This window comes from Dermacentor silvarum, chromosome 3 (genome assembly GCF_013339745.2).
Source record: "Dermacentor silvarum isolate Dsil-2018 chromosome 3, BIME_Dsil_1.4, whole genome shotgun sequence".
In the NCBI taxonomy this organism is placed as follows: domain Eukaryota; kingdom Metazoa; phylum Arthropoda; class Arachnida; order Ixodida; family Ixodidae; genus Dermacentor; species Dermacentor silvarum.
The window spans coordinates 189,743,399-189,815,487 of NC_051156.1; the positions used below are offsets into that span (position 1 = coordinate 189,743,399).

Here is a 72,089-nt window from a genome sequence, read left to right on the forward strand (position 1 = left end):
TGGCGATTCTAACTGCCCCGCAAGATCAAAGGAGCTTCAAGTGGTCGAAATAATAGAAAGGAGACGTTGCTCTCATCGTGAAGCTCTTGCTGAAATTCAGGGCAGAACACAGGGATATGCTGGCGTTACAGCCCGCCACTCACTCAGTATGGACCCATCTTTTTCCCAGACGATCACAAACGTAATAGAGAAAGCTGTTGAAAAAGCAATAGAAAAGCTTCTAGGAAATCTGAAAGACTCATTTGTGCAAGTACTGTCTACTGCAATTCTCAGAGATATCTCAGGATATAACAAAATGTAGTGTCCAAAATCAGACCTCCACTCTTTCTCAGTCTCCTAAATCACAATTGCCCAAATCACTCCCCTCCGCGAGCACAGATTTAGCGTGAGCTTCAAGTTCACAACAATTTGATCAAGAAGTTCACACGGAATCAGAGTCGCTAAGCAATCAGGATGTAGACATGGACCCTCGGACTCATAAACACACCAGATCTCCTAATAACAAACTGCCTAGTTCTCCTACTAACTCCAAAACAAAAAAGTGTGCCAAAGATTCCCTTAATAGGACAGACTTTCTGAAAGAGAGCATTTTGGAGCAAGCAGTGGCTGCTGCTCAGTTTTCGTCAACATAGGGTACCTAATAGGGTACTCCAATGGAATTGCCGGTCAATACTTTCTGCTACTACAGATTTATTATATCTAATTTCCCAACATACTCCCGATATTATACTGTTGCAAGAGACTTGGTTGACAGCTGGTCAAGATTTTCATTTGCAACTATTGTTGCTTTCGATTGGATAGGCCTTCCCGAGGTGGACGGTTGGCTTCGTTCATTTCATCTAAAATTTGTCATAGAGCAAAAATTTCATATCAGACTACGTCTCCTGAATGCGAAATTTTAGTATTAGAGATAACACTTCCAGGCTGCGCACCGTTATCTGTAGTTAATACCTACTTCCCTGCTGGGACACACAATGTCCGTACTGTACACTTAGGTCACCTTGGACTACCGCAAAAAGAACACGTTCACGGGTGATTTGAATTCACATCATGTGGCGTGGGGCTTCCGCACTGATGCATCCGGGAAACGTTTATGGGATAGGGCTTCTTCGAACAATTTTACTTGCTTAAATACTGAAGTTGCAACTTTTATTCTCTGTCAGTCGCGCTCTGTCTTAGACTTATCATTTGCTAGCTCAAGTTTATCATCCTCATCTTGGGCTGTCGATGATGCCACAAGTAGTGATTACCGTCCAATACTGATGGATACTGTCTGCCCTTTAATTTCCTTAGATAATGAAGTACATGTATTTGTGGACTTCTCAAAATTTAAGAAAATGTTACAGTCCCCGTTAGCATCTTTGATACGTATGGAGAGAGATACTAAAGCTATGTGCCTTTGCACGGTTTTGAAGGGTACCATAAAGAAATCTGAGTTTGCAGTATCGAAAGCAAAAGGCAGTTCTCGCTGTCCCTGGTGGAACCCTGACTGTGCACGAGATGATAGACGCCGAAAGGCTGCGTGGAAGAAACTTCTTCTAACCAATGCCCTACAAATTGGAGTAACTATACGTATGCTGCAGCTATGTTTAAACGAACAGTTTCATTAGCAAAAAGTAATTATGATAAAAACGACATAATTTTCTGTTGAAGAGTGGCAATAAAAAAGCGCCTTTTGGGTTTCTTCATTGTCGCAGTAAATATTGATTCAGTAATCCTATCGCCTAAAGAATTATCAGAATCATTGGAAAAAATTGCCAGAGGATTAGAAAACCGTTTTACAGCTCAGTTACAATTGAACTTTGTCAGGATTGCATCCGAGGACAGTTTTATAAATGTGACGAAGCAAGCATGCTCTGGAAGCGCGACTCTGTGGCCTTTGTTATAGTCATTGTAAAACTCGCTTTGTTGTCAATGGTAGCCTCTCAAATCCCGTCCACATCCGTTTTTCCATGAAACAAGGATGCCCTATGTCCCAACTCCTCTTCGCCCTTTACTTAGAACCGCTCTGTTGGAGCATTTTCAACTGCAGCAGTGTTCGTGGTTTTAATATTCTTGGTAATGAGGTAAAAGTTTTAGCATACGTTGACGATATCGCTTTCTTCTGGAAAGACAAGCCTAGCATCGATAAAACTCTTTCTATCATAGAAGAGTTTGGTTCTGTCTCCGGTGCGCGGATGAACAGCACTAAGAGCTCAGGGCTATGGTTAGGATATTGGGCCATTACACCATCACATTATGCTGGCATTGAGTGGTCCTGTGTGCCACCTAAATACCTAGGAGTTCCACTGCATGCCTACAAGTTCAGTGCACACTACTGGAGAGAGCGCGTTCCAGCCCTCCAGCGCTACACAAATACCTTTGTCCCGTACCGTCTATCAATATTTGGAAGAGCAGAAGCCTGCAACATGTTTTTGGCAACCAAAGTTTTCTAAGTCTTTCAGGTTCTTCACTGTGCAAGGCTTTAGATTCAACGTTTGCACAGGATTTTTTCAACGTTCATATGGTCTTCCAGTTTTGAACCTATGAGACGCGACCGCGACATTTTTCGGCCAGTGAGTGCTGGAGGGTTAGGGTTGGTGCATTTGTATGTGTGACAGTTAGTCTCGTGCTTTCTCTTTTTTCGGGATAGCTCTCTTCCAGTATTACGAGCTTTCTTGTAGGTTAACCTGGTTCATGTCCTGCCAGAATTGGTGGTGTCCTCAAATTTAATTTCTAGACCTTGTCTATGGAGGTTTATTTTTCTATTTCTTTTCTGACTGTTCGCTTTTCTAAAGGTTATTTGTTCAATGTGTAACGAAAGCATCTTTACAAAGATTTAATATCGATGTTGTTCCCACCGCCGTTTTATCAATCCGTATGCATCACATTACCAGGACGTGATGTGCTTGCAAGAGTGCACAAAATGCCAGTTCCCCCTTCTACAAAAACATTTTTTTTTACAAATTACACACTGAAACCTTGCCCTTTAAAACATGGCTTCAGAAAAAGAATATTCTCGTTTCGTCAATTAACTGTCGCCTTTGTGGCTTGCCTGAAACCATTTAACACTGTTTTGTTTGTAAAGGTGCCTTTTTATTTTGGGATGTCATCCATAGAAATTTGGAAAAATATTTTGATCTAAATTCTCACAGTATCCTATATCTTGTTGCTTCGTGCGATGATGTTCCATTCGATATGTTTTTACTGATAGGCCTGCATAGCCTATGCAAGATCGAAATGCAGAAAGAACAATTTCCTCAAAATCGCATTTTGCTCAGATGATCATGCACTTAGACATTTACGACCAAGAAGAATGTCAGCCGGATTGGTATCCACTTTTGATTAGGTGTTTAACTTCACCTTTCAAGTTTTTGTTGCGATGGACGGTGTTGCTGTGTGCGACGTTCTCTTTATATGGACTGCTCATTGACGTGTGATTACTTCTGCTCATATTATTGTAAATAGTTCCTGTGCATACAACATTTCATTCATTGTTATTAATAAATACCATGTTAAAAAAAAAAAAAGCTGCTGTATGGCCTACTGGTTACGACGCCCGCTTTGAGATCGGGGGTACGCGGGTTCGAATCCCGCCTTGGCATTTTTTTTTTCTTGGTATCACCATTTTCTGTTTTTCCTCTCTGTTTGGCGGCGCAGTCAGTTGTGCCCCGGTGCTGCGGCGGAAGCCGTGGTGCCGGGCGCCGACGCGAAGCGGCGGTCATTGCAACACCCCAAATAAGAACATACTGCTCCAGTCAGATGGACTGCTCCCTCCCCGATAGTGAGATTATATTTGGATCATCAAAACAGCGATGCGTTTAGTCAGAGATCCGAGCAGCTCTCCACGACCTTAATGGCAAATCAGCACCTGGGCCGGTATTTTGTAGCGATGCCTTTAAAGTAATAATGCCTTTTCGCGCTTTGTCAGTGGTCAGTGACGGTCCGCTCCCGATATCAACGTTGATAACGCGAGCGGGCCGTCGCTCTGACCACTGACAAAGCGTGATAAGCGCGAAAAGGCATTATTACTTTAAAGGCATTGCTACAAAATACCAGCCCTGGTCCCGACAAGGTTACGAACGAGACTATAAAACCTCAATGATGTCTCGATCATCACTCTTAACGCATACGTCAACAAATGTTTCTAGGTACTTTCTTTTGCCGAGGGCCGAGGCACTAAGCCACACGCTCCCTAGATTGTATGCGTTTGTCCCTAACATTGGCTTCAGAGACTTGAGCTTTGCCGCCATTGGAACGAAGAACACGCTGGGCTGGTGGTGACTAGGCACAACTGTGGCTGCTGTTAAGGGATCGATGGTATTCGTAAATAAACGCATCACTATTTTGATGATCAAATACAATCTCACTATCAGGGAGGGAGCAGTCCACCTGACTGGAGCAGTATTTTGTATTTGGGGTGTTGCGACGCTGTGCTCCGCAACACCCCAACGACCACCGCGGCACAACTGACCCCGCCGCCAAACAGAGAAAAAAAAATGAAAATGGTGATACCAAGAAAGAAAATAAAGTTTCTTACCAAGGCAGGATTCGAATTCGTGTACCCTCAGTCTCGAAGCGAGCGTCATAACCACTAGGCCATACAGCCACGCTTCCAGAGCATGCATTCATGCGAACCATATGATTGCATTTGAGCGTTGTCTTCATCGAAAAAAAGAATATGTTGATACGTCGAGGCGAAGCCCAGCCCCTGCACAGAGCGTGTTCCTAGTCCCTAGGGGCGTAAAACCAAATACCTAGACTGATCTAGGGAGCGTGTGGCTTAGCGCCTCGGCCCTCGGCGAAAGAAAGTACCTAGAAACATGGTACGCGCGAGGGGCACCAGCACTCGAGCACTGGGCTTGGGTGCAAATAGAAACACGCGACCGGGAATAGCTAAAATTGCGCACACAAATAAGTCTTCCAGAGGTACTCCAGGAGAGTCAACGATTCTCTCGCTCGGCTGTGGCTCCCCTGGAGGCCTTGTCCATTGCTGGAAACTTGTGGGAAGAGTGATTGCAGGTAGCCTGCTCATTATCTCGCGTCAGTGCCAGATAATGACTGTGCACTTCCACAGGAGATGGAAGATGTCGGCTTGCTTTCTGGTGTTACACCTCAGACAGCGATCTCTCAGTGATGCGTCTGGGCAAATTTGCAATGTCAGAAATGTCAAATTTGCAATGTGGTCAGCTCTGATTGGCCCAGAGGGCTGCTACGGCCTCGCTGATTAGGTGAAAATGCCACCATTACATAATTTGGAAATGTCCAGAATAGCACCTCTGGCATTGCTACCCAACATTCCTTCTTGCGCCTTTTCTGGCTTATCAAGCCGCCTCTAGTGGTATGGCGTCTTTGGTATTGTAGAAATGTAATTTTTATTATACATGTGAAATCCATTTTCTCGTTACCCTTTAGTATGGCAGCTGAAAGTACTTTCCACTGTGCCGGGGAAAACAATTTGTAGCACTGCACACTGTACTGCAGCACTCGCACCATTTCAACAAGTCGTAATGAGCTCGGAAGGGTGGATATACAACAACTGCATGTCTTGTGAAGCTGTGGTCGAGATTTCGTGCCATTCAAGCAATCATTGCCGCCGACAAACGTCGTAACACTGGCTTGCTGCGCTGCACCGGAACTGCCATTCCAAACATGGCAGTGTGCCCAGAGAAGATAGTCAAGTTTTGCGATGTTGTCGAACTAGCTTCAACGTGCACCTAAATCTAAGTACATGTGAAAACACCCGTGTACTTAGATTTAGGTGCACGTTAAAGAACCCCTGGTGGTCCAAATTTCCGGAGTGCCTCATAATCAGATCGTGGTTTTGGCACGTAAAACGCCATAATTTAATTTTTTTTGTCAGCTCCAATTGGCTCAGATGGCTGCGATGGCCTCAAGATGCTGCCATTTGAAGAATTTGATGATGTCCAGAGAGAGATAATTTATTTGAAGGCAGAGAGGTCGGCCTGAGCTAGCATGCTCTAGCCTGCTACTCTGCACAGGGCGAGGGGGAACGGGGACATAAAGGCTGGATGAGGGGTGATGATGACATAGAAGAAGGATGTACAACGGTAAAGGCAAGTTCAGCATAGAGCACTGTACGGGCTCGGGCTTACCCTAAAGCCGGGTAGAGGAGTTTTTTCACGGGCTCGGGCCTGGCCCGGGCACGGCGTGTGCTTTTTGACCTGGGCCCGGGCCGGGCTCGGGCTTTCTGCGAGTTATTCTCGGGCTTCTCAACTCTGAAAAACATGTATTTCTCGGTCTCGGGCCGGGTTCGGGCCGGTTTCGAGTCGGGCTCGGGCTTAAGGTAAAGGGGTGGCGGGCCGAGCCGGGCCGGGCGGGTAACGTAGATTATTTCCGGGCCCGGGCCGGGCCCGGGTCTCGCCATAAAAGTTTTGATCGGGCTCGGGCCCGGGCCGCAAAAATCGGCCCGTGCAGTGCTCTAGTTCAGCATCCTCATGGCTATCAACAAAGTCCAAAAAGGTCCTTCAAAAGTGTCATCTACCTTCCAGAGCATGGACAGAGTCACGAATACAATTGAAAGTTCACAAAAACTCGCCACAAAGAAGCTTGTGTATGGGCTTCTCCTGCATGAGCAGCCCAGGTGCCAAACAAGGTAATTATGTAAAGAGCAGCGATCAGCTGCTCCAGTACGGCGAGGACATGCACGGTGCTTTTAGCGGCCGGAGTCTATCCAGAATAGCACCAGGGTTACACAAGTTCACTTTACCTCAGCCGAGGCCAGTGTCACCAAGCAACCAAACATGGTGGCGCCACGGAAGCAAGGTGAACCAAACGGGCATTGCGCAAACTTTATTGTTCATGTTGCTTTAGAAGCAAGAAAATATTCTATTAGATATTCAGTGGTAGTTTTGCTCTATACATATTCATTCAGGAAATTTCAGGCCAGGAGAACATTAAAGCTTTTCTACAAAATACGTTTGTGCCGTTTTCCTGTACTTGTTCAGAAATGCAAACAAACATGAATCGGTTCAAACTGGTTTTAACCTTTATTTGCTCCAAAGTGAACTTAACAGAACTGCTTTTGCTAAACCAGAACGAAAAAGTTTTGGTTGAACAATCTGGCTAAAGCTGACTCCACAATTATGCTTTTGTGCAGGACCCATCAAGTTAGGCCTGCAAATAAAATGACAACCTTTACAATTTTCAAACATTTTATTTCGAAAATGGCCCGGTAAAAAAAAAAAAAAAAGACAGCTTGAAAAAGTCTTACAGCTTTAAAAAAAAACACCATGTTGCAGTATAGCAGTTGTAGGTACCACCATCACCAATATGGGCATTTCCGTGGCATAATTCGAGGCGTATTGTAGAAGGATTCTCATATGAACTGCTGCTGCCCTCATAACACACACGCATGCAGCAAAAGAGCTGCCCTGTATAAACATGCGAAAAAGACCTGTGGCGACGAGCACGATAAACATAGGACAAGGAAATAAAAAAAAGCCTTAAATACGTTAATATATATATATAGTATGTATAGACCTTTTCTTAAAAAAAATGCAAACACCGCCACTTGCTCATAAAAAAAAGCCAGGTAAAAAAAAAAAAACTGCCAGGAAGTGCTCCTTTTTCCTCTCCCCATTTCACCTTTTTTTTTCTCTTATTTGGAAGGCTGAAAAATGGCACTTTTTGATTATGAGATGATTTGTCCATTGTCCCCTGACCCCCCCTATACAAAAAAAAAGAGTAAAAACAAGAAGCGTTTCCGATGATGAGAGACAGGGGGCGGAAAAAAAAAAAAGTGAGGAATGCACATCCTGTGCTCTGCGTCTCGCTAAGTCCACGCAGTGTAGCGAACATTAGGGGTTGTGTCAACCAACCAGAAAAGAAAACCAGATGAAGGGCTCCTACTTGAGCAGCCATTGCGCTACTAAGACTGAACGGAAGTGCCATCATATTGCGCAATAGGCCAGCCTTCTTCCATTTCCCTTTATAGGAACACACAATTCGGCTTCCATTATACCAAGTGGCTGACACAAGCCATTATAGCCTTGGGCTTCGCTGCACGGAATTGGCAAGACGAAGTACAGTTGCCCCCTGTGCTTGCGGTGAGAAAGAAGTACGACCGTACGAAATCTTTTCGCCGTCGCTTTGAGTAGAAATCAAGGAATGCACACGGGAGAGTGTAAACAAGGCCAGAGAAAGACACGTGCCATGAGCAGCCCCTACAGGGCGACGCACCTAATAAAGTGCAATATGTGGTCCTTCTAGTATATAATATAGTATAAGTTGACACGAGTGTGGTTGCACTAGGCGTGGCCATAGAGAAAAATTAAAAATGTGGGCTGCTTGCCCTACTAGCAGCATAGCGTGCATGTTGCAGCTTTAATTGCGTCTGTGCAAATGCAAAAAATAAAAGCACTCAGAACAAAAGCAGACGGCATTCAGCAAGCTGCAACATACCCCAGTTCACACAGAAATCTCTCATCTCTTTCGCAAATGCCGACGAAGCAAAGGTATGCCTTACATCAGAGAAACGAGAAAAACGAGGCCCACAAATAAATAAAGGTAAAAGAGGAAGCGATAACTGTAGCCCCAATATGTGCAACACCTTGCACAGCCTCGCTCTGTGGCCTCAATGCATAGCACATACCTGTCTCAATGTAGTGCCAACGTCTCTTGACGACGCGTGGTTAAACATAAGATTGCGGCGTTTTCTCCAACACGTCAACCAAAGAGAATGACAGTTACAGGCACTACTGCAAAAAAAAAATGAAATGCAAATGACACCGTTCGAACTAAAGAACAAGAGGAGACTGGTCAAGGCAGGCTAGATAACCCCCCAGTGCAGGTCATTAAAAATTCTGTTGGCGGAAGAAGAGTGCTGTTCTGGAGGTTAAAATCGACCACCACTTAATATCTTACCTACCTCAGCCACTACCTTATTTCACTGCCTGCCATTTAAAATGTCTGGCTTACATTTCTTTTACCCCTGCCAGTAGTTACAAGCAGGGTAGTGGGCTGTGCCCACAGTAACCAAGTTATACAAGGCGGGAAAAGCTACTCCGAAATCTCTTCCCGCGTCGACAATGCCTCAACAAAGGTGGCTTCGAGAAAAGCGAAGCAAGAACCTTTTTGCATCGATGAGACTCGTGCCTGTCACGCTAGAGCATGACAAGAACACAGAGAGCTGCTGCAATTGTGCCGAGGTAAAGGCACTTGTGGTGCTTGCAGTATCGACCGCCAAACTTGGAATGATGCAATACTGACAGGTGTCAATCAAATCAAGGCGACGTGGTTCGAGTATCCTGGCAATCCCAGCGGGGCAAAATGTGAAACAGCAGTGCCGTTCACGTTCCTCTTCCCACGTTACACTATTTCACCGATATTGTTTCTGCCAGCGCAGCATCAACAAGGGTAAAACAGCCCTGGCTGTCTACCCTGGGGAAAAAGCAGAGGATATAACGGATTGCCTCGTCTACTCCCCGCATTCATCATAAAAAAAGTACATGTTCCTTCGTGCGAAGCCAAGGCCTATCGCTGATCCGAATGGTGGTTCTGCCAGTGCTCCTAAAGTCCGCCGTTCCTTCGGAGCCTCCGAATATCCAAGACCCTATCCAAGCACCACTACACAAATTCAGCCGACCAGCGAAGTCACCAGTATACTCCTTGCCGCCGACGACAAAAAAAGCACATTGTGCATTTCGCAGACTGTAAGAACAAGGAAAGATCTATTCTCCCCCTCTTTCGGTCATGTAGCGGCGATGCATGTGCCTAGAAAAGTGTGGGGGAAGGACGTATAATCTATCGGCAAAGTAAACACATAAAAACAGACGCGTTCCTTCTGATCCTTCCCTTGCGAGGAGGATGAAAACGCAAAGACGTACAGTCGGCCAAGAAAGTTTACGGGTCACGAGTTTCCGTAGCCAACGCAGATTTCTGCGGCGTTTAGGCACGAGGCAATTTGCCCAGACTTCGCAATAACTTGGCTTTTTTAGCGAATCCCATGTCCCGCGAACTTTTGTAGCCAAAACTGTACAACGCAGCTGCCCCTCACTCCTGTTCTCTCTCGCACTTATTCCTCCTCTTCTACGATGCTGGATGTGCGCACCCACATGCTAGGGGTGCACAGCCACAAGCTAACATGCATTAATGTGTGTGTGGGTGGTGGGACTGTGCTTTGTTCCTTAAACCGAAAAAAAAAAAAAAAATACGCACAAGAAAAACAATGGCTAAAAACGTGGAGACCAACAACTAACAGGGAAATTAAATAAAAAGAAACGCCTGTTGCTAAGAGGAACTAGCTGCAATGTGAAAACAATTATGTGGAGAGGAAGAAAAACAAAATAAATGAAAACAAATGCGCATGGTGTGAAAAACGATACAGTTCCAAGCGGCGGGTGCTAGCTGATGAAGGCTGGTTCAATTTGTAGGGGAGCTCCTGTTTCGAAAAAAAAAAAAAAAGGAGGAAGAAGGAGAGCAAGAAATTAGAGATGAGCATGGATTACAATGAGCTTTAATAACAGATAAGAGTAAGCAATGCTGGCACTTTCAACCCTTCGACTGCGAAGTTTTTTTTCTGACTGCTACACAGCCCTTACCAGGTTTTTTTTTTGTGTGTCAGTTCAGTGGGCATTTCATGCTACATAAATGCTGATACTTTGTCACCATTTTCTCCCATTTCAGTATTTGTGAACAGTTCACAAATTCCTTCGTCTGTTGTCAAGTCGGGACGTACGGACATGCAGTGCTGGTCATGACCACGAATGCTCTCCTGATACTCAGTCCTAGCCGGTTGTGCGAAAATTTCTTGTGTATTTGCGGGTTTCTTTCATGCTTGGAAAAAACACTTTTATGAAGCACGCATGAGCAACAGAAAGCTGCATCAGGAGTTTTTCATATTGCTCTACAATTTTCTGATTGGAACTTTTCATCTAATCATAATATTTGAGAAGTTGATTAATTAAGACTAATTACGTAATATGGCGGAATGTAAAAAGTAATCTAAGCATTTCCAAGTGATGGCAAACAACTTTACCTTGGATTTTCCTGCTACGTGGCATTTGTATATTTTTAAACCTTGGCTCAAGTTACGTGGGGCACCCTATATACAACTACACATATGGTCAGTACGTAGTTAGAGGCAGAAAGCACAGGAAAAGGACAAATGGACAGCAGTTTCCATTAGCGAGGCTTACCCATTAACGAGCGTCTCCTCCCGAACGACGACGACAGTCCGCTTCTCGCGAACCACCTCAATCTTGCACTCGGAGCGCAGCTTGTCAGCCAGTACCTCGTGGTCGGCAGGCAGCAAATCGTCCAGTTCGAGGGACTTCAGGTCGCCCACTGTGCTCGTGGTGGTGGTGAAGTTGGACTCGTTCTTGGTGATCACCAGGCTGCTGATGCCACTGGGTTGGAGAACATCCCAAAGAGGGAGATGAGTGTTAATTAGGGGTGTGTGAATACCGAATAGTAAACTTCGAATCAAATATCGAATTGAATCAAGAAAAAGTTTCACAAAATTTATTGCTTACAAATTTTAGGCAAGAAAACACGGTTGCTGCACATGCTCGGGAATCTCCTAGCATTGCATAACAAGAATGTAGCGCGCTATTAGTAAACTTATGTACATAGAAATCAAGATATTCAGTACGGTCTACTCTCATTAAAGGAAGCATCAAATTAGTATGCCAGCAGGAATTACAACTCAGTTCTAGAATATGAAGGTCTGGAAATTATCTTTTTTAACAAAAGAATTTCTGTTGCATACACTATAATCAGGAGCTTTTTTTTTCACCTGAAACCAATGAATTCGTGACATTCCGTTGTATAGTCGAACCCAGATATATCGAATCTGAAGGGGATAACAAGAAAGTTCGATATATATAGGTAATTGATAAATAAAATAAACATTTTATACAAAAACTTTCGTGAATTCCGGCGTTCGGGTGCTATGTGTGTGATCCCGCATCGGGCTGAAGCCGGGTAGAACTCCCAGTGACAAAGTCCGCTACCACGTCAGCCAGGGCAGCTCATACACGACGCACTTTAAGCTCATTTTGCGGTGAAAACGAAGTGAAACATTCACTTGGGCAGCATCAAGCACACGACCTGTAGCACTGCACGCGTCTCCACATCTTACACAGTCAACGACCTATTTTCCGGACGCCCGATTTTTCGGACATGCCCGATAATTTGGACGCCTTTGCGGCACTGCCACGTAACCCATAGAGTCAATTTATAAGAACGCCTGAAATTTCGGATACTGAAAACCTTCGCCATCCAATTTTCCAGACTTTTTGCTATGACCGCAGGTCTGAAACGGCAATAATCAAAGCCACCACCACCGCCATATTGTTTATCTCGCTGCCTCGAATCGGCGCTCTCGCACGCAGATCCGCTGACAGCCGTAGCCACCACCACGGCAACGTTAGGCCTACCTGCTTCAACGTTCTCTACCAAGCTTCTTGCTGTTCGGTGTCGTGTTTTTCATCGAAACAATTCGCCACTGTTAGCAATGGCGCCGAGCCAAGTTCGCCTTTGTAACCCTCGCCAATGACTTCGAAGCTCGGAAAGCACGACGCGTTGCACAATGACGGTTCCCGAAAGTCAGCTTCACCTCGATACTGCAGTGTTACGTGGTGAAGCATACGAGAGTGGCAAGGGACAATTGTCACGGGCCACTGTATGTATTCCTTAATTATACACGCGTGCACCCGCAGTCTCCTACAACAGTACGAGCACCGATACACCTAATAAGCGTACTAGCAGGCCTTTGGAGCTACTTCGGACGTGCCTGTGGCGGTTTCAGCCCTTGGGGGCAGTAAAAGGCATGCATTCATTTTTTCGGACTGCCCGATTTTTCGGCATTTTCGCGGCCCCTAGAGAGTCCATAAAATTGGATGTTGACTGTAGTACATGTTTTATGCTGCCACTACAGGGGGAAAAAAAAAATGTGTCTTTGTGAGGCAGTCTGTCGTTGCTGGGGAGAAACAAGGCGTGCACTATGTCTCTGCAACAGTGACAAGCAACAGCACCATTTCATTGCTAAGAAAATCGATGCCTTCTCTGGCTTTGCCATATAAGACACCTGCTTCCTGTGCAAACCTGCAGCCCTGGCATCTCATCAAACCGTAATGCATTGTGAGGAGAGAGTGGCGGTGTAAGCGGACCGAGAGCTACAGATGAGGCGAGGCAAGGCACGGTTCTTGGAGGCCACGTGAGCGGTTGACTGTAGTTGCCACCTGGTCCTTGTCAGGGGAAGGACCAGGTGGCACGAGAGTGGCGGCGAGAGAGGAAGGAAGAAGTGGGCGGCATGAAGCGTGCTGCAGCGCGTGCGCGGATGGTTGGCGTGGTGAGAGACTCGCGGAGTGCAGTAATAACGTCAATGTTTGCGACGGGCGTGTCGGCCTGTCGTCATTGGCAACAGCATTTTGTAGCAAACACATAGCAATCTGTGGTGTTAGGCGAGTTGGCACGAATTTGGGCAATAGAAACGAGCGCAAAAAACAACAGGAACGAGGAAGGCCACAGGAAGCCATCTGTCCCGTGTCCTTCCATGTACTCGTCCTTATTACATTTCTGCTTGTTTCTACAGTTTAATCTCGTTAATTCGAACTGACGGTGTGGTCCCGTCAAAGTTATGCATATTCCTATGGGCGAAAACGCCCGGTATTGTGAACATGCCGTGCTCCGATAATGCTCTCATCAGCATGCCAAATCACGCGGCAGCGCCTCCGACCAGCATTGCTCTGACCCCGCCATAGAGAAAAAGCTTAGGGAACCCCCTCAACGCCGCGCGCGATTGGGGGGGGGGGGAGCACCATGGGAGAAAAAAGAATGTTGGCGGAAATTTCACTCTCTCTCAAAGGGCATGCTTGCCGTTTCTGCGTCGCGCCGTAATGCCCCAGCCACACTAGCGGAAAAACGGGTGCCGCGGTCTCGAGCCAATTTTGGTGGCTCGCCGCAGCGGCAAGCGAGCCGTGAGCAGAGGAGACCCATGACAGCGGCCCAGACGTACACACGGGCAACTGGTGTCATGCGGACCCGCCCGACCGCTCTATTCGTACTCGCGTCTGGTTCAGCTGGACCGCTTGTTTCTCACCCTATTGTCTGCTCGCGTCAGCTTTCGCTCGCGCTTGTTTTGGTCTCGTTTGCGCTTGTTTTGATTGTCATGGTTTGCTTTTTTTTTTTTTTTTACAATAACGAGTCTAAACCGAGACGTCCCAATAGAAAGGTTTTTGGAGACAGAGCACCATATCCGATTCTGTATGACAAGACGGACCCTGAATACAACAAGGACACTGCAACAGAAGGGAGCACATCAACATGATTATGAACAGTGGCAACGACTTCATGACATGCTGACAGCTCCACGCGTGGTGTTCTCGCCACCTCGTTTGCATTGAAGCGACAGGCTGCACGAAGGTAAAGTCACTTGCCGCTGTGAACTCTATCTTGAAAGCGATCATCTTATGCGAGGGACAGACGGACGGACGAGCTCCAGTTTTCTCGTTGGGTAAGCAATGCTTACGCATTTGAAAGCGCACGAGCATGCAGAGGGAAGCAGTGGCAGAGGTAGTCTGGCCTTGGCAACTCCACCGATTTCGGTGGCAGTAATGTTCCTGCTTCCCTCCCGCCCCTCCTGGCAACTCCCCCATAACACCCAAACCTTCGACGGTCTCCGCGCACGCACGTCTGCACACCGGGCCAGTCCTACCGGCCTGGCGCCAGCGTAGTCCACTCCCTAACGTTCCGTTTTCTACCGTTATCGGGAAGCAAGTGTGGGCTGGTGTAGACAAATTCGTGATCCTCGCTCGCTGTGTTCTTGCGCGACGCGATATTTCACGACTCGCACCGTTCATGCATCGTGCTATGGTGCATGAATACTTCAAGAACAAGTCCTTCCTTTAATTCGAACTTCTTTTAATTCGAACAAATTTTTGGGCCCCTTTAAGTTCGAATTATCGAGATTCGACTATCATTGAAGCAGTAAGCCCCGATGACCTCACATTGATCGCATGATGAATCTTCGTGAATCTTGTGCTGTGGAATTACGTCTGCTGATTTTGATTCAACATAGCACCTGTTACCCCATTTCTAGCCTAGGAAGAGCCTGCAATGACTACCACTGTAAAAGCATGCACAAACCTGTCTGGTGGGGAGTCTAGACCGCCTTTGTCATCGTCGCCGCCTTCTGACAACTCCTCCTTTGGTGATGTCGGGGATGTGGCAGCAGAGGAGGACAACTCGGGCTTCTTCTCTGCAGACTCTATTGTTTCCGCAGGCTTGGCTTCACTGGTTGTTGCGGCCTCATCATCGGCTTCCTTCTGTTCCCCTCCCTCGGCCGCTGACGCTGCAGGCGCTTTTTCTGTTGCTGCTTCTTCCTCCTTGCCCACCTGGGGTTCCTGGGGCTGTGGCGGCTGGGGCCGCGCACCTTCGGGCAGGTCCACTTGGCAGTGGGGGGCCACGAGCCGCTTGGCAGACAGGGAGAAGCGTTCGAACTCGCACGGCGAGCTCAGGTAGAAGCCTTCGCCGTCCTTGGTGAACACAAGGCTGCAGATGCCACTGGGTCACGGTAAGGTTAAAAAAGAAATCTTAGTTACATATAGCAAAGCAACAAAGAAAGAAGACAAGGGATAATAAATATGCACACATTTAGTTGTAACCACGCTTGCTAGTGTGGCTGGTTACGGAACCGTTCTGGTGTTCAAAAATAAATGTTGCGGAAGTGTGCCGAATTGGGTTGGCTGCTTCATGAGGAAGGAGGTAAAAGAAAAAAAAAAAAAACAATGCAAAGGACAGGACATAAGCAGATACGTCATACACATGACTTACAATGTCCCGGTACTCCTGCTCTGTGCAGTTTGGAAGACATCTATCAGCACAATTACGACAAACCCGAACGTTGGTGCAACTCCTGTCAAAAAACAAGGGAAGTAGCAAGATCGTCTACTTTGGTGATGGCTAGTTCATTCATTCGTAAATGTAAGCTGAACCAGTACAAATAAGTACAAAGGAACATGTCTTATTGAAGCATGTCCTGGGGCACACGTTTGTTTCCTCATCCTTGTTATTTTGTTTCATTTGGAACGACTTGCTTGCATGGCTTGCTGCCATTACTTGCTACTGGATTATCTTCTTGATGTGGTAACCTTGCGTATAGCTTCATACATGGCTATGGGACAGCTTCCACTCTTGACAGTGGCATTGAGCTTCAGCTTTGGTGTTCTTTAAAACAATGTGCAGTCAAACCTCGCTAAAAAAACATGGATATAATAAATTATCGGATATAGCGAGGTAAATCTAGAATATCTTTGGCTGATATGAGCATGTGACAAGTATACGCTTCCGACAAATATAGGACATAATGAAGGCATTTCCATGTCAAATGCGGCTTCGCTATAATGCGGTTCAATCTCATTTATGTGATGTGATAAATGCACTTCTCTTGCTCACTGTAGCTTAGATGAATTTTTTACAAGATGACTGAGTATGTTCACTTCTATTACTTTTGGTCCTCGTTGGAAAAGTCTCCATTCGCCCTTTCGAGACCATGTTTACAATGGTGACACTGCTTACAACATACCACATAAAATCCAGCTTAGTGCCAATGGCAATATTGGAAATGCTCTCGAACTACAATTCTTCAGTGCTGCTTTTTGTGCTTTACAATGAAACGTGTCAAGGAAGTATTTAAACAACCATGCGGAGACAATCGACTCCTTTTGCGTCCCCTCACATTTGCCTTCCCCATAGGCTCATGACTTTTCCCGTCTTCAAAGGTTCAGCTTAAAATTTTTTTTTTTTTAATTCTGGGGTTTCAGGTGCCAAAACCCCGACCTCATTAAAAGGCACACCACACCGTAATGGGAGAATCCGGTTTAATTCTGACCACCTGGGGTTTGTTAAAGGGGCCCAGAGCCACCATTTGGGCTTGTTGAAATAACATAGTCTGTGGGTAGCATACGCTGCTATGAACATCTCAGCCAAGTTATGCTGTCCTATGCATGGAGCTTGCAAGCGGAGAGTGAAGTCACCTTTCTCTCAAACGCTCTCTTTTCAACAAAAGCCATGTTCTTCACTCTTTTCTGGACACTTTATTTCGTCGTAAAGCGGATTCACACACGCAGCTGCTATTGGTAGCTGCAGTTGGCTATGTAGCGTAGATACCGCGGCCGCCACAAGGTGCTGCCACAAATCCACTGGCTAAGTGCACTGCGACTCTCTGAGGATAACCGCGTTTGGCTTTAGTTTAGCATGCCATAGGCCCCAAATCGGAAGTCTACGTAAACATCAAAAATGAAATTTGAAATGCATTCCACGGTGACATTTAGAAGGCTGAGTGTAGTGGGCACGCCCCATTTTGCCATAGCCTTTGCAGTGCAAGGCAAGTGAAGAAACGGGAGCACAGCGGAGGCTGCGTTTGCTTGCCAATAACTCCGTTTCTGCTGAACACATTGAAGTACTTTTTGCGGCAAAGTATTTCAGAAATAGCCCGTTTTCACTTCAAATGCATTTCTCCACTTCGATAAAAAGTGGTTCAGGGCCCCTTTAATGTGGACCAAATGCGCGGTACACAAGCGTTTTTTGCATTCCACCACCATCAAAAATGCGACTACCGTGGCTGGAATTGAACCAGAAACCTTGAGTTCAGCAGCAAAACACCACAGCCATTGGTCTACCACATGACACACACGCGATGGCGGGACAATTACCATGCAGGTACGTGGCGCAACTACAGAGGTTTTGCCAAGTCGCTAGTTTTGTGGCACGGCTCACGGAGAGCAGAGAACAGCTACTGCTGCGAAAATTGTCACACACACTTGGTGCACTCTCTCACTCACTTAATGTCCTCGCGGCGCAGGCATCCCTCGAGCATCTGGCGGCGCAGGTCAGGAAGCGAGTGAAGTGCCACCTCGCCCAAGTTCGAGAGCACCGCCAGGCAGTACTCAACGCGAGCAGGGTCGCTACGGCTCGGGAAACGTGCTATGGCAGACTTGCGCAGCCGAGCTCCCTCGTGTGCCGTCAGTTTTAGCTTGCCAAATGGCTTCAAGCTTGGCAGCGTGAACACCTGCAATACACAGAACATGCATCTGTAAAGAAAACTCGTGCACAACTAAAACAGCACTCCTAGGATATACACCGCTCTTCTTTCTATCATTTCTTTCGCTTGGTATGTGCTGCCACTCGACGGGAAGACGTGGAATTTTTACTTGCGCCAATGGCTCTCCGTTTTTTTTTTATTTTTATGGCAACGGCGCGTCAGCTCTCGCTTGCGCATCCGGGCGCGCGCGCGCGGCACCGGCGGCAACGGTTTTCTCCTGCGGCGGATCCCGCTTGTTGCACTAAACTGATGGCTATCTGGTTTCAAATCTCTCAAAGGGTGACCGCTTGTTACTCGATCGTTTATCGCCCACCGCGGCGCGATTACACCTGTTCCCAGGCAGCCGCCTATATACACAAACGATGCTGCCGTTTTTGCGGTTCCTTTTTTGGAGACCACAAAAGCTCTATAGCCCCTTGTTGGCGATAAGACGAAGGCTTCTCACTTGTTTCGGTTTCCGGACGTGCACACAACCATTTTTCAGCGCGCTTATCTTCTTATTCACGAATAGACATTGTGTATTTTAGAACACAAACGATTTTTCCCTCACTTTACTGTCACTTTAAAAAAAAATTACGACCATATTTTTTCGAAATAGATTCTTTCGAAGAATTTAAATCAGCAATAAAAAAAATCGACCCTGGGGGGTCGCATTTGGCAAAACAATTCGACCCTCAAAGGGTTAAGAATATCAACTTATGCATTAGGGCTATGAGAAAATAAACAACATACATAGCGATACGTCATTCACGACATATCGGATATATTGGTCGAAACTTTGCCTTCTAGATTCCGTTTCCTATGCAGAATAAGCATTAAAGTTGCACTGCTAAGTTCCCCTTAAACGAACGATGCAGAGACGAGGCGAAAACCTTGCCTACATGAGTTGGTATCTGCCGCACAGCACGTCCTGCCTGCACACCGTTTGCAAAAGCTATGGAAAGCCTCACAAGATGGCGCAACATGCACAAGGTGGCGCCAGCTGCTTCACGTCCACATCGCCTGCGATCGTGCAAGTGTCCAGAGAAAAAAAAAAAGAAGTGAGAGCAAACGGTGCTTGCAAGTTTTTTTTACAATCTTTCTCTCTCAGCGAGTGCAGATATGTGCCACGGAAGCAGCCCAGAAACAGCGGTAAGTGCGCCGACAAAGCGCAAAGCTGTGTCGCTTGAGACGAAGCTGCAAATTTTGCAAGACTCAAAGAAGTACGAGCTCACGCGGTCGTTTATATAGACAACTCTGAATACTAGAAGCGCCGTGACCATGAAGGCTGGAACCAGTGGCCATGCCGATCAACGGAAAAGGCAGATTTTGTGCGCCAGGGCGAAAGCCCCCATGGGTGAAACCAACACGGTAGAAGCCGCTGACATTACCAAGCTCTAGGAGCACATTGTTACTGACGATTAAACACGTGGTACTTCCATCGAGGAAATTCTGAATGCAGTAGTGCTGCCTCGTTCTGCAAAGATATCTCCGACGGAGCGATCGTCGTGACAGACGGCGGCGTTGTGCAAAGGATGTGACAAATGGCCCGTTTTTGACACCGACCCCGATGTTCACTAAAAGTGTACTGTCGTCGGTCAATTCACTCACTGATTTCATGCACGCTAAATTATTACTGCCAGTGTTTGCGCAGCTGCTGGATGCAATGCACACCGGGGTTGTGAAGCTGAAAATTCAGTGAAAGCAAGTGCAGATTTCTGACTGTTTCAGCACACGTATTGCTTGACATGCTGTTTAGAAGTATAAACAAACATTTTATATTTCACAGCCCGCTTTCTACGTCTATTCTTTAGCACAAGTGGCAAATTTGGTTTTGGGTCTACAAAGGTATGTTTGACAGCTTTTTCGTTATGATAGTTTTCTGCACAGTCGCAGGCAGCACCTGCATCCAGGAGTGTGCAAGCAGGTGTATGCCACCCAGGTCTATTGAGTAGGCCTTATCGCTATCCATGGCGAGTAACATTCTAGGCAATAGATTCTTCCAGTATATCTGCTTCACAGAGTAGAAGATGCCCCGATTGAGGGGCTGAGCGAGCGCTGTCGTGATGAGCGGCAACAACAGCAGCTTGATGCTTGCCAAGTTATCTCAATCCACATGCGCCAACGCGTTGTCAAGCACAATAAGTATGTTCCTTTGCTGGGCGGCAAAACGCCGGTCCAGCTGGCATACATACTCTTGGAAAAGCTGAGCGGTCATCCACGCCTTTTTGTTGTTTTTATAAACAACACCAGATGGCAGACGGGTGCCATTAAAGCACCGCGGTTTTCGTACCTGCAGATCACCATGAGTGGCAGCTTCTCATTACCAGTCATGTTCACGCCGAAGGCGACCGATATTCGATTTTTTGCTTTTTTAATTTCATTTAATTAAATTTTTAATTTTTGAATGCCAGAGTCCTGTTAGGAAGCAGGCAGTAAAAAAGTGCTGATTCATCAAAATTAAAGATCAAAGTCATAGCTTCCTGCAAACGGTCATTCTGCAACTCATCCGCGCCGTCTCTGTCTGCTGCAGCAGCCTCACCACATACAGCTTTTCTGACTATGCCGTAGCTGGCTTTGAATTGCAACAGCCAGCCACTGCTGCAGGCAAAACCACTGCCGTTAAGCTGAGCCGCGAAAGTTTGCACTTTCGTGCAGCACAAAGCAGCAGGACTTTTTCCACTTCGGGAAAAGCCGAGTCCCTGATACAGCACCTCTTCATGCTAACTGTGCCCCTCAACTTTTCGCGAGCGTTCCACACACCCCACACAGTTGCCAAGGGCAAGTCCTTTTCGCGGGCGACCGCAGATTTCTTCGTTCCGTTCTCAATGCTGCGAATAATTTTCAGTTTTTCTTTCACACTCGGAACATGATACTTCGGCATAATCCAGTCTTGATGTGCGAATTCAACCGCACCCCACGCACACGAAACAAGAAAAAGAAACAATGAACACGACACGCCGCAGAAAAGACCGTTGAACGCTACACCATCACCATGACCACAAACACACTGGCGGAATGAAGAAAAAGAAAAAAGCGAATCTGCGCGAATATTTCTCGAACCGGATTGGATTGGATTCGACGGCGACAGCGAATTCACACCCCTACCGGCAGCTTCCTCGTGTTACCGGAAGCTAATCTCGAAGGCCATGCTTTTGTGCGCTGCTATCAACAAGAGCTGTATGAGCAAGAAATAAGTCATGGTGGCCATGTTTTAACGTCACTATCGCCGGCGACTGTCGTCCGGGCGTCGCAGCTCGAGCATCAAACGTCTGCGCACATGAGATTTTGCCGATTTTGTGCCTGTGCGTGTTGAGCAACAAAGAAAATAGTACACACTAACCGTTTGATGGACAATGAGCGGCTACAGCTTAAGCGGTCAGCCAATACATGGGGTTCAATGGGGGCTGGGTGGGGGAATCCGCAACTACGTTTAAACCGCAATTACACATTAAGCGGGTACATATTAACGAGGTTTGACGGTATTACGGTAATACTATGTTGTGGTTTGCTTGTTAGTGGAAGCCACAACATGACATGTAACTAGGAAGCTTAATCACGTGCAATTAGGCTCCCTTCTTCACCCACCGGACACACTAAGTCTGCAAGTAAACTATTTCATCTTCAACTGCAAAATTTATGCCACTGCCCACTTCAAAATGCAATGCGAGATGCAATAACAAACCAGAACTATGATGCATTCAGTGGAAATACATCACGTGGGAGTGTGCTAGCTTTGTGCCAAACAGCACAAAATGCAGCAGCCAGTTAAATGCAGCGATCCGAAATTAAGGTTGCACTGTATAAAATCTTCGAGCTGCGAGGTGGCGCAGTCAATACCTGTGCCAGCAGTTTACCTTCAGCTGCTCCTCAGAGCAGATGAGCACCCTCTGTGGTGGCACCAGGCCCTTGGGCTCCTCCTCAAACGGATCCGAGATGGGGTAGCCACGCGCGTCAATGATGTGAATGGATATCACTGGGGCCTTGTGCTTCAGGTGGATCTCCTTGCCTGCAGAAGGCATAAGGGATGTTTCCAACAAGCACAGGACTGTGATTTATATCCAAATAAGCCAACCTTGCACATCTTTTGCAACCCATTCAGTTTAAAGGAGTAGTGACACAAAACTTCGAAGTCAAAATAACTTCCGACATTGATTTCTGTGGACGCACACACACACCTACAAAATATAAATAGCCGAGTGTAGCCCCCTTAAATATAATTAAATTCAATTTTAAAATGCGTGCAGCAGTCAACCAGGCGGCGCAGAGCTAATATTTTAGTAACCCAAGTCTATTTCACTTCACTGCAGGTGCAAATTTTCGGCAGTGGTAATCGTGTTGCTGCCGCTCCCGAAATTTTACACAAGCAACAAAGTAAAATACACTTGGTTACTGCAATATTAGCTCTGTTTTTGTCTGGTTGACCTCTGTGCCACCAGATGGCTTCACTGTGCAGGCCATTCAAGTTTGTGCCGCCGCTTATCCGGTAAGATTCCCAGTCCATTTGCTTTTACGAGATTACCGGACACACTAAAACTCTCTCATGAATGCATGTCTTTTAATGTCCCCAAGGGCTCACATCACCACAGGCACGACCGAAATAGCTCTGAACAGCTGCCAGTGAACCTATTAGGCGTATCTGTGCTCATACTGTGACAGGAGACAGCAGGTGCGTGTGTGTATAATTAAAAAATAGGTAATGTATCCCTTGACAGTAACCCCTTACTGCTCTTGGTATGCTTCATCGCAATACAGTGAGTATGCTTAACTGCGTAACATGTGGCGAAGCTAACTTTTGGGAACCTGCATTATGCAATGCTTGATTCTTGCCGTATTTTCCGCGTTTCGAAGCAATCTACAAGGAAGAGAAAGGCAGAGTCGCCACCACTGCTGACAGCAGCGAATTCTTTCAATGAAAAACACAGCACCGAAAAGGAGGAAGCGTAGTCGCGAACATCGAAGCAGCTAGGCCTAGCATTGTCGTGGTGGCTACGGCTGCCAGCGGATTGGTGTGCGAGAGGGAGCGCTGCTACAAAGCTGCGAGATAATACAAGATCGCAGCGACGGTGGCTTTGATTAACAACATTTCGGACCTGCAGTGACGGCAAAAAAGGCCAAAAAATCATATGCCAAAAGCTTCATGTTCAAAATTTCAGACGTCTTTATACATTGGTTCTATAGGGTGCTGCAATGGCATCCCAATTATTGGGCATGTTTGAAAAATCGGGCATTGACTATAACCATTGTGCACTGAAACGAACAAGGTTTTGTGTCTTGATTACTGGGTCATTATTTACTAGTTACCACAGAAAATATCCAAAATTTTTTGTCAGTGGAAGTTTCAGACAAGGCCATTTCACAAACTACTTCAAACACAAAACATAGCTTACTTTCATGAGCCAAAGTAACATATTTAAGGGCTTACCAAGGGTGCACTGAACTGGATCAGAGTCCCGCTTGTCACTCGGGGGAAAGGCAAGGGTGTAAACAAAGATGGCACCAGCATTGGTGCCTGCCCAGAGAGTTGGTGTTGTTGCTGCATCTGAAACAAAAGCAGGAGAGTGATAAGAACTAGGGATTTGCCAATACTCTAATTACAAATACGAATTGAATAGTGAATGTTCAAATAATTCGTTCTGTGAATTATTTAGTATTTACTATTTTGTTTTTCTTTAAAGCACTGAATAATGCACGAAAGTATACAATTTCAAGTTAAACCAGATACAGTAAAAGCTCGTTAATTTGCAGCTCATTAATTTGAACTGACTGTTGTGGTCCGGCCACGCAGCATAGGTGCCTACGGGTAAACCAACTCGTGATTTTGCACGCGCATCGGCTCCTCCATCATTAATTCGAGCTACGCACCGCTGAACTGAGCGCCGCCACACGGTGTTAAAAAAAAAAGAAAAAAAAAGAAAAAAGAAAGGGACCTGCAATAAGTGGTTTTGACGATAGTGCTGACCTGAAATAGAAAGAAAACAGAAAAGGTGCCGTCCCCTGCAGAGTTTTGTCAGCCAAGAAAGAGCGGGCATGGCTTTCAAGACGAGAGGATAGCGCGCTTACTCCCAATCTTGGAGGCCATAGAGCGGGCCACTGAAAGCCATGCCTGGCCAAGCCAGCGGAAAATCCAACATGGCGGCCTCCACGATCGGGTAGCGCGGCTCTGAACGAGTGATTTAGCCTGGAAAATCGAACTTGGGGGCGTAAATATGTCCGAAAAATGGGTCGCAAAATTGCATTAGCTCTATGGGAACCCTGACAGTGCGTTTACGAAGTCCAGAATATCCATCAAGTGCAAAAAACCAGTTGGCAACTGTAATGAAGGCGCTCAGTGTCGGACGCCTGTTTTTCAACTTCAAGGAGGGTGAAGATGAAGCTATGCGTCACGTTAACACTTTGGAAGACAAACTCTTCTTCTTTCTGGGGTTTTACGTGCCAAAACCAGTTCTAATTATGAGGCACGCCGTAGTGGAGGGCTACGGAATAATTTTGACCACCTGGGGTTCTTTAACGTGCACTACAACGTAAGCACACGGGCGTTTTTGCATTTCGCCTCCATCGAAATGCGGCCACCGCGGCTGGTACTTGATCCCGCGATCTCGTGCTCAGCAGCGCAACGCCTTAGCTGACTGAGCCACCTCGGCGGGTATTTGGAAGACAAACTGATGGCCATTGCTTTCAAAGAAAAGAAGCAAAAAGTTATCACAGATTATTTAGGTCAATAACTATTATGAGTTACAAGTGCTATCTAGCAACCTGGTCTCAATTCTGGCTGTTTTTCAATGACCTTCGTTATTTCGAATTCGGTTTAATTCGAACTCGTTAAGCATGCCTGTGAAATTCGAATTAACAAGCTTTTGCTGTACTGTATTTCATGACAATTCATTTTATTTTCCATTCTTCTTGCTCTCCATTATTGGCTTGAACAATGACACTTTGCGGTAATCGCAGAGATTGGCCAGCTCATACAATGGATAAAAATAGAAAATCAAATGACTAAATCATTACTAAATTTCTGATCAGATTTCTTTCCTAAAGGAAAGAGTACAAAAAAGTTGGAATACATATTAGCAATGCACAGTTTGAAATAGGGCACAGGCAAGAAAAAGTAGGGACGACAAGGGCAACTTCTTTTTCTAGCGATTTCTAGCAGTGCATCTATAGCAACCTAGACAGCAATCCCCAAACTGTTGACTGGCGTTGGATCAAGCTTATTCAAGTTTATTTCTAAAAGGGTCTGTTGTAGCTCCACCACTCCACCTCTTCTTTTGCAGTACTAGGAACTGTTGGGGGTGAAACAAGAGAAACAAGAAAAAATTGTCAGCCCTTCCACTGGGGTGGAGATGGGAGACCAGCTAAGCTGTACTATGATGGGAATTATGTATTTACAATTATGACTATTAAGATGTGATGGTGTAATTGCTTATTTGAACTATTAAAGAATGAGAACTATACATGATCCGGTGGTCTTTATTTGTTTATTTAGTGACCACAGGGACCATGGCCTTATGGTCGCTATGGTACACCGCCATAGGGTGTACGGCAAAGGTTGGCACGTTCTTCATAAACACGTCACCAACGCCGCACGCATTCGGTGCGAACGCAAAACGCCGCCGCCGTCAACAACAGTTGTGCACGTTGGTTGTGTGACTGCACACAACCGCTGTCAAAACACTGGCTACGTGACGAACGGCTAAACGACATTGTCGACACTGTTAGGGGAGAGGCGGGCTAGAGACCAGAGATAGTCGGCGGCACGGGCGGCGGAGGTCGACAGGGCTGTGCGTATGCACCGCAGTGGGAGAGCGGGCACGCACAAGCACAGTCTACGAGTGCCTCGATGCCCTACTCGCCCACCACTCCCCTTCCACTGGGAAGTCGTGTTCGCTCCCCGTGAAAGCGCGCGTCCCTCGCCCTCGCGCGCTTGCACTCGCACATACAGGATACAGCCAATGAGGGCCACTGCGGACTCACTGTGAAGGATGAAGCTGCTGGAGAAGCAGAGACACCGGACCATGGATGAAAGGGCATCATCTGTGGAACGTGCCTCCACCTGGCGCTCAACAGGTTTGGCCTCCGATAGGGGTGAGCCGGGGTCGATGGCAGACTCGTTGTGCCGAGAAGCAGGGCTGGCCACGGCAGAAGACGTGCTGCCTTCTTCCTCCCCTCTCCTGCAAAATACATCGTGCACTTTACCAAAACGTAGGATAAGCGTAACTCTCCGAATTGCCCTGCTTTTCGTTGTCTTGTCCCTTACACAACTATTTCAGCTAAATTTCCAAGAGTGCAAAGCAGCAAAGACTAAGCAGAACTCTTTTGTTGAGCTGAATCTGAGCACTGAAAATGTGGGTGGAAATGCAAGGTCGCTGACGCGCCCCATCTACGTTTTCTAAATATGCACAAGTGCTGTACATAAGTACATCAAACAGATCGCCAAGCTAGCCTAAGCTGATCCAGAACACTGCAACACGAAACTCTATTAAACGAAATGCGCAGTCAATGCTACATTCAGTAGAACAATGAGCCTAGGCATGAAAACTATTATCATTACTCAATATCTTTTTCTGTCCTGCTCAATGTAGCATTAACAGATTCTGCTGTAATCGACTTCTGTGGAAGCTTCAGGGGGGGATGCAAGGTTAAAATCGTCATTTTCACCAGAAATATGCATTTTCCAATTTTGCGTGTTTTGGATTTTTAAGCATTAGAGAAGCTCCTCGCCAAGTTTGGTTATTATATGCATGTTCGAAAAGAATAAAATTAGCTTTCTTACTCTGCAGTTGCAGGAGTTTTGGCATGATTTGAGATCTTTGAATCGATTTTTCTAAGTGTGCACTTTCCGGCACTTTTTGGAAAACTAGCGTTTTGAAACAGCAAAAGCGAAAACTATTTGTAGGGTTGTTTCCAAGCTGAAAAATTTGTGAAGAACAAGACCGTTTTGAATTTCTGAACTGCCGCTACTGAAACAAATGTATAAATTTCTGGATTGCAGTAAAAACAATTAAAAAACTTTTTCAAGTGATGCAGTTTCTAAAAAAGAAGGCACAAAATTGCAGGCAGCTGCTCCTATCCTGGAATAGTCTAGAAGATATTTATTCAGAAAAAGTTTATGTAACTTTATAATTTAATAATAATAGTTTTGCTAAGGTGAAACTCATTTGCTCAATGGTACATGCATAACTTTTTTCTTTTGGTGCTAGGGTAATCAACTTTACTAACTTACTGCATGTTCATACGACAAGAAGACAAAGTCTCCTGATGAATTTTGTTAAAAGTGGCATGTCGGTACCAGGCACAACAAACAAATACAGAAGGCCTTGAAGCCAATTAACTTGGTTTTTGCAATGAGTCAGGCTCCTATATATAAGCAAATTGAATCTAGAACTTCCTACTTCATTGCTGACAACTAATGCAGGAATGTGTCATGCAATTAGACAGCCAAAATTCTTGTGCACGTTGCATGCTGCCTAAAGACGCACCTGGGCCTACGGCTCTCTGGCGACTTAGTCATGGACTTGTCCTTCCGGCCTCTCTGGGAACGGCCCTTGCGCAAACGACGGAATGACTCGCGCAAGGACTTCTTGAAGGACTTCCGGCGAGACATCATGTCACCTGATGCAGCCAAGTCTGCGTAAACACAAAAAGAAATCATATCAAGAGAGGTGTGAATACAGTGTAATGCTTCATAAACTATACCTTATCATTACTGGCTAGAGCCAGTGGCTGTGTCTACAGCATCATACATTAAAGGTGCATAAAATTAGCCCAGATGCAATAATTTACGGTTACAACTACCAACATTTCCTACTCATGCAACAGTGTCTTAAGGGGACTTTACTGCGGTAAGCCAAGTGAACACAAGTAAATTCATTCCTACATGCACACAAATAAGTCGCAGTTTCGCCCGAAAGGCAAAGCATCAATTGCGATAGCAAATTAGTAGAGAGCTATATGGAGTAAGGATAGTAGTTTTATTGGCTGTATAAACTTGGATACATTCGCTTACTAACTGAATAAACAAGCATGGTGTCAGCGCGCACAAGCAAACACTCGACAATCCAACAATGTATTGAAAGCAATATGCAACGCATCTCACTAATCCACACTGAAATCCACAACGCCACCCCAATAATTCAAACACCCCGCCACCGTCAATGCGGAGAGTGCTAGTGGACGGGAGCACGCTGTCCCCGCTCGTGTTGCAGCGCGGGCCTGGCAGCTTTGCTCTTTCCATCTTTGACGCCTGCGGCGGCGTGCACATTTGGGGATCGTTCTGCGCATGCTCCGATGCGAGCAGCCAACCAATGCGCACGTCGAAGTTTAGAGGGGACGGTATTTCGGCTGGCGCCGCTCAAGCGGCGTAGTGTGACTGGGCACAGGCGACGCTCGCCCGCGCACCGTTAATGTCGGACTATAAATGCGCCTTAAACACACTTGCAGTCCCCTCTAATAAACTTCAATGCACGCGCCGTCGGCTGCTCTCTTCAGAGCATGGGCAGAATGGGTATTTGCATTTTGAAATACTTAATTGAATAACAGACTCCGATACTAATATATCTGACAAGGTTACCTGAAACAAACAGTTGTTACCTTTGGACTACAGTCATTCATCTTTTTTTGCCAATTGGACCAGCAATTGAAAAATTGTAAAAAGCCAAAACAATGAAAACAAGCTATCTGAACATTATTCAATTCAGAACTATTACTATTCAAACTGAGTTTTAGAAACCCCATTTGCACACCCTTGCTCATAATGACGACACATGTATACTGAAGTGAAAACTTTCCAACTTAAAAAAACACGTACAGTTGAACCTTGCAATAATGAAATCGGCGGGAAACACGAAAAAATTTCCTTTTGTGAGAATTACTTTGTTTTCCCTGCATTTTTCTCACCAAGGCGCACATTACACACTGCACTAGGTGTGCAAAAACCGTTGTCACATGTCGGTAGCAACATGCGTGCTGCTTCAAATGAGCTATCAACAAACACGATGGTGGCCATGATGTGTTTAAGTGCACGCGATGGCTTTCTGCGCTCGGTTGCTTTTGTAAACAAAAATGGCAGTACCCATGCAAGTATAATGTGGTGGTATTTTACGCAACTTTAGTGCAAAGCAATCGCATTTGGGCACATTTTGGAGCCCACTAGCCTCGCGCAAGCAGGTAATATGCGAGGTTACATTCCGGTGAACTTTGTTCGCCGGAATGTAACCTCGCCGGATGTTGCGGGATTGTAGTAGAGCGACAGTTTGTTATTGAGAGCTATGAAATGCATTGAATCCTATGCACGTTCGCTTGGGCTACAAAAATATTTCGTTGTCATAACTTCCCCTATGCTTTCCTTGGCTTCATATGGTTTGTGATAAACAAAATCGGGACCCCCGGGTCCCCTTCTCATTCATAAGAAAACAAAGCTCTTTCAAAGTAAACAAATGAAATGCCAGAATATGCAAAGATGGCTCTCAGGTGTTCAATCTAGAAGAAGCTCCTCTCAGTGCAAAATGACACCTACCATGCGGGTTGAGTGTGCACTTCGAAACAACCACTTTCTTCTGTACATAGTCAAGGACGCCAAATCCATGGGCTGTTCCAGCGGCAATACTGCAAAAGAAAGAAGGTACCACAGGCGTCGTTTAGCCCTCATTTGGCAGACAAAACTTGACAAAGCGCGCGGGTGCACTGTGTTTTTGAACATTCGTAGATATTCAAAGGACTGCATTCAATACAGCCAACAAGCTAACATAATTATATCACCAGTGGCCATGTCCCGAAGTTTAGCAATGGATTTCAGTCTCGCTATAACGAAATCTCATCTTACACGAAAATACTTCCGTTACATCCGATATTAGCTAAAGCAATTATTCATTACAGGCTGATATCCGACAGAAAAAGTCTTGAGAGCCATGTTATAGTGTGGGTATGGTACATCAACGTTTTTACAGTTCAGCCCTATCCAAATGTGGCTGCTGTAGTTGGCAAGCGGAAGCGCACTCCTTCGGACTTACAGGCCCCACTTGGAGTGCAGTGCCAGGGCAGTAACTCCAGCAGGTGGCGCTAGCTGCAGCACAAGGTCCGGGTGGAAGCCAGCCTCCGACTTGGCGGGGCAGTTCTTCACTTGCAGAGCATCATGGCCTTTCCACACAAAGCTGTCACGGTCGCCCACAAAATTCAGCTGCACAGCCTGCAGGATGGAGTGTTGTCATTATTAACCGTAAAAACATATGTAAACACCACGTGTGCAGAAAGAGAAATGGGCTAGCAGTTGTCTCCTGAATGAGACAATCGTTCTTAGCTGCTCGGAAAAAAAGAGGGAGAGAGAAGAGGAAGGCAAAGCACATCGCATTGTAACACAGAGTATGAGCACTAAAAACAAAAGTCAAGTTGCATACCACAAAAACTCGCATTAAACACGAGGTTCTTTCTGGCATGTTCTAACATGTTAAATTTACGCCTCTCTTATACCCAGAACAAAAAACAATTTTCAGCCCAAATCTGCAGTTCCGTTTTCTGTATCCCGACTACTACGTGCTACTGCACCAGTTTCTACACTGTTGTGTAGAAAATGGCAAAGGTTTACTTTGTTTGATTGTAAGACGACCTTCCCGTCAAGTTTCCAAGCACTTTGCTCAGCTGACATCTTGTTCGAGCAGCAAAGTAGCACCGCATCTTTTTTTTTTTTTTACTCTTATGCTGTCTTTGCAAAGCTGTCTTTTTTGCCAGCTTCGTCAGAACTGGAACTGTACTTAAGATACCCGATATCCGCTTAGCTTGTCTATTTAGTTGTCTACGGTGAGTATTGGAACACAGCTCGTGAAATCGAATGACTCATTGTAAAGCATCCAAATAACAGAGCTTGTGTGAATTTTTCACTGAATAATCGAGTTCATCTGATTGCACTGCTCGCAAGAAAGCAAAACCATTCTACAACCTGCACTGCTAGCAGCAATGAAACTGTGTTGGGAGTAATGCCGGCATCGCATTGACCGGTGGCAATGCCCACTGACCTCAGGAGTGGCCTCAGACTCTTCCGGATCGAAGCTGAAGCAGACCACTTGACCTGCGGTGCCGGCCACCACAAGGCGTCCCGTTTGCAGGCAGAAGAGGACCTTCTTCACCGCCAGGCGGGGGTCGTCACTGTACGGGTCAAATGTGCCCACCTGCGTACGAACGAATGTGCGCATAACTGAAATGGGAGAAAGCTGCTGTTAGTGTGCTTGTGAAATTGCATAACATCTCCAGAAATGTTTCTCATCCTTAGTTGATATGTGCATCCAAAGACATGCTCCAAAACTTGTGTGGCTATGCCACCAATTCCAGTGCTTCTGGCTCGTTTGGGAACAGCCACACACAGCTGTACACGTATGGTCGATCAATTATTAGGACACAAAGAAACACAAAATTATTTAGAATGGTAGATTATTTCTCCTTTCTGCATTTCCTTATTAGATAAATACATTGATTATTAGCGCAGGAAATGAAATTGTAACTTTCCCTTGCTGAATTTCACGACCGTGTACACCACGGTGCCACCAATGACATCAGTGTCTCGTCAGATTTCGTGATATGTTCGTGAATGTGGGCCTCTTTATTCATAAACAATTTCAGGAAGTTCTCTGGTTAAGTCTGTGCTTACTTTTGAAAGCAACGTTGTCCTTCTTTACTGATATACAATCAGCTAGCAGCGAAGAGAAACTGCCAAAAACCTAAGGCGTCACACAGGGGGCCGGAAATAGGAATCTCAGTGTGATATCAGCACCTCAATTTCACTGTTCTTTCCTTTCTGGCTTACAAGAGCCTCAGCTCGCAACCAGACCAGCATGTTCACAATTCCAGAAATGTACTCTCATCAATTTCAGTTAACTTAGCGTTTCTCTTTGTTGCCACTACAGTAGAGCCCCACCGATACATTTTTCAAGGGACCGTTAAAAAAAAAAAAAAAACGTAAGAGCCGGGAAACGCAAGAGCCAGGAACTAGAAAAAATTGAGAAATGGGAGTACTGTTATATTTTAATTACAATATTATTTTAATTCTTACGTGTGAAAAAAAGTCGTGGTTTCGCCCGACAGCCAAAGTATCGATTGCGATAGCAAATTACTAGACAGCTATACAAAGCAAAAATAGCAGTTTTATCGTCTGTATAAACTTGTAAACAATCACTCATTAACTATATTAACAAGCATGGTGTCAGCGCCCACAGGCAAACATGAACACATCACACTCAATGAGCACGGACATGCGCTGTGAAACGCTGGCGTCAGGAATTTAAGCGCCGCTGCAGAAGCGAGCGAAGCGAAGTAAGCAGTTGATGCCGCTATCCCTCCCCCCTCGCCGGCGCCTCGAGCGCAACGGAAGAAGGTGCGCTTCCTCCCTGCTTTTCTTTCTTTCGCACGTGAGATTTAGACGCGGTCGTCGGCTCCCCTCGCACGCTTTCACTTGCACATACAGCATACGGCGCGCGGCGACGGCGTTATCACCCTTGGACTTTACACGGAACATCTATGAGCCAAAACCAATTTTATGGCCACAACCCATCATAGGCACAATCTTTAGATAGCAAATACGGATCTCAAGGGCCATACTTTTGCTGGCGGAAACCGAAAATAGGTCATCAGTGTCGCCCCCGGCACTTTGTCCGGCCAATGCCATCGTCAAGCAACCAAGCCAAGCAATATGAAAAGTCAAAATAGCCGCTCGGGCCGGCGCAGGGTGGCAGGTCGCAACATATGATGCGGGAACGGTCCCACAGTTGCGACGTAACAGCGGGGTTACCAATGCATTGGGTTCTATGGGAGCTGTGCCAGGACCGGCCGAAAACGACGTAACAGCCGGGAAAATGCAGCACCCGGGAACGTAACAGCGGGGTTCTACTGTAGTATGTGAAGCAATCAAAAAATGACATTTTGTGAGAGGAAGACCTGCCATCCACCCAAAGCTACAAGGGTTTTTCAAAAGGAAAGCTTCGCATTTAAAGAAAAATCCAGGGATAAAATCCAGGACTAACACCTTTTTGGAGAGGCTAAGCCAATCTGAGCTAACCAGATCGCAGAGCAGAGCAGTCGGCGACTCGACGCACATTGCTACTAAGTGTGACAAATCAATTTTGCCAAATTTAATAGACTTGTATGATGTGACAAGAGACGTGATAGCTGAGAAAAAAAAGCTACAAATAGAAATCAAAAGGTCCACGTTGCATACAAACAATAGTTTCAAGGGCAGTCCACAACGGAAACAGCCACTGGCACTAACAAAATGTCCTACGATACAGAAGTCTCCCCTATATTTCAGCATGAGCAACGACACGCAGTTGTTCCGAATTTAAACAAAGCGAGTGACCAACGCCGAAGAAACCCTTCGTCTCCGAGAACAAAGAAGATTTATGAAAGGGAAAATCTTCATCCACCAAGCGTAGCTCGAAGCTGCAAAGGAAACCTAACAAGGGTTTAATGTGCACGGGTTGCCTTTGTAGAACTGTGGCACTCGTGGCCGGATGACAATTTTTATCTACCTTGTGGATTTCTGCAGAGCTGATATTTCAAAATGTTATTCTGAATCACAGCCCCAATTCAAAAACCATGCTTTTCCAGAACAATAGTGCCCACAGAGCAAAACATAAAGGGACATAAAAGAGAAAGAAATTTGAGCTGTTTTGATAAATTACCCTTTACACCCCCCCCCCCCCCCCAAAAAAAAAAAACCATAAAAGGCAATCTTGCAAGGAGGCGATGGGTAAACTAGAAAAAGACGCAGGAAACTAGCTCGGTGGTGACACTGCCTTGAGATTACCACACCAACCTGCCACGACATCACGGATTCTGACAGCATCTGCTTCAGCCTCGTTTGCTTATACTGGCCAAGGTGGACTAAATTGTATTTTTGCGGAAACAAAGACTGAACCAAAGCAACTTTTCAGAACTTTCATTACAGTAAAATCTCGGTGATACGAATCTCGCGGGGTCGGGTGAAATATTCGTATCACCCAAAATTCGTATCATCAAAACATACACAAAATCAAGAAAAAATGAATTTATTTTGACCAGAAGATATTTCTGATAGTGGAAGCCCATTGATACCTTCCTCGCTGCTGCATTTTCCCGGCTGCTACGTCGCGTTTTCGAGGTCCCGATCTAAATCTCATTGACTTCCATTTATTAAGTTCCCCGTGATACATCGCCAATCTGAAATGTTCCTGCATCTTACGTTGCGTTTGAATGTGGCGGTCACGTAAATTTAGTGGTGCAGCCAGCTTGTACGTTGCAACAAGCGACCGATGCGTTGCAACAATTAAGCGACCGGCACGTTGCAGATACGACGCAGCCGCACGGGTGCCGTATCTTGAAAGTGATCTGCGACATGCGCAAAGTCTGCGCCCGCGCGGACCTCGTCATCACGATCTGCGATGTTGACAAAGTGTGCCTAGTACCGGTAGCTTCGTATGCGCTGTGCTTTCGACATTTAGTTGGCGCTGAAGCGAGCGACAGCGCAAAGGTCAATTCGCTCGCTGCTGCTATTGCGCTTGCTTCCTCACGCCAGCGTTTCGATAGCGAGTGTCCGCGGTCATCAGGCGAGACGTGTTAATGTTTACCTGTGTGAGCGTGACATCGTGCTTGTTAATTTAGGTGGTAAGCGAATGTTTACAAGCTTGTGCGGCCGGTACAGCTACTATCCTTACTTTGTACAGTTGTCTACTAATTTGCTATCACAATCGTTGCTTCACCTTTCGGGCGAAACTGCAACTTTTTTTTTCCCTTTTTTTTTTCGCGGTCCCTTGAAAAACGTATAACCGTGTACGTTTTCTTCTTGCCCAAATCGTAAACAATTGCTTTCTGAAAGGCGTATAAGTGCGTGCACGCCGCGGTCATCGTAGCTGCAGCGGTCCTCGTCTACTTTCTCGCTAAGCATCGGCAAGGCTGTGATGTGGTCCGGTCTGCTCGACATGGGAACCAATGAGATTGCGCAGCCGCGTGACGCAGCCGGTTGCTTGGCGACTATGCTGTGCCATCCGCTGTGCCGGCTTGTCTGTGCCGGTTGCTCCGCTGGCTCGGCCACCCGCAGCTGTTGCTCACCGCAGTTCGAAACAGCCGATTTTTTTCATATTGTGAGCAATGCATATCGGCCGGGGAATGTTACGAATTTGTATCACACCAAAATTCGTACCAGCCGGGATCGTATCACCGGGGTTTTACTGTACTATGCAATGGTCCAAATACGAAAAAATAATTTAAAATTAGTGATGTCACACTCACATGCTGGCAATGAGGCTTTGGCGAGAAACTAAAAAAATAATTTTAACCGTTATTTTCTTTTCTAATAATTTGAAACTGCAAAATTAACGGAAATAGAGTTCAACACTTTAAACTGATTTATAGTTCCTCTTCAAGATAGTCACGTGTCATGCAGAGCACACCCACTTTGTGGAAGTGCAGCCACTCCTCTTCCTCCTCCTCGTCCTGTGCAGCGTGAAAGCTTGAGGGGCCATCTCCTGACCCAAAGAGGCGCGCCGTCCTAAGAGTCAGCAGCTGCCGCAAGCACGATCCAGAGGCATCCCAGAAGCGCACGGAGCCATCTTCGTGGCCGGTCACCAGCAGGTCATGCTGATTTGGCTTCTCAGCCGTCACACGGCCACCCACCAGTGGCCAGGGCTGCAAAGAAATGGAAGACGTTCCTCAGATGCAGTGAAGATGTGTCGATACAGCGAGCCCTCAGGCATCCCATGTTTGGCCACTATCGATCGCTTCAAGTCTCTGCCTACTTGTGGACCTTTTGCCTTGTTTCCGAAACAAGAGAGAGAGGCTCAAAGGAAGACGGAGGCTTGGAGTCATCGACAGTGGTAGAACACTGAAAGTCGCTGAAGGCACAGTCTGCTTCAGCAACACTGCTTGCTCTACGGCTATTTTGAGCAGAGGGCTTGACCCATGCACAGTATCGTGGCTCCTAGTTCTTGCGTACACAAGCCACTTGCATCCCCTAATGTAAAACTCTCTAATGACATAATGGTAATGTTGATGATGGCGGCAAAATAGCTCCACACACTTAACTGACAATCAAATCCCAGGTGAGCACAAACATATTTATTTCCTGGTGACTTCTTCACCCAAGAAAACACTGATGTACCCGCAAGAGACTCCACAAAGGCTAGAAGAAGTACTCCGAACAGTCATCGCTGTACAACAGTGGCCCACTCACCTTTGTTGAGCACTGGAGCATTTGCTTGCGGCCCATGTCGAGTAGTTTGTCCCAGACGTCCTGGGGCACGTTGCAGAAGTGGTTTGTGCACGTGATGGCCGAGGAGTGCAGGCTCGACAGGCAGGGCAGGGCAAAGCTGGGCCAGTCGTCCGAAGATAGGTCCACCACCACCAGCTCTTCCTCGGCCAGAATCACCAGGGCCACGGGCTCTGCAGTCTCTGCAAGGTCAACACAAAACCAACCACAATGTCAGCACGTGACGGACATCTCACACTGCCTAACATTTCTGACAAAACAAGCCAATGGTAAGTTATCAGGATATCCTTTTTTTTTTCTTTAGAAAGTGGCGTAATTTTGAACTCACCAGGGTCGTCTGCCTCCTTATCCACGGTGAAGAAATCGACCACCTTGGATGTGAGATCCAGCACTTTGGAAGTCTCCCCGTGCTTCACTGAGACCGTGTGCCGATCACCGTAGTTGGCTCGTGGCATGCCACCCGAGAAGATGATGAAGTCGTCCCTTTAGGAAAAAGCAGGGGTGTGCATTTTAGGACGACGACTACAGCAGAACCGTACAGATTCCTAAGCCACTCCCTAACTAAACTACATGTTCTTTTTGAGAGCACTGCAAGGGCTACAGTTTAGGCAGGAGAAAAAAGTCGAAGCAGGCACACGACAGCTTCACACATTGTACGACACACTCTCCACCATTTCAACGCCTTTAATTAAGACGTTGGGCTCAGAAACTTGTACCATTCTTTCAACTCAGTATAAATGATGGTCGTGATGTTGATAGTCACGTTTATGGCCATAAAAGTTGACTGTGCAGCAGGACTCAGTCATTCACAAACCATCAGTTTAAAGACTTAAAATTTTGACCTGAAGTACAAGTATACCATATTTGCTCGCATAATGAACGCACTCACATAATGTACGTAGAACGAAAAAGCGTTTTTTTTTTTAATCGCATAATGATAACACAGAGGAAACGCATGTACGCCTCAGTGTCCAATAACGTGTCCAACATGCCGTAAAGGCAGCCAAATTTGAGGCGTTTTGCTTTTTGAGGTGTTTTGCCATAGTGCCAGATCCGAGGCATCGTGCCGTGCCTTAGGTCTAGATTGGACACCTGGTGTTTGATAAAAGTAGGAGACACACGGTACAATTTGGCTGCTGTTCCAGGATCTACAGTAAAAGCTCGTTAATTCACTACTCGTTAATCCGAAATTTTGGATAATTCGAAGTTCCCGCCGCAGTCCGTCCAACAATGTATTGAAAGCAATATGTAATGCATCCCGCTAATTCACTCTGAAATCCGCGCCACAACCGATAATTTGAACTCTTCGCCATCGTGGATGGGGAGAGTGCTAGTGCACAGGAGCATGTTGGCCACGCTGGTGTCACCACACGGGCCGTGCAGCTTTGCTCTAAAACGCGCCCACACCGCTTTGCCAACGGTCACAGACAGCCATTCAAAGTGGTGCACGGGTTGAGGATCGTTCTGCGCATGCTCTGAAGAGAGTAGCCGACGACGTTTTCAGCACGTGGACGAGCGTCGCTTGCGGATAGTCACGCTAGGCCGCTTGCACTGCGCCAGCCGAAATGCCATCCCCTCTATACTTCGACGCGCATGCCGTCAGCTTCTCTCTTCGGAGTATGCGCAGAACAATCCCCAACCCATGTGGAGCTTTGAACGGCTGTCTGTGACCGTCGGCGGAATGGCGTGGGTTCCCTTTTTTTCTTGCGGTGCATTGTGGGTCTACGTAGTTGGCGCGAAGAACATGCATATGGAGCAAGAGGCCATCTAGACATCGGGCACCGCCCTAGCCACGTCCGGTTATGTTGGCTGCGCCTGTGCATCGAACTGAAGGCGTTGTTCTCGCCAATGGGAAGTAGCATATGCACGCGCGTTCACACTACGTTGGACTATATATGCGCCTTAACTGTGCGATTTTTTTCTCACTTTCATTAGTTCAAATTTTGTATAATTCAAATTTTTGTGACACCCCCGCAGAATTCAAATTAACAAGCTTTTACTGTACTACCCTTGTCGCAACGCCAGGCATCCCAACCAGCACTAAGGCACGGCAGAACGCCTCGGATCCAATTGCTGCTCCGGCGTGTCGAATGCCATATCAGACGTTTAATCGTACAGTGCGTCTCTTAGTTTTTACAGACGGCTACAACCCAAACAAAACAAAAAAAAATCCCTCAAACTTTCACCCTGTATAAGAACGCACCCACCACCTTTGCGCATACTTTATGGGAAAAAAAAGTGCACTCATTATGTAAGTAAATGCGGTACTTGTTTCTGCCAGACCAGCACTTGTTCTTGAAACTGAAATGGGGTTTGAAATGTTTGGAAACACTCACTTCCCAGTGGTCCGCTTCCACAGGATCTTGTTGATGGCTTTGCAAGGGTAGGGACCTGTGAGGAAGTTCAGATTCTAAGACACTCCTGATTTGCCATTAAGACTCAAAACCTTTTACACATTTCTCCACATAGCACAGCATAACTGCTACACCTGTCACTGCACAAATGTACGACCAGCCAATTCTGCAGCAAGAACACATTCTCAAACATGCAGTACAAGAAGCAGCCACAATGTATGTTTAAACACAGTGGTACTCATGCTCAGTGCCGCCACGGAGCTCCTGAATCCCTCGGGTATCATTCAGGGAGCCCCATCAACATACGTCTTTTCTCTTTCAAGCAAGAACATTCCATTAGAAACTATTATCAATCGAGGGCTACAGGTAATTAACATTACATAAGAAGCTGTCATATGATAAAAATTTGGGTACCTTGAACTTTATCCACAGTTCATGGTAAATGAGAAAAGTTATGCTGCATAGGAGAAATGGAAGGTTCCAAAAACTTCGCACGACATTAACCCCATTTTATGATTTCATTTTGACTAATGCGGCTCATGCAGATTGGTAGTAGGACACAATGCCTCAATATACGCAGCCCATCATTAGGAATTGCTAGGTTTCCGTTTATCTAGGGCAAGAATTATGCTCTGCTGCCAACGTCCTTACAAGATTGCAAGAGGTCTTTGTGGAAACTCACCATAACACTGCTCCACAGATTCAATGGCCTTGGAGCTGTTGACGCTCCAAACGAAATAGCTGCAGTCGTTGTGGGCGCTCATGAATTTGGTGCCGCTTCCATGCCACGACACCGAGTGGAGATCCTGGACCCAACAACCAGACAAGAAAAGTCAGCACAAAGTTCTGAAAGCAACTGAAATGGAGCTGCAGTGTGCAGTTTTTCTCTCTTCTCTGTCCCCTATTTTCCTCAGAAATAAAAGTTACTTTATTAGTTGAACCTGAACTGTTTTCCACTAGAAAAACAAAAAATTTAGAAGCTAGGTTAACGAGTAACTTGCCGTCTTGTAAACAGACTGCGCAGAGACATACAGGGTGGTCCACTTACAATGATTATCATTTGTAATGATGGCTACTGTACATTTCGTGACAATTAACGAGGTTTAAAATCTTACTCTCAAAGGTTTAGCAATTCCTATTTTAAATATATTTCTGTGTATATTTTTGATGCTGTCTTACTTTAGCAAACACCAGTATGACCCTATGCAGCTCCACAAAAAGAAATCAAGCAGGTGCAAGCAGGCAGGCTAGTTTGCTCAAATGAAAAGCAATCTATACACTTGTTCAGCATGACTGAGAATTATTGTTAAGAATTATTTATTGCATTTCTAATCAGTTTATAAATGATCAGGGGTTGATTCCTGGCTTCTATTACTTTGTACTCCATACTGCTCACTTGCCACAACTGCTAACAATTCACCTTGTTGCAGATGTAAGTCTGGTCAGCGTTGAGCGACTCGTTATCCCACAGCACCATAAGGCCCCTTGAATAGCCGATGACCATCTTGTTTGGGTCCGAAGGGTGCTCTGCAATTGCCTCCACACCGCCAGGGTTGATCTTGTAGTCTTCAGGAACACTGTAACACAAACGCACTGTGTGGCTCCAGAGCATGTCAACTCTTGCTTTGTTTTGTCTAAAACTGAACAAGACATTCTATACACCAGAGCTTTCTCTTATAGCTGGTAATAACCTCCTGAAGCCTCCTGAAGCTACCTCCTGAAGCTGTGGAGGAAAACAGATAAACATAGAACAGCCAGAACAAGCAGATAGCTTCAAGTTACAATTAACATTGCCATGGTAGAGAACACTAGGCACAGACAGAAAAAAAAAAAGAAAAGAGCATGCTAATGGCTGTTCACCATTGCAACCACCCTTTACTCTTGCCTACCTTAAGCTGAAGGCACGCAAAGAACAAGTGTTGCTATGACATAATGCTTTCCTTATACAGATTGGTGATGGTGACTTTATAACCCATTCGAAGGCAGGGGCCTTCATGCCAGATTTCAGCCACTACGAGCCCTACGAGGTATTCCCTAAGCCGACAGCCCTGTACATATAAAGCAAGCGTCATATGCCTGCTCCTATCAAGGCACCAAATGGACAGAGGCTCACTTCTGAGTGACGAGATCTTGGTAGATGATGGTGTCAGTCATCTGGAATGACTTGATGTCCAGCAAGTGGATGTTGCCTCCTTCGGTACCCAGGTACAGGTGATCTCCAGAGGACTGGACGGAACAGGTGAAGATGCGAAGCCTGTGCAGGGCAAAGAGTAAGGGCGCTTAGCTTGCACAACTTGCAATTAGGCTATCTTGGATCCAAAACTTAAAATTTGCTTCAAACTGCGAAAATCCTAAACATGCTTGCCCTCCCCACTCACCCCCAATAATAACGCACTATACTTGTGTGTTCAATGATTGCTTCAATACAAACAACCATTCCAAATCTCATGCAAATACAGTCAAAGTTTAGCTGAATTATGCGTGAAAACCTAATTAAACAAGATATCTTCGAAAATGAGCAAGTGAGCCTTTGATATAATGAAAAACTGCTAAATTTACAGATGATGCCTCTTTGTTGAATTCTGATTAATTCCTTACATAAGATTCTCGCATGAACAAAAGATATCAGATATGATTAAATAAAATCGTGACTACAAAATTACTTTGCTATATTGAGAAAGAAGAGAGCCTGAACCACTGCATGCCAAGAAAAATATTTGTTGTACGAATACTGTAAATGCCTCAATTTTGACAAGGATATCTCTTTACACAATTTCCCAAATCATCTCAATTTGTGAAAAATTGATGCCGAGGACAATCAGCTGGACCAATCTTTCTAATTGCAAGCCCCTCCCATCTATGTCAGCAAATAACTGACAAATAATGTATACGTATACATATATTTTTAATGCTTAGGTTAAGTCTCACAGGCACTTTCTGAGCCTTAAAAGAGCCCTGAGACACTTATGAACATAGTAAGAAAACGTCAATCTGTAAACGAGGCTCCTGTGAACATGTGAGCCAAATATTACTCCACAGCATGCAGCAGGTAATTTACAATCTAGTGTTAAAAACAATGAAAGAACACTTGCTCTCTCCATCCCAATGTTGTCAGCAGCTACGCCGCAAGCAGCCAACCAACTGTATTGGCGGATTTCATGATCGCGAGAACATTTTCAGTAATACTATTACTAATTTTGAGTTAAATTAATTAAAAAAGTATGTCTACAACCTCCAAAGGACCTAAAAGGTATTTAATCTTTGTTGCACTCCTGGTCTACACACGACCGCTGCGTGCAGCTGCGTCTGCTGCGCATGGCCTCAGAAATCGTCCTGGTGTGCTGCATAGCGCAGATAAAGTGGCTGCCACAGGGTGCCTTGACGAGCTCTCTGGCCACTGACAACCACGTGCTCTAAAGGCTCATTCACACTAGGCCGACACGACACCAATTTTGGTCTACCGACTGTTGGCGACAGCATTTTCCTTCCTTTTAACCGTTAGCCAGAGCGTTTTGCGTCCTGTAAACTGCTGTCGTCATCAGTCGACGGACCAAAATCGGTGTCGTGTCGGCCTAGTGTGAATGAGTCCTAACTAGTCTGAATGGCTGACGTAGCTCCAGGGGAATAGCGACGCGAGGCCATCCAAGTGCTCATTTTGTGTCAAGAAAGCAACAGCGCACGTGTGAACCAGAAGCAGCGCCATAAAGAAGAAAAAAATTTAAATGGCCAAATTATACGCACGTGTCTTGCCCCCTGGCCATCACCTCTGTGTAGCCTCCAGCGTGCTAGTGGATATGAAAGGAGAGATAAAGCCACACATCGATGCGATAACTACCTCTAACTCTGCCTGGACTTCAAGGATTCGAAAAATATTTTGCGGCAGGAGATTTGTGAGGCGACCTCCTCTAATAGCAAGGCCATTCTATGATTACTTAGAAAAGTGTTTCAGGGCCCTTTTGAAAGAAGCCTTGCAACAATATAATTCTGCGCCTTTATGTTCTGTATGTGAACACATTTAATGTTTTCATCCCAGAGAGGTACTTCATGCTGTGCTGCTGTTACTACACGCCCTGAAGACTAAACAGAATAGCATCGTAGAGGAAATACTCACTTAGAATCCACGGTGCAGGACTCCACATGCTCAAGTACAGAGTCCTCACCACCCTTCATGTTGATCTCCCACAGGTGGAGTGTGTTGTTCTCCAAAAGGGTGATCAGCCGTCCCTACAACCAAAGTCGACATGAACCATTTAGGACAGGACATCCCTCAGCTGCTTCTCCAATACTTATGTCTTTCAGTTAACCCAGAGCAGGAAACAGCTTCTCTGTCAGAAAAGATTACCCTAACATCACTTTACAAGAAGCAGTATACTGTGGACAAAGCCTAAAGAAACTCATGAGACACCTCTATCGTGCAGGCAGTTGCAGGTGGATTGAGACAATGCTTTTCGAGTATGCTCTACTAAAATCAAACAGGTGTCGGGTGACAGAGTGCTAATGGCGCACTGTCAGCATTAAACCAAGCTGGGTTGTTTTTCCGTAATGTCCTCAGTGCTTGATTAGCATAGAAATAGAGAGAACCATTATTGAAGGCCAATGGCCTCTCTCTTTACTTTTCCCATGCCTAAAGGGACATTGTTACGTGATGTGACTGACTTTAGGTACTTTTGTCGATCTTTATCATCATTCTGAACAAAAGCATCACAACTTCTCATGCTGCATTGTTCTATATTGACTGCAACTAATCCCTAAAAAACTTATCAACAGCTATCTATCCTCAGCTAGTCACACAAAATCATTTCAGGAGCTTGAAGGCTACACTACCAGCAGTCCTTCACTTCCTTGGCACAGCAAACCTTTACCAAAAGTGACGTATTTCTCATTTCAAGTGAAATAAGCTAATCTAGCCAGGCACTGCTTACCATGCTTTGGCATTCTTTCAATCTGCAGCTTTCATCAATGAACCTCAATGTTTATATAAATTTTTTTTTAATAACGTGTATGCAATGAGCTCACCTGCTTAGGCACAAAGTGCAGCTCTATCACGGGGCTGCTGGCATCATGTTCGACCACATACTCAACACCGGGGGCGCCATATCTGGTAGCAGGTGTCAAGGGCATACCATCACATCAAATCGGGAAGCTCAACTAGAAGTTATTACCATAAAGAGGCCTTTGAAGAGTCCTTACAGGAGAAATAAGCTTACTTTCGAAATGTTTTCATTTTCTGCCTAAAATTCTGTTAATTCTCTTGTAGGGTTTAACGTCCTGAACTTTGTGCTCAGAAGCGCATTGCCATAGCCACTGACCCACCACATCACTGCCACAGTTTCCTAGAAAACCATGAAAAATAGCAGTTTTCAGGAGCATTTATTATGGTACAAGTAGTGGTTTCAGTGAGAACTTGTGACAGCTGTGACTTACTGCCCATATAGGAATGCGGAAGCGACGGTTCCAATGCTTCTATATCGTGCGGGCACAAAAAGAAATCCTGGAGTTGCAGCACATACACAAAAATGCTTCTGTAGCTGTAAACATAGAAGTAGTTCAGTGTTATAGTTTCATACACATTATGTTGTAATGTACACTCAATGACTACAGACACAATATTATTCTAAAGAATTAAATGTAATCGCATTCCTAGCATGGCCACTCCTTTATTTTCAGAAGGGAAACAAATGTTACATAAATGAAGGTTACACAAGAGGTGTGTGCATCATGGGAGTGGTTAACGTAGGATGCAACTAAACCACAATAAAGGCGAGAATAATCAGACAAACTTGGATGAAAGTAGGCCCACTGAATGTAAGACAAGCTCCTTATATCTGTACCAACCAATGGCTATAGCAACACGTTTAAGGATACACTCTGAGTGACCCTGTCTTGGTCCCGATGGCAAAAAGCTCCAGGAATGGGTCCCAGGCCAGGGCTGTAGGGCAGTGAGGAAATCCATGGCAGGCAGTCTATCGAGTAGTGGGGAAAAAATTCGAAAAAACAGTTGCTATAAAAAAAAAAAAGAAAGGAAGGAACAGGAGGCAGGTTTCAATGCTTTTGCTAATGACATCAAGAGGCACCCACATAAAAATTTATTTTGGTTCTGCGTATGCTGTTTCATATTCATTTATAGACCAAAGTAAACATTCAAGTGAGTGCTAAAATGCCTGAAGGAGCTGTTTGTGCAGTCTCTTCAGGCGTGTCTAGGGCCCAGGAACACAGAAGTAAGTTGGCAGTGTTTCAGTTATCTTCAAGCAAAATATAGTCCCCCAAGAGCTTCCTTCTAGTCGGACAAAAAACTTGTTTACATGACTTACTTGGGAGAACAGAAACACGGAACACAGAAACATTTCGTGGTGGAATGGTGACTCGGTGGGGACATAAATACAAAGAATAACCGAGGTAACCTGTCATTCAGTGCCACATATGTACATGCTTCCTCTGAGGAACACTTGCCATGGTGTTCTTGACCTGTCACTGGTTATAGTGGCCACAAAAATGAATGGCATAGTCCAGAACTACAAATGGCAGGTCTTTGCATGTCATGTCATACAACACAAACAAAACATCTATTAACATGAATGCTGAGAACTTTTACGACCAAGTGTGACAAGAGTATATTAAAAAAGTCAACAAGGAAGTGGAGGACTGAAATGATAAAAAAAATAAGAAAGGAAACAGAAAAAGACACAGAACACAGTTAACAGCTGGAACAATTGTCACCATTGTTCCCACAGAAAAAAAAAGATAGTTCGTACTTCTTCCGAACACATGGCAAATGGAAATGCAAACCTGGTTAGTGTGGGGTTATTTTGTGCATTTGACATTAATGCAGTGTTTGAAACGGTGCTGCTCTAATTTAAAGAATGTGGCACATCCTTTGTGCACATGTGTATGCAATGCGGAAATAAAGACTGGTATACACAGGGATTGAAAACTTTAGTCTCTTACCACGTAGAATCAAGGTGTTGAAACACTGCAGCAGACTACCACTTATAACCTTAAAACTGCTTCCAAAGTGCTCACTGTGGCTCAGATTTTCAGCAGATAAAGGTGAGAAAAAGGAGAGGCGGCGAGGTGCCTGAACAGCGCTTCCGCAACCAACCGCACATTTCAGACACCACTCCTTACACTTTGAAGTTTACTTAAGTTAACTAAATCATAGCTGTGTTCAGAAGCTAAATCTGACTAAACTTGTCGCAAAAGGTTGTTTACATGAAATAACACAACACTTCCTTGGAGAAGTTCTCCAAGGAAGTATGCACTTCCTTGGAGAAAGTTACAGCCGTATTGCGCGCTGGCCCACCCCCAAGTTGGCCCCCTTCCAAATTTGGAGTTGGCCCACCCCAAAATTTCATTTGGCTCACCCCTACTATAAGCTTCCCCATGCATTTTCTATGGAGCCCTTTGTATCCCTATGGGTTTCCCCATCTGATCCATGTTTTTCTTATTGTGCCTTATCTCTTATAAAGCTAGTAATCCTCTACATTTACATCATAATTAATAAACATTTTAAGTTCGCAAATTATGCATTTTTGTGCAGATACAAGGCATTACACTTTTCGCTTGATGGACCTGTGGTACTTCGCCAAAGAATGTTTACGCCTTAAATGTAGCGCTTAGCTGACGACCTGTAGCCGCTTGTCCAACCCGGTGCAAAACACGTCAGCATCTCTCATGCTCGATACAAGCCAGGCTTCACACCTTCGCAGACCAGCGCGAGCACTCAAACCTCCGAACGAACTTCTGCAGGACGCAACAAATGCGCAACAGCACCATAACAACCACACTGGATCCAGCCGCAGCAAAGGCGCGCAACCAGAAGCGCTGCCGGTAGCGCGACTCGATCGCAGCGCCGTTTGTTCTCAGCGACCGTCACGGAGCCCATGTTTTTGGCGGAGCTGTGAAACTGAGTTGGTTCTATTAACGTTGGTAGGTAGCTCCTCTGCTCTACAGTGGGTGGTCCCCTCAGCCCAGGAGCCCAGAGGCCTTAGCTGCCCTTCTCGCTCGGCTTGCAAATTTTATCCACAGTTATCTGATATTTCTTCCTGCTGGCCTGAAACATCACCGTTATTGAGCAAAATGTTGCTTGCGTAAATCTGTCGCAGCAGGAAACAAATTCCCTAGCCATAAGAGGATCCCTACAGAACGACGACGCATAAGGCAGCCCAGCCGCATGCGACCCAGCGAACACCTGCCGCAGCGAGGGCTGAGACCGCAGCTGCAACACCTGCGCGAGGATGCAACCCAAGATGAAAGGCAAAACAAACAAGAAAGCCTACGCACTCCTTGCCGCTGCCTGAGGTGACTCATGCTGCTTGGGACCGACTGCTATGCAGATATGAAATTTAGCCATGGAATTATGTCAGCAGCTGTCGTGTCATTGTGAGTTTATTCACAGGAGCTTGACATTTGCAAAGTGTAGTTACAGCAACATTGTGGTAACTTCAATGCTTTGTGACGATTATGCCAGCGGTGTTATGGCTTTATATGTCAGCTGAATGTAGCTTAATCTTGTTTAAACCCAGTTACTTCGGCCCCTGTGAGCTGGTTTTACTGAAGGCTGTTTTTTTTTTTCTGCTATCAACTCAGCATACAAGACAAAGTGAAAAGAACAAAATTCAGTAGCACTAGTTTGAAATAGTAGCAACAATTTATGCACAAATGAGTTTGCAGAGAGAAGTGACTGAGGCAAAAGCTACATTTGGACTTCTTGACATCATCTTGCACTCACTTGTCAAGTGCCTGTCATCATTGGCCTTAGTGCCACGCTTGTACTAGTGAAGCCAAGGTAGTCAATAATCATTCTTCATCCCCAATTTGCTATAGCTGGCTATCCAATATCAAGGAGTATCAGACTTTTCCCTTGCAAACATCAGTAATTCCACAGCTAATCAGCACTGCAGCAGGGAAATTTTATCCCGAGAAGCACAACTTGCGGCAAATTACCCGGAGTGTGATAGAACACAAAAAAAAATAGGCAGCCAACATTATGGCTGTTAGGCCCCTCACCTGGCCCTATGCGTAATTTTGATTTTACTTTGGAAGTTGTAAAGCACATTCTAGGGTGTGTCCTACCATTATTACTATCACTACTATCATTATCACAGGGGATAGGAGAGACTGAATTGATGTGTCACCATACTGCCAGGAAGTGAGCTTCACTGCCAACCTAGCCACACCCTCCACTTGCTTCTACTAGCATCTGTAAGCAACATTCCTTCCTTGCATTCTCCCACACCGTAGTCGTGGGACCGCGTCCCATTTACGTCACGTGCCCCCCATCGCCTGCTTTCTTTTTTTCTTCCTTTCTTGCTGCGCGGTGCACTTCTATTGGCAGTTTTGTGCATTTTGCGTTGGATGATTTACAGAAGTCACTTGTCATTATCGATGACGTTGCAGACAACCGGTGTGATGCAGGTGCACCTTCCATGTGACTTGTCTCCGCTGGGAAGCAAGGTTCCTTCAAAAAGATGCACAGGCTGGTGTTTTAATTTTAGGCTGTTTACATAGTGTACATCAATGTAATACCTGGCAGTCACGATTGTCAGTGCATTATCCATGCGCCACGCTTGTCTGTTTGCAAGAACCAAACTTGTTAAGTGGCAGGGTCTTCATAAGTCTAAGATACTGCAGCACTGGTGGCATAAAGAAAACATTTGATAGCATCTTTTATGTGCCATTCTTCAAAGAGCATAGGTTCTTAAAAGTGTCATTAACATAGCTTTGTGTAACCAGTGACTCATGAAACAGCAGAAAGTACCAGCGACATTGGCATTTCAAACTCGAGTTTACAAGCACATCCAACATATGTGCACATATTTTAATTCCAGGTCACGTATTATAATTCTGCAAGGCCGCTGGAATGCTTAATTTATTGAGCAGTAATATTTTTCTATTCATACAGATTTCTGACCGAACAAGCAAGAAATTTCATGCTGTACAAAAATAGAGAAATAATATAAATACTACTATGCCAAAGTCATCCCCCCTACATTTTAAGCATGTTACAGGATAAAAAGCCACTCCCAGGGATCTCCATTTGCACCCTGTCCTGTGCAAATTAAACCCACTACAAGCTTGCAATATTCACAAACTCATTGTTTCATCGAATCCTCATAATCGCGTTGCTTCATCTAATTCTCCACCACCCTTGACTGCAACTAGCTAATTCAAGCATCCTTTTCCTTGACACCTGTGGGTCACAGCACAACCACCCACACATTATGAAAATACAGAGAAAAACAGTCACACGGGAAACAACAGAGAAAAACCACTTGAATAACGTCGTTATGCGCTTTGACCCTGAACATTTGTGGTTTTTTTTTTTCCCCTTCTGTCTTGTTTGTGCTCTCGTTATGTTTGCTCAAGGATCAGATAAAAAAAATACTGAGATATACATTATCAGAAGCGGTACAGGGTAACAAAAAAAATGACAGGGCGGTCATAAAGATATGCCACAGCGAGCTAGCTCAAATGTCTTCTCACAAGCTGATCCCTGCAATAGCAGAAAAAGAAAAAACATTGATAGGGAGTAGGAGAGTGTAGAAAGAGAAAGAGGGGGGAGGTGCTTAAAGAATGCCAGTGACGCCCTCACCAAGACCTCCCGCAGCCACGTGACCTTTGATTCCTGGCCCGACATGTGCAGCACTACAACTCCGGAAAATCAGGTTACTTCTCTGTGACACAGCAATTAGGCATTCTCGCCTGCGGCCTTCGCGGAGGCAAGAGGCTGACTGGGCAGCCTGCCAATGCTCAGAAAGCGGCAGGGAGGCTGTCTCATCGCTCGCGCAACTGCCTTCTGATATTTTTCTTTTGCTCCTGCTGCCTCTGACCACTAGGAACATCGTAACCATGTGTATATGAGGCAGCGTCACGTCACGATCCTGTCTGCTGCGGAACGACCGTGCGCAAGCTTCGTATGACTGCCCTTTTACCACTAGCAGAAGAACTTCACCCGGCGAGCCATTTCCGACTAAAAAGTAGTTATTAGCAGTTAGGTAACAGCGAAGTGAGTAAGAGTGCAGAAAGAAAGACTTATGACTGCAAAACATTTGGGTAAGTGAAAGCCAATAGAAATAAAAACAAGTTTTTTTTTTCCCGACAATGAACAAGATTTGCAAGCTTGAAGGCAAAAAGAAATGTAAAAAAAATTGATTGAACCAGGTTAACTGTGACGTCCTGTTAATAATTGGTAAATGGCAGTAAACCATGTGTAACAAAAATGTAATTACCTTGAATATGAACACGAAAGCAAATGGAACTACAATTTCTGTCGTGTGTGGCACACTACCTGTGCAGATCTGAATAAATGAGGGCACACTGGCCAGCAAAACATGATCCAGAGGCCGCATTTCTCGTTGGTCACTTTCAGGGTTATTATTAAAGATCAGTGCTCACAGAGAATGCCGGTCACTCTAGTGAGACGTCAAATTGAAACGCCATGTCACCCGAAGGTGAAAATATCCCCGAAAGTGATTGACTTAAGTTTACAGCCCCAAAACAACACATTCTTATGGGAATTCATGTACTGTTTTCAAAACAACGATGAAGTATCTTCACCCTTTCTTTCAGGCAATTAACTGTCTTCAAGAGATGTGCCGTCTTGAATTGCCATTTTTTGGTAAATGAGGTACTTCTTGGCACAAAGCACCAGTATAGGGGACGCCAAAGAGCAACACTGAATCAGTTAGGCTGGTATCAATCATTTCAAAACCTTAATTTCCCTCATTTCGTGGAGAAAAAGTTGGTTATTACAGGCTTTCCACATTTGGGCTGTGTTGGCGCAGGAAATGCTCTTAAAGCATCCTAGGTTAAATCTCCAGTTCCTTTTGAACAGCATCTGGTTGCCAAAAAAAAAAGAATAATAATAATAATAATGATAATAACAACTTCACGATAGTGCTGCCACCCGTCTTGTGCACTTACCGTTGTTGTTTTTTTTTTGGTTTACCAAGCTTTCCTCATGGTAAAAGTGCCATTTTACTATAGCAGAAGCGCAACTTAATTATACAGCTCAACTTAGCCTCTTTAGCATCCCATCATGGCTTTAATGACTCCTTGTGCCTGTATACTTGACAGTCACTAGAAGATTAAATTTTACATTCTTACCCTGTTGAAGGCAAACAGCTCCCGCTGCACCTTGAGTCGCTCAGCACTGACGTGCTGGGACTTCTTTGTGATGAACTTGAGCATCTTCACTATTCAGGCCTGCATGTCAAGCGCAAGCTCTTTTTGAGTTGGCCGCTAAAAACCACACACAAAAGCTTCTCACGGCACATACAAGTAAAACTGCATGAGCGAATGAAAAGCCAAAAAGCTGGCGTCAGACATTTGACAAATATGCCTACAAATATGCCTGAAAAATAAAAGTAGAGAGCAGAAGCCTTGGTAACCCAACCTTTGGAGAGCACTCCAGCTTCACACAGGCATGCGAAAGATAGCCACAACAAGGTGTCTCTTATCTGCAGCACTCCAAGTGCTAATTCTGGCATGGCTAGACCTCCAACTCTTCACATGCGGGCGACTGTGAGGTGAGGAAATAGCGAAACGTACCTCACACGTACCTACTGCCTGTTGCTCAAGGCATTAAGAAGTGTGATCCCGGACAAGAAAATTTGCTCGGGAAAGTAAAGAGTTAACCATGCATACAGCAATTATAAATTATCATACCAAGGACCAGCTTTCTTCCCCGTCAGCACCAACTGGCACACAACAAGGCGACTCTGCCCATGTGCGCAGCTCGTGTCAACAGAAGCGAAGCCATGACATGTTTAACTGTGCAATACCAAACATATTATATATGCTACGTCGAGTTGGATAGCTCAGCCTTCCAATTTAAGCACAGGAAACTTGGTGCCTAGCCTACAGCAGCATTCTGATACACTGGAGAAAGTATACAGTTGTGGATAGCTATAGAATTAATCACTAATTAATAATTATTCTACTAATTAGGACATAATTCAGATATTTCATTTTGTATGAATGTATTTTCCATGATGAAAAATAAGGTGAAGTTCTCATTTTCCTTGAATCTGCAACTGTGTTGGGCACTACAGGGTTAACTGCTGCAGCGTCTGGGATATCTCACTAGTTTCCTGTTTTGTCCAACCTCTCTGAAAGTTCTAGAGAGGGAGGCAATCTGTCACCACACCCTCCACAGTTTCCCGGCAGCTAAAGTCTCAGTGGGCATGACACGATGGAGAAAAAGTTGGTTATTTTCATGGCAAATATTTACATGGGTAATATTTTGTAATGATTATTTTCCCCGAGCATTCCATTTCTTATCATACCCTGAGGGGGTGACATCGTAAATGCAGCTTCTTGTGAGACTATGACAAGGGGCAAAAAGAGAAAACTGGAACATAATAAAAATAATCGTTACAAAATACTCCAGAAATGGGCGAAGCTCATGTTCCCAGTGGCTTTGCTTCTTTTGATACTAAATGTACAAGAAGCTCGGGCAAGGCCAGCGCAGCAGCTGATTCGCCCACTCCCCCTAACAGCTTTCACTCATTCCTTTCTTTTTTTGGCATTTCAAACTCGGGTTGCAAATGAAAATTGACCATTACATTTCACGCTGATGTTCAAGGAGTAATCTATCGACAACAGGACTGAACCAGTTAACACGGCAACTATAAATTTTCCATTTGGAGCATGAAATACTGTCAGAAGTTTCCTAAAGTGGCATGGCCCCACAAATGCCAATATATGCCTACAGGAAAAGACACTCATATTATTTGCCGACAGCTCTACACCCGTACCATTGACACTGCTAACATTAACTTGCAATCTAGGTGCCAATTTCGCAGTTAACCTCACAAAGCCCACCATCATTTTGCAGCACCGAGTTTGATGCCTCAAAATTCTTATTTAAATGCAGGAAACTTCACGCAAAGTTTATAGTAGCGTTTTCGATGTGCTGGAGCCAGTTTTCAGTTGTGCATTGTGAAGCAAACCAATTACTTATTAATTACTATAGTAATGAATTTTTACTGAATTCACACTTCTTTTTTACACAAATGTGGTATCTGTAGGTTAGTAATAGAGGCAAACAAGATGTTTTAATTTTCCTTGATTTGGAATGGTGTTTGGGCTTTGCGGAGCTTACAGTTAAACACGCCTGTATCAAAATAAAATGCTATTGAACTAGTGATTGTGCAAGGAACTTGCATACTTTACATAGAAATGCACAATCTCAAACTGTTTTTGGCATGAGCTGACAGCATCGCTGTCAGAATAGATTTGAACGAAAATCAATGCAAGTTAAAGAAACATCACAATTCAGCTACCCAGTTCAACTTTTGTTACGTGGGGTAGGCACGCCATCGCACTTTATCTGCCTGGTGTCTGCACCGTGTTTACACATTCAAATGAATAACTTTCGTTTACGGTCCAGGAATATTACATTTAATAAACATTCGCTCTTGTTACAAAAACCTTAGTATTATACGGCATGGCACAATGTCTTTAGAGGCACGATGCCTACGTTTTCAATAGTTGCCTATTTCTGCAGCCCACTTAACATCAATTCGTTTTATTCAACAATGCAAATTTTTAACGAGAGCTTCTTCAACCCAATGCGAAGAGACGTCGAAACGCAAATATTGGTAATCACACAATCTGCCCCAAAAATGCAGTGTTACGTAATTTTTAAACTACCGAGTGATGTCTTGTCTCCTTTTTTTTTAAACAGCTCCTCTGATATATTAGCTTACCGATAAGCCCACTGACAAGGAAAGAAATCAGACTGTTTTCTCAAACTGTTTTGCGATTGCATATGAGGCCTTTTGGACTACGCACTGCAACGTACAAAGCTACACTTAATATTTCTTCTCGTTATACAAAGCCAGCAAAATTCAAAGGCTACGCTTGTCGCGAGATATTACATATTTCACGCGGTGTCAGGTATGCTCTAGACACGAATACACGAGCCGGCTTTTGCGCCAGCTTTCGCTGACGCCGCCTTGCCTCGTCTGCCTGCAAAATTTCGCATCGCTAGAGAGCCAGGCGTGTGCATTCTCGTAAAGCACAGACAAAGGGCGACGTCCCTAACGCAAAAAAAAAAAAAAAGAAAAGATGACTACATAAACGAGTGCGCTCTCCGTACAAAGCAAAACTAAGAGAGATCGTGTGTGTGAGAGAGAGGGGTCAAAACTGAAAGAAAAAAAGAAAACAAAAGTCCTAAAGGCGAACGCGTTCTCATTTCACTGCAACCGACAGACGACGAAGAGCAGACGACAGTGCGTGCGGTGAACCAGACAACGGTCTCAGGTTAATATAATGTCGGCCACCAGCCGCAACGACCGTCCTTGAATGGGAGACCGTGCGAACTCTCAGCTGCAAGTCGACACCGAATCGGAAAGCGTCAATGTCAAGGCGCGTCGTCGTGCGCGATCTGCACACCACGCCAAACAATGCGCCGCGGCGCAGCACAGCGCGTCCACTCCCTGCGTCGGGCGAAAGCGCACCGCACCGCCTTCACACAGGCACGGCGGACTGAAGAAACAAAAGAAAACGCGTCCACGGCGTCGTGCAATCACCTAACAAACTTATCAAATGACCCTGCACGCTTACCCTCCTACAGAGCGCATAGTACATGCGGTACAACTGGAGTTAAAAAAAAAAGAAAGAAAAAGATCGAAAAAAAGAACCACGCGGTATGCTGGCTGAGGCCGCTAGCAGGAATACCTAGTTGTTACCGAAAAGTTTGTCGGACAAAAAAAAAAAGCAGCACAATCGGCGGCGCCTACCGCAGGGCGATCGCGCATTTCCGAGATGAACTACGTATTTTCTGCCGCCGAACGTGTCTCAACAGAAAAACGAAAGAACGGAAAAAAAAAAAAAAAAAAAATGGGAATCGTGACAGCTCAGCCAGCGCCTAGTGAGACAGCCGATGTCCGATCTTATAGGAAAGCGCCCGCCCATAGAAACAAAAGTCGAAAACGCCTACGAAAACGTTGCAAGGCGTTTTATCGGTTATTTTCCCGACTTTACTAAACACATCGAAGTTGCTGCGAAAGCTCGCAAGCTTGTCACGACTTTTTCTGGCTAGCGCGATCGCTGCCGAGTTGGGCGTTGACATCGCTTTTGACAAACCAGCCTCCATCGTAGGCTCTTTTTCTTGCTTTGTTGATACTTTCTCGGAGCGCTCAGGCACTGACAAGTGACGGCACGCCGAATAAAAAGACTGACAGAAACACTGCGTTTTATGATCAGAAAAACGCGCGTTGTTAAGGCAAAGTCATCAGAAGCGTTTGGCGAGCCAAAGAAAAAAAAAAAAAATCGCAAGCCACCGCAGCCAAGTTCCCGAAGGAGCGGTCAGCGGGCAGTGCAACGGCGAGAGCGGCTGCACCTGAAGGCCGGTTTTATAGGTTAGGCCTAACGTCGCTCCGAGCGACATTTGTGTTTACGTGACAACTCCGCGCGGAGTACCACCGACCAAGGCAAAGTTTGATCAATTGGCCGCAGCGCCGGGAGCTCACAAGAGCAAAACGGTAGCGTACTCACAGTGAATGCTCTTCAAAGTGTAAACATCCTATGACGGACTCTCCAACACTTCAAGCAAACCGGCAACACACACACAAACGGCAAGACACTCAACGCATGTGTCCACACACAGCGCGTACCTGCGCGAGACGGGACGCTGTATTCATACGCGTCTGAAGAATTTCGGTCCTTCGGAACTCGGAGGCAAGCAAAATTAGTCAACACTAGCCGTTTACCTTACGACACACGCTCGTATGGCCGTATTTACGCCGAATACGCCAGAAATGCAGACAAAAGGTGAACGCGGAGCAGGGCGGACTACTTTCTATCTCGGCTGCATGACGTCACCGCCCAGGGGCGCACCGCTTGAATAGGCCATTGACTCGTGCGCGCACCCAAGCTTTCAGTTTTTTCTGGGTGTTTATTGTTACCAGCCTTCGGGCACTAAATGTGAGGATTCGCGCTTCGAGACCGTCCGATTTTCGGCCCGTCCAACCTCGCGCCGTCGTCTCGAACCGAGTGCAATGAGGGAGACGGAGCGTTTTGCAAGCCCTGTTCGTAATAACCGGCGCGACGCTCGGCGGAGCGAAATGCGCGGCGCATAAAGAAAAAAAAAAAAAAAGTAATGAAAAAAAGAGGTGAACGCGGGCGTGGCAAAGGCGACGCGGATGCAGCCTGTTCCGTTTTGCCCGTGCCGGGTCTGGCTCCATAAATATTTGCGGTGTCGCTGGCGAACCGCAGAGCCCATAACGGGAAGCTCGCCCCGTGCCTAGGAGAACTACCGGGCGCGCTACCAGGCACAAATGAGAAAACATAGAAAAGGTGACGCTCACGAAGAGAAACTCGGTATAAACTTGTCCGCGTGCCGACGTAAAGTTGATGCGGAGATTTCGCACGAGTTCACATGCACTGACTTGCCGCTGGAGCGCTCATAAACTTGGCATATCTTGCGGCAGCCGTGTTTATTTTAAGTATACGCTCCGGGCTGTCTGGCTCACGTTTTTGCTTGTTTGGAGAAAGAGCGATTTGTATATCTTGCGGTTTTATCGGGCTGTAACTCGGTGGCGGGGCGCGTCTTGATGTGAACTTGCTCCACATCAACTCAGCTTCTTTCGCCGCGCTGGTCTGGAGGTCAAGGGCCTTGGCCCGTCCGCGCTGTTTCCGGCATGGTTATGCAAATGCAAGACTCGCCATAATTAATCGTGCGTTCATTACCACATAATGCGCGCCGCACAATTCGAGGAGCCCGCGTAGACAGCAACAGCCGTCACAGCAATGCTTTGTTTTCACCTATTCCCGTCATTTTTTTTTACTTGTTAAACATTATATTGTTTATTATCATACACATCTTTATTAATAAATCACAGAGGTATTCTTCACGATACATTCGAAGCTGCGTGAGAACGCTGGCGAGTTCGTGCGAACCGTACTGCAAAACACCAAGCAAAATAGCTTGATTTCGGTATCCAGTTTCAGTGGATATATATTAACAGGAACGTCGGAGAGGTAAATGTGTTATGCATAGAGTGATAAAAGGGATAATTATAGGTACAAGAGAAGGAAAACGTAGTCTAGGGGGGCAAAATAGTTTAGACAGGACGATGACATTAGGAATTTTACAGGCACAAGTTGGGTTGTGGGGACGCAGGACAGACAGGAGTAATGAAGACATGCGTGGGGCCTTTGTCGACCCGGCATTAAATTAAGCTTCTAACCGGCATGACGATAATGCTCGATGATGAAGGTTAATGAAAAAAGGAAAGCCCAATTAAATAAGGTTCAAACGGGCGCAGGAAAAAGGACAGGTCGTATGGACGTGACGTAGCTATAGGTATATGTACCTGCGTGTTTGTAAACAAATGGGGCGTGGATGCGCATACAATGGCCAGCGTGGGTAATATGAAGGCGAACGTGTCATATTGACGCTGTGCCATATATACTGACGCTGTGCTTGTTCTTCAGTCTCCACCTCTTTGAGTAAAAGTATTCAGTGCTCAAAAGGGAAAGATGGCTGGAAAAGTTAAAGGACGTCTAAAGCGAAAAATAATTTTGAGCTGTAATATTAAATTATTTTTTCCACAATGCGAAATAAGGCACTCCCACCGGTGAGAAGAGGCTTGGTAAGGTCGATAACTGGTGGCGACGTCTCGTTGAAGTTCTCGCAACATCTCGTCGTGACGTCATTGATTTTGACGGCGCACGCTATAGTGCCTTTAGTTAATGGTTTATCGGTAAATATGGAATATACTGTATTCTAAGTGAGCCAAAGACTTTTACTTAGCAAGCTTTGAGAACTTTTAATGATCAACAACCACCCGAATACGAAAGAAAAAAGAAATACTTCGAAATTCGTGACGTCATCGTAACGTACCGGCGCTTATAGGATTTCGGCGGGAATTTTAAAAACGGAACTTTTACTTTCGTTTTCTCTTCTAACAAATAAACCTATTACAGTAAAATTACCGGAAATGGAGTTTTGAACGAATAGTTCATCAGTTTGGGCGGGCAGAAATTGCTCGCTGCGGAGAACGTCGTAACTGTCGCGCTCATCATAGCCATCACCTGATCGATGCCGACCCGGAAGTACAGTGTACTAGAAGGGGGCAGTGGGCTTACTCAGCCGCTCCTCTGACGCAGTCAGCGTCGCATCCAAGAGGTGGCGCCACTGGCAACTTCAATGGAAGCTTTGCTTGCAGAAGCTTTGATTTTCCTTGCGTTTCTGTCGGTTCAGTTCGAAGCAGTTCACACTCTTATTTGTTTTTAATTTTGGCATACTTGACAGTCTTTACATATCTTTAGCTAGCACTATATTTGTTTAGGCCACATGATATTTGCCATAATAGTACCTTGTGGAAAAGGAAGACGGCAACTCTTGGGCAATTTGCTGCCTATCCTAACTCTTACACCTTTTGTGCAAAGAGCTCGTCGCTGACGGATGTTGCTTATGCGGAAGGGGCCTTCGAATTTTCCGAATTATCGGGCAATCGTAAAAAAATTTGAAAACGGTTTCATGCCGTGTTGACCTAATGTAAAATTTTGTCAGACAGAAAACAGTGCGTGAATACTTCCCAGCTGGGCTCAAAAAATAAAAAAAATCAGCCATGCTAACCAGGTTTGTGCCTTTGCTTAGCCAAAATGAATATGCATATATGGCTTAAATATTTCATTGTTCGACTTTAGTTGTTCCATGCTTCACAGTAGCCTTCTGCGTTTATTATTAACCATCATTACGGCGGCACACATTTGTTAAATCAAATCAGGTTTGTTTTTTCCATAAATAAATGAAGGGAGACCTGAACAAAAAGTGAAAACTAGTTCACTTGACAAAGGCTCCGGTCTATGCTTATGTACAGTTATATAAGGGTAAGCAAAATGAAGTTAACAGGGCTGTTGCTGACACAAAGCTTTTATTTGCAAGAAGTACAGCAAGCCATTGTTTCATGCACTTGAACTCATGTGCAATGGCTCAACTTCAGCTGCTTGGCCCTCTGCCGCTTTCCTGCCTTGTCACAGTTAATTCCTTTCACATAAAAATGCAGACGTGTGACAATGTAAAAACTAATTATTTTAGCTGTGAGGCTAAGAGCGTGCACATTGCAGCCAACTTCGAGGGAAAGCTTACTATTAACAACTTCCAGCATATCCATAACACTGTCAGAGTGTAGCACACTCTGAGAGAAGCATTCTGTGAAAAGATCCTCTAGAATTTTCACAAAGCCGTACAGCTGACTGGAAGGATAAAGGAGGCCTCCTCGGTCACAGAAGTTTGTTAGCCGGGCAAGTTGAAAACTTTCGCCTGGTGGCGTCATAGTGAGCAGCTTTATGCATTCTTGGCATTTTGTGCTGGAATTGACAATACACTTCCGCGCAACATAGCCCGCAATGTGGTAAGTGAGCCTCGAGTCGCTTCTGGCCACGTGCTGGTTATGGTCGTTTGAAACCCGCAGGCCCGTGCAATGCTGGGGTACCACGTTCGTGTGGCACCTCTGTGGCAGTAGCGCTAGCAGCAGTTTTACTGCACTCATTTCTGTCACCTGATGCTTCGAGAGAGTCAACTTCCAGTAAGGAGGCCAGTGTACCTTCCTCGCAGTTTCCTTCGCTAACTGACCTAACTAGACCATAAAAAGAAAAACAATTCACACCCAGGTGAAAATTTCCAACTGGGATCCAACTGGGATCAGCTGGGATGAACTGGTTCCAGCTGGAAACCAACTGGTCCCAGTTACACACCAACTGGTCCCAGTTGGAAAGCAACTGGGTAGCAACTGGTTCCAGTTGGGATCCAACTGGAACAATTTCCAGTTATACTGGGAGTGACTGGACCCAGTTGGGATCCAACTGGAACTTTGACCAGTTGTACTGGAATCAACTGGTTCCAGTAGAGAGGCAACTGGAACTTTCACCATTTGTACTGGAATCAACTGGTTCCAGTTGGATTCCAACTGGAACTTTGACCAGTTGTATCAGTAGCAACTGGAACCAACTTAAACATTGGCCAGTTGTTCTGGTAGCAACTGTTTCCAGTTTGAATCCAAATGAAACGGTGACCAGAAGTTTAAATGAAAGCAAGTAACATCCAGTAACATGCAGCAGCTAGTCCTACTTATACTGAGCAATTAAGTTTGGCCGTTTTAGCAATCCTAGCCAACATTCTAATAGAAGTCTGTAATAATTAGTCTAATACGTCAGTTTTGTATTAGTTGTATAAGTTTTGTATTAGACCAATAGAAATTTCTATTAGTCGTACTGATTTACCTATAAGACCAAGAGGCCGTGTGTATTAGACTTATTAGTCTTTTACAAGCAGTGTAGTAGACACGCGCGTGTCTACTAGTTTCTCTATTAGACTAACAGGTCCTATTGGCCTTATGCAGATTGTTACTGGTCTGATACAACATGTACTGCTAGATTCCACAGCTCTTGTTTGCTGGTGAAAGTTAATTGACAAAAAATTATAATAGCGGACCGCTTGCTTGCATGGAGGGGTGTTTCTAATTAATCACAGAATAATTAAAAATTCTGCTGTACAATTGTGCAGCAGATTGCGTTCGCACGTTTGCATTAGTTTCAGCACACCACCTCCCAGCGACGTACGCCTACATGGTCTTGCCAATTTTGCTTCACTGAGCCTCGTCGCGATGAGTCGAGGAAACAGCTAGTGTTTACAGCACAGCGAATACTCCCCCGCGAAAAAAAAGAAAAACGCGAACAACCAGCCGTCAGATCGCGGTGCCCGGTCAGCTTACGAACAACCATATTTGTTTGGCACTGAAGTTTCGTCAGTGTCGTATTTTCTGTTGAAGTGCGTATAAAGTAAATGTTAAACTTTTAATCTAAATTGCTAACTTGATATCGCATATAAAAGGCCGTAATATTTATTGACATCAAAGAGCAGTATCGCAGAGAAGGGAACGCGGCGGGTGGGAAGGATATAAAACTGCGACCATAGTCAGCGGTAGTTGCGCACAGCACGTGTGCAATGGCGGCCGCCATGTCAAGGCGAGGCTACGCGAGGCGTCACGCGAGGCGTGCGTGCGTGTTAGTGAATTAACGATGTGTTTTTAAGGAACCCGTGGTGTTAGCGCCTGCGCAGTCTCATTCGTGGAGTAGTATATTTGGATAGTTTTATCTATGGCTGCTGTTGTGACTTCCAAACAACCCAAGGCAACTGTTTTACCCCTGTCCTTCGCGGCTTTGTGGATCTATCAGCGTGCATCGATGTGCAGTGTTTTCCCCGGCGCCGATTTACCATTTCGAGGTAATTATACTTCTTGTTTATGCTTCTATAGTACAGAATGAGGTGTTTTCTTTCTTTTTTTTTATCCTGACGGTGGACGTAAGTACTTCTGAACAGTGCCGTCGGGTCGATTGCTGTGTGCGTTGCAGCAATGATCGACATGCCTGTTTCCGACAACGCTGTGCAAGATTTGTGTCTAGAGTTCTTTATATCTGCCTACTGTTTCGATGGAACACACATCTTATGTTGATTTTGTGTTCTTTATAGTGGTCCTATCGTGTCACGTGGCGTCATTTTTTATTATGATAAACATTTTGAGCTAGCATATATCACACTGTCCTAAAATTAGTTTGGTAATTGCGGAGCCACATTACTCTAATGTGGAAGCAAATATTGCCAGCTTAAACGTTTAGTGGTAGAACTAGCACCCCTGTTTCTAACTGCTTCTATATGTGTGTATTTTTGTGCCCAGGTTTTTTTAACCACTTCCTCAAAAGGACGCCCTTTGGTCGAAGTCAACGAAAAGCTCTCAATCAAGATTGCTGACCTGACGAAGATCTCGAAGGAGGAATCTGTAAAAATACATGCTGTGCTAATAAATGCTTTTAGCAATTTTACCTGTTTTTCGTTATGTATCTGGAACATTACAACATTTTCTTTCACTCCAATAGACCTATTACACTAATACACTAAGAGACCTACTAGACTGTATTAGTGTCGATAACCGAATAGGCTATTAGGGTTTGTATTAGAAATTTTGCTAGGGACTTAAGCAATAATAGCTGAACTGCCTTAGTTGTATGAAATCCATCAGCAGAATACACTTTTGATAGGCTTCTGCACGGGCCAGTTACAATTGGGACCAACTGGGATCAGTTGTAATGGGCTCCAACTGGGACCAATTGCAATGGGGACCAACTGGGACCAGTTGCAATGGGGACCAACTGGGACCAGTTGCAATGGGGACCAACTGGGAATTGTTCCATAAACCAGTTTAACTGGAACCAGTTGCATTCCCAGTTGGAAATTTTCACCTGGGCAGTGATCAGGAACTGCGTTAGAGTTGAGCACAAAAAGTGGCTCGAAATGGAGCTCGCATACTGCGCTCGTGTCGTCCAGGAGAGGTTCTATGGAGGTTCTTTTCCCACTCTTTCCGCCTATTTTTATCCTTCGGGACTCCAAACAAGGACAACTTCGGCCCATCCTTCACATAAACATAGCCTGTTTGGCACCCAGGCGCGTAACAGTGGTTTTGTCGATGCCGCGGCATGGCTCAGTTACTGCAAGGCATACTAATCTCTTGCAGGCTATGTGCGAAAAAAACACTGAAGGAAAAAAAAAACCCGCGCGACGACGTCCACAGAAAAAATAACGCAGCTCAGCAACTCCAACTAATATGATCGGGCACGTTGGGGGGGCACTTGGTAGCTGCGCCGTCGCACCCACGTTCCATTGAAACCGACGCCAGCGCCGCCACTCGGGCTATCGGAGAAGCTCATATTTGTGACATTCGTGGAGCCGCTGCATCGCATAGCCTCCGCCAGAGAGTAAGCCCACTGCCCCCTTCTAGTACACTGTACCGGAAGAAGCTAGGGGTCGTCAGCGCTGGGCGTACCCAGTGTGGTCTCCCTCACCAACGGCTGGCCAATTCTGCTTAAAGCTTCGGTGAGCTGACGAGAATCAGCGTTAAAGTTCGACGCTGACGTACACCGCCGATGGGGCTTCGCCCAACTAACTTTTGAAAACTAAAACCAGCAACTTCAATCATTTGCCTTGGCTTTCGAGAGGTATTCTCGCCAGTGGACTTCGTCGAAAATGTCATTGCGATAATTAACGCGGGTCTTTCGAAATCGCGAGGCAGTGTGCGCATATATGTACCGATGCACCCTGGTCTCTGGTGAATTATGCTTAGCAAAACGTTTTCTTGTGCGAGTGGCTCATAACGAACGCTGTGACTTGCGCTATGATTGTTACCTCTTCGTGGTGGATAAGATTAGTGTGTACAGTGCGTGCCTCACCGCCCTTGAACGAGGCATAGTGCCGATGTGCTCTAATGGTATACCTTAAAGTACCGATACACTGCATGGCAATGTGGCACCTACACTGCAATGACACCTTGGTAACTTCACTCTCTTCAGCGTGTCAGGTGTGCCCGTGTGCTCTGAGAAAAAAAATTTGAGCTCCTTGGTGTTCCTCTTCTCCAGCAACGATAATCGTCGTATACCTCAGGCGCATTGCCTTTCTTTAACGTTGCGCTTCCGATACTTTCAAGCCACGAACGGAATAAGTGTGTATCATCATAACATAGCGTTTCTGACAGGCAAAGTAGCGAAATTAGGGTGTTAAAGAAAGGAAACCCAAGCAAGGATTACGGTTATCGTTGCGGGACAAAAAAGAAAAGGAAAAGAAAAGAAAAACATCAAAGGGACTTTTAAAAAAAGACACTGTTGGGGTGCAAGTTTATTTTATAAAGAGCCATTCTTCACTCCGGCATCCTCTGGCAGCCTGGCACATCTCAATCTAAAGCCCTCTCCAGGGCATTTTCCGCCAGCTGATCCAACTGCGCGGCCTCCCAACAGGAAACCCGTCGCTCGATCTATGTTGTGTTTCTGTAATCCTGCGTAGCCAAACTGGCGCTGTAAGCGTACTGCACCGCCCACACCCTCGGCGCGTCAGCGGGGGCATCGGAAATGAAAACGCCGCGTATACCACGCAGCGGTTGGCGCAGATGTTGCGGTATACGAATGCGTCCGCTGTGTGTATGTATACACACTCTGTACAGAGCTCATCGCACGCTGCAGTGAACAGCGGAGCGTCGCGGCGAATAGCAGGTTCCGCCGCCGGTCCCCATCATCGGCAATGAACTGAAACCAACGCCCCGGCGCTGTTCACGTGACCCGCTTCAAACGCACAGGCAGGAACGGGCGGCGTTACGCGGTGTGACGTAGTTGACGCAAACTGCTGCTGCTCGGTCGGAAACGAAGGCTACTGTGAAGGAGATCTCGTCTCCGGCTCTCCCACGCCTCCGCACTGTCCCTTCTTCCTTTTTCGCGCTACATTGGCTCTTTGCTTCTCTTATCCGCACCAGCGGATGGGATCGCGCTTTCTTGAAGCGAGTCGGCTCGCGGCACCGCCTCTTTCCTGCCGCGAACTGCCGTTGTCCCGTCGGCGTCGTTTCGATTCTTGTACGCTCAGTTGCACGGCCACGTTAACTCGTTCTTTAGTTCCTTCAATCGCTTGCTTCTCTTGGTAACGTCCGTTTTACCTGAATTGCTGAAACCACGGTCAGTCGGGTGGCATATGCATGCGTGCGGTTATAGAAGAACGACAGTGCGCGCGTGCAGGTTTTCTGTCTTCCTTCTTTTCTTTGTTTCTTTTATTTTTATTACTTTTCTTGCACTGAGTACGCGTCGAAGTGCGTAGAAAATAAGGCACACGTCTGAAGTCCGAGGTAACAAGAAAACAAGCACAGAACGCGTGGCTCAGAAGCTCCGGAACCGCGGTACAGTTACCCGAACCTTAAGGGCCGACCCCATCTAATGTAGTGAATTAAGCCTGGGTTTCAAGATAACAACACGAAAAAAGCAAAAGAAGTTATGCGAGAGCGAAATCACACTGATCTCTTAATGGAATGCCGCATGGTATTAAACAATTTCCTTCAATAATTTTCTGTTTTTTTTTTTTTTTTTCATTTGGCCTACCGGATGTGTGCCCATTATTGGCCAATCCTGAATAATTAGTATGCATGTGTTACTGTGGCACAACAGGTCTGCAGAATCCGTAAATCTAGCAAGACATGTGTCACACTTCACACACACACACACACACACACACACACACACACACACACACACACACACACACACACACACACACACACACACACACATATATATATATATATATATATATATATATATATATATATATATATCGTCATCATTCACCCATCGCTTCGTCCTTGTGACATCGCTGCGTATATAGGCGTCGCACACGGTGCATCCGCCTGATTTGAAACACCGCGTGCCAACTTAGCTTGCGAGTGGTGTAGGGCACAAACGTAAAAAAAGAAAAGAGAAAAAAAAAAAAGGGGGGGGGGGATTAGATTCAAGTGGTGACTTATAGTGGATGAACACGGATCTTGCACTATACAGCTTGCACGCTGCATGGGATGAAACGTTTAGTTGTACGGGATTTAATACACAGCGCTTGACTCAAACTTCGCTTCACATGGATTCCTACAGTTTGGATCTGCATATCCTTTGCCCACAGTAATAGTCCAATCGCACCTTGCTAATATTGACCGCTAAGCAGTTAACGCTCCTCTCCGCTTTGAAACCCAGCGCTTACGGAAGCCGGACGATTGCCTGCGTTTTAGTTGTTTGTCCTCAAATTCCATCACAATGATGTTGTCCCAGGACTTCTTTCTGCATGCACGGCAGAAACAGGTCTCACCCTGTTGCGAATATTTGCTTCCGTGTGTCTTTGTCATCAGGCAGCTACCTCGTGCCTCAAGGAACGAAACACTGTCCTCTGTGTTTGTGAAAGTAGGCACATTCGGCAGGTGCAAGTTGGGATACGCTAGCGCAAGACAGGGGTAATTGGAGATCGCAGGGAGAGGCCTTCGTCCTGCAGTGGACAATTATATATATATATATATATATATATATATATATATATATATATATATATATATATATATAGATAGATGATGATGATGACACATTCATGCTAGTGTCGGATTAAGAAATTTTAGGGCCAGGTGCTCAATTTGCCTCGGGGCCCCAGTGATGGTGGTGCTTACGATGTTGACGACTTAAGGTACCAAATATTTAGACTGTTACAGGTTTCGCCTGCTGTTCTTAAGTTTATTCTCAGATGAGCGGTCAATTCCTATGGTCGAGGTCATACGAGGTCACCTTACACCTTTATTTAATGTTCGCAAGATTTCTGATTTGAGAAAACGTGTTTCTTTGCTTCTGTTAGGTTATCTAATGCTTATTGTCTAACGGGCATGTTGCTATCCATTAACCGTAAGGTTATCACCAAATCTACGGACTGCTCCATCGCAATCACTCAGGAAATAGAGTCTATAGAGAACCAACTGTTGCAAAGCAACAAAGATTCTATAGTTACACATGGACACCTTAAATTGATCTGTATATGTAGCATACAGTCTACGCGAATATCAGAAAGCGCATGTACAACTGTATATCAAACCCTAAAACGGTGTTATAGCTTTATAGTGTGTACAGTTCTCACCACCACTTTACAACCTGATGCCGGAGACGAACGCAAATGCCCAGCAAATTTTCACAAACTGAGTCGCCAATCAAGCAGTAAAAGAGGGTAAACAATAGGATCGTGACACTTGGTATTATTCTCATACAATAAAATAGCGGGGAAAAAAAGGAAGCGCTAATTACCATGCGTCTTGCGGCATTTCGAGCAATCCGTCCCCTTGCGATGCTGGCTTTCTTGTTAACAGACTCGTCGCCGGCTGACTTGCAAAGAGAGAAAGCCTTTGCCCTTGTTGCCATGGCGGAAAATGTGGTCACATAGAAACGGGTCGAACTCTACGAGAAGATCACCTCTAGAACGACAAAAAAAAAAAAAAAGTCATTTCTAGAGGAACCGAATGTTTACTAAACCTCGCTCAGCCAGCAGTCTGACAACAGCCACGACGCGCTTCAGCGGCTCCTTCCAACACATTGTTTGCAGCACTTCCTGGAAGGCGTGCTACAACTTCTATTGCATTACAAACATTTTCGATGAGATCCTGTTGAAGAGCTCTTAACAATTGATGAGGGGCCCGTCAAGGAAACATTTTTTCATGGGGCCCTCTGCCAGTCAGGGACCCGGGCCTGTAACCCCCTTAGCGAATGTGTTTATCCGGCCCTGGTGCTACCGTAGGATGCACGGTAAAATAGTTCACACACTTTTTACACCAGTAATGGTGTAAATTAGACTATGATTCACACCCTTACACCCAAAAAGGGTGTAAGAATGTATACTTACAGACTGGTTTACACCCTTCCCGTTTAATGGCGTAAATTATCTCAAAGTGTGGTTGTCGAACAAATTTCTTTCCTGACTTCTTCTTTAACCGTCCTTGCACAGCTCCATGAACTTCCTTTTTTTTTTCCGGCCTTTGCAACCAATTCACCGTCTCTGTTTTTCTCACTTTCTTTCTGATGAATCCGGGTTGTTTTCTTGTGCTTCCAATTATACCCTGTACTCGGCTGCCAGATTTCTTGACTTCATCCTCCAATCCGTGTCGACGCTTTTGAGGTACGAATATGCAGGGTGTTCATTTTTACGTTTTACGGAATTTTTAAAAATCGCCTGTGGCAGGTAGCATAATTATTATCGTTGCAGCTGGGTTATTCGAAGAGGCGGACATTAGTAGCACGAGAAACCGAAACACATAGTCAACGAATTAACAAAAATTGACCAATGCACTTATTAGTTAATTACTTTACGACGCATATTGCAATTTACGAATTGTAGCCGGTAAATTTGCAAGACTCATCCACTTGAAATTAATTTCCAGGATGACACCAGTTTAGAGATATTAATCAATTTAAATTAGGCATTATTAATCACGAGTAGGGTAAATTATTGTAACCTTAATTACTCTTGATTAGGCTAATTACATTCCATTAGGCTTCGTTACCCTTTGTTAGTTTTAAGGAGTCTTAGGCTTAATTTCATCGTAATTATTATTATTAGTCTTTCATTAACCTTAATTACTCCTAATACCTCTTCAGTACTCACTATATAGTCTTAATAATGAATCTCACTAGTCATAGGGCATTCAGTATATACCCCAACCGGAACCCATGTACTCCTATGGAGTGCATCAGTGTCACATATTTCCGAAGGCAGTTGCCCTACAATGAAACCAGGAAGGGCGAAATGCTAGAAGTCGTCCGTTTTACATCCAAACACATGATAGATAGCCCAGAAACTAGTTCGACCGCAATGGAAAGCCACGTTCGCCCGCGGCAACAAAGGATGCCATTACAGGCGTTCCAACTTAAAGCCCAAGTGGCCAAGGGAGGTTTTAGCAATTCCAAAACACGTTACGGATATGAAAAGTACAACAAATTCAACACTTTGACCCAGTAACGTTGAACACGGGAACTTGTAAACTTAGATCGCAGAATACGGGACTAATAAAAGTTATGTTAACTATAAACAGCGTGCGCTCAGGTTATCCAGATTCAAACTGTCTTCCGCTGTTTTCTGCTCAGCGATATACGCCGGTGGCCGTGAACGAACAGCCCAGCTTCTTAGAGCAGCTAGTTTCCACGTTGGAGGTTTTACAATTTTAAAAGCGAAGCTTTCGTATGGTGTCTTCGACAGGTCTCGCCTCCATCCTCCGAATCAGAGTCGTGCCGATCCGGCGTTCCTCAAATTCAGAGGCAGAGAGAAGAAGCACGCAAGCTGAACGCCTTCCTCGCTCTTGGAGGAGAAAATCGTAGAGGCCAAATCCTATAGTAGATGTCCGATATTTGGCTTGGCCGAAGTTCCCGGCGCTGCCGGCGCTGGCGGAAAAAAACGTTGAGACGTCAGCATGCTAGGCCTTGGTTGCCTGTTGCCAACTTCACCAACAGCGGCGACGCTCTTTTGCGATGACGTGGCGGAAAACGCACTCAATGTCGACGGCTGCTCCGATGACAGGGCTTGGAGCGCTTGGGAGCCCTCGACGCTGAAGAAGAGCAATGGAAAAATCTGAAAAAAAAATCGCGGCTATTCCACTCTGTAAATCCACGTGGGCTACCAGCGGAGCTGTTCTTCGGCAGTACGCACTTACACACAGCCTCCCCATACCAGCGCACGCAGCATAATAACTGCCTATTCGGTTCTTTGCTCAGGCGCGGAAATACAGCAGGTGGCTTGTTAGCAACCACCTGTCACACCAAATGACCGATGCGCGCTACGGCCATTAGCGCTTCCTCGGCGCATTCAAACCGAGCAGCTGGATAAGTCAGGAGCTGTGGTAGCTGTCAAAACCGCATCACGTTCACTCTTCGCGACATCTCGAACGTTACCAATCACCATCAAATCGTTCTGGAACCACAATTTGTCGCACATTGCACGACTGAATCCGAAATGTCTGTCCAGAAAGCCCCTATGAAATTTCGCATACGCACCCTTGGGATGATGAAAAGTTAGGAAATTCGTAGGCGCAAGTTGGAATACGCTAGCGCAAGACAGGGGTAATTGGAGATCGCAGGGAGAGGCCTTCGTCCTGCGGTGGACATAAATATAGGCTGGTGGTGATGATGATGATGATGATGATGATGATGATGATGATGATGATGATCCTTGGGCTTGTCCAATTAACTGGCGTGGTATACCTGCATCACTTCGCCGCATTCTCCGCTTCGCGGCACCCGTCTTCCTGTCAAGCCTGCCGCTTACAAACAGCCTCTTACAGATCATCCTGCTATTGACCCTTTTCGCGGAGCAGTTTGTTTTAGAGAAACGAGATGGCGCTCACGTCGGTGCGCCATGCCTCTCCTCAGCGACCGCGCACGAATACGAAACCATTACCGCTTTTACCTTGCTTCTGTGCGATCAGCTCTCGGAAATGCAACTGAGTTTTCGCTAACACACTTTGCTCCAATCACTCTAGATTGAATCATGTGGATTGAAGACATGTGCAGTAGTTGGCTGCAAAAATAGTGACTGGCATGTTAAGGAATAGAATGAATCTGTGTGACCAAGTTCGCGGACCGCTGCTGCAACTGTCCGAACGTGTTACCGGCACTTCGTGATGTACGGCTTTCCTCGAGGATACAGAAATTTGCTCATCCGCCAGCCTTGTATCGCTAACCTTCAAAGAAAGGGCTTCATCCCCAGAACGTCGGAAAGAGTGAGTACCACTCGTTAAACAATGACAAAGGGCGTTGCGCCGCTTCCTGTCATAGTAAGTTTCGCACACGTTATCTATACACATGTGTCCCAAATGGCAGGAAAACTTACGGCCACTCTATCGCCGACGTATCAAGAATAAGTGAATGGGCGCACACTTGAATATATGCGCACTGTATACGCACAATAAATGACGGACTACACCTATGGCGCACGAATGGTCGTAGCTGAGTTTTTCTTGACGGTCCACAAGAGTAAGCGAGTTACTAGCTGTAATATATATTTGCTACAAGGTATTACAATGTACAAAACAGCTACGTTGCAAGCCTTGTGCGCAGCAAGAACAAATTTATTGGAACTGAGCGCACCCGCGAGCGATTAGGCAGAAAATAATCAGATAGTGGCCGCACCGAGGAACTTCACTGAGTCAGAAACTGACAAGCCACTGCATCAAAATATTTGCCGAATAAAGAACAAAGAGCAAAACACACTAACCCTGACTGAATTCATAATCGGAATGTTTGGATAGCTTGGAATAGACATTTAGCCCCGCTTTAAGAACAAGCACCATATACGCTGCTTGCGCCGTTTGGACATAGCTTAATAAGCTCCGAAAGCGTTTTGCATGTTCTCTGAAGCTGTGATCAAAGCTTTGTGTCATTCACCTAGTCACCGTCTACGATATCTCCGAAAAACAGAGGTTTTCTAAGCCGCGCCGGCGTCATACACTTCCATTGTAAACGAGGAGGCAACGGAGGCAGTTGAGGCAAGCAATGGACGCGTCACCACGTGATCAAACATGGCAGCGCCCACAGGATCGCCGCGAAAAGGGTCAATACTCGCAGCCCGTTTCCTAGCTTTCCTCTTTCTACGCCAGCTGTCAGCACATGCATTACTGGTTTTCTTTGCCTCTTCAGAGAGGGCGCGGAAGTTTTGAGGCACGGAGATTGAACAATCTATGGGAGTGTAGACATATGAAGCTCCACTATTAAAAAAAAAAAAAAAAAAAAACTAGCCGACCCAAGGGGTCTCTCTCTCGCGAGAGCCGAAGGTCTCATTCGGTACGTTAGAATTGTAATGTAACCGCTGTTGACTGCGCCGGTGCTCACTGAAGCCAAAGCGCCACGCTTCCACAACTCATGGAAACCGTGCCACAAGGCATTCAGTGAAATGTTACATTTCCGATAGCGGGTTTCGAGAGCCAGGTACCCCCAGCACAGAAGCTCGAGGCTCTAGCCATTAGGCCAACGACGCCTACGCCTGAAAAAAAAAAAGGGAGGTATAAAACACCCTTAAGAATTTCTCACGTGCAAGCCAGCGCTCTGAGACACTTGGCGAGTTAGCCGTGTCGCATAGCGACAATTTACGCATAATTGAAAAAGTGAGCGAGCTCATCTTCTATCTGACGGTGAAGACGGAAGTTACGGGACGAGTTCGTCACCGAAATACGCTGCGCGTATCGTATGGCGATGTGGCGTGTTTGTATACAAGGTCGACGACGCAGCGTCAGTACGTTTTAATGTTGAATTAAACTTCCGCTTTCCCGGCATGCTAGGTCCACCATAGGTGGCTGGGGGCCGCGCTCGTACTGAAATTGGCAGCGCGTCTCTTGTCGCGATGCACCATTTTGCCATGATATAGCTCATGAAAGCTTCGCGTATACCGATTCCCACAGTGCGTCAGATCAGCACACTTTTGTTATTCCTCGCCAACTCGGCGGACCAAAATTCCCACCTATTAGGTGTGGGCTGGAGGTTCTCCCAGTAGAGCATAGATGAATTACGTTGGCACCAAAATGAAAGCAGACTAAGTTCTACCGTAATGTTTTCTTTTAACAGCGAAGCTGATTAAGTCAGCCGTAATTTGTGGTGCGTAGCAGGAAACTACCAAGAAAGAAAAGAAACTTTCTTGCCGAGGCGGGATTCGAGCCCGCATACCCCCAAGTCCCAAAGCGAGCGTCGTAACCACTAGGCTATACTCGGGAGCCTACATGCAACGCCGTTTAAAACAGCGTTGCATGTAGGCTCTCTAGGCTATACAGCCACGCCTGCAGAGCATGCATTTATGCGAACCATATGATTGCGTTCGAGCCTCGTCTTCGTCCACAGCTGGCGCGTTCGTACGCTCGGAGGTGTTTATTATACATAAGGAAGAGACGCTTAATTCTGCAGCCCATAAGGGAGCACGTGCTCTGCGAGGTGAAGAGGTTTTGCGCGCTATGAGAGCAAGAGAGAGACGTATTCACGGAGCAGGTCTCCTGGAACGCGGTGTCGGTGTTGCAAGCTGCGCTATGCAACGCGCAGTGACGGCCGTACGTCCGAGACGCGCGAAAAGAAATTATCATCATCATGAGTAATAAGATGAAAAGTTCGCGCGCACTTCCGG

At 45.6% G+C, this 72,089-nt stretch overlaps 1 protein-coding gene and 1 long non-coding RNA gene across 2 annotated transcripts; one reads left to right on the forward strand and one right to left on the reverse strand.

Moving 5' to 3' along the window:
• Positions 1-7,136: 7,136 nt before the first annotated feature.
• LOC119446297 (lethal(2) giant larvae protein homolog 1) lies at positions 7,137-55,247 on the reverse strand. The gene is made up of 23 exons (XM_037710696.2): positions 55,106-55,247; positions 50,708-50,806; positions 44,468-44,565; positions 43,619-43,700; positions 42,714-42,826; positions 40,716-40,856; positions 40,023-40,179; positions 39,285-39,408; positions 38,585-38,639; positions 36,577-36,731; positions 36,213-36,430; positions 35,438-35,668; positions 31,033-31,185; positions 30,034-30,209; positions 29,541-29,629; positions 27,505-27,652; positions 26,000-26,196; positions 23,451-23,567; positions 21,883-22,034; positions 17,787-18,013; positions 15,091-15,507; positions 11,139-11,348; positions 7,137-10,381 (listed from the first exon to the last, which is right to left on the reverse strand). The coding sequence occupies exons 2-23, from the start codon at positions 50,789-50,791 to the stop codon at positions 10,363-10,365; spliced, it is 3,363 nt and encodes a 1,120-aa protein (XP_037566624.1). The 5' UTR covers positions 50,792-50,806; positions 55,106-55,247; the 3' UTR covers positions 7,137-10,362.
• Positions 55,248-60,572: 5,325 nt separating this feature from the next.
• LOC125944574 (uncharacterized) lies at positions 60,573-61,438 on the forward strand. Its single transcript, XR_007466283.1, has 2 exons — positions 60,573-60,842; positions 61,294-61,438. It is a non-coding gene; the product is annotated as an uncharacterized LOC125944574 (long non-coding RNA).
• Positions 61,439-72,089: the final 10,651 nt, after the last annotated feature.

Excerpts from the sequence above, each read along its gene's own strand:
- LOC119446297 (XM_037710696.2), bottom strand. The coding sequence starts at position 50,791 with ATGCTCAAGTTCATCACAAAGAAGTCCCAGCACGTCAGTGCTGAGCGA. Across the intron at positions 18,014-21,882 it reads GCTCTGAGGAGCAGCTGAAG|GTGTTCACGCTGCCAAGCTT; the intron begins GTAAACTGCTGG and ends TGTGTATTGCAG. Across the intron at positions 11,349-15,090 it reads CTAGACTCCCCACCAGACAG|TGGCATCAGCAGCCTGGTGA; the intron begins GTTTGTGCATGC and ends TCTCCAACCCAG.